Source organism: Zootermopsis nevadensis, unplaced genomic scaffold (assembly GCF_977971745.1).
Source record: "Zootermopsis nevadensis isolate Lab colony 2312 unplaced genomic scaffold, Znev_1.0 Znev_ptg000288l, whole genome shotgun sequence".
In the NCBI taxonomy this organism is placed as follows: domain Eukaryota; kingdom Metazoa; phylum Arthropoda; class Insecta; order Blattodea; family Termopsidae; genus Zootermopsis; species Zootermopsis nevadensis.
The window spans coordinates 4,753-72,514 of NW_028259413.1; the positions used below are offsets into that span (position 1 = coordinate 4,753).

At 37.1% G+C, this 67,762-nt stretch overlaps 1 protein-coding gene, 1 long non-coding RNA gene and 1 pseudogene across 11 annotated transcripts in view; all 3 read right to left on the reverse strand.

Moving 5' to 3' along the window:
• The window catches only part of LOC147870388 (uncharacterized), a 6,216-nt gene extending 4,744 nt beyond the window's left edge, over window positions 1–1,472 (reverse strand). Inside the window, exon 1 of the long non-coding RNA XR_015533475.1 lies at window positions 1–1,472. This exon is cut by the window's left edge and continues 2,212 nt beyond it. This is a non-coding gene — a long non-coding RNA (uncharacterized LOC147870388).
• A 2,264-nt stretch (window positions 1,473–3,736) lies between these two features.
• On the reverse strand, window positions 3,737–35,035 carry LOC110836459 (structural maintenance of chromosomes protein 6). Of its 9 annotated transcripts, XR_015533471.1 has the most exons (19): window positions 34,798–35,026; window positions 34,436–34,659; window positions 33,452–33,752; window positions 32,612–32,750; window positions 31,188–31,281; window positions 28,382–28,539; window positions 24,325–24,477; window positions 20,953–21,959; window positions 18,627–18,786; window positions 18,000–18,195; window positions 17,284–17,442; window positions 16,463–16,623; window positions 14,551–14,640; window positions 13,271–13,393; window positions 9,404–9,564; window positions 7,751–7,895; window positions 6,606–6,666; window positions 5,149–5,294; window positions 3,737–3,921 (listed from the first exon to the last, which is right to left on the reverse strand). XR_015533471.1 is itself a non-coding variant. In XM_087342275.1 (15 exons), exons 10-15 carry the CDS (start codon window positions 18,148–18,150, stop codon window positions 9,520–9,522), a joined length of 729 nt encoding a protein of 242 aa, XP_087198401.1. In that variant the 5' UTR covers window positions 18,151–18,195; window positions 18,627–18,786; window positions 20,953–21,959; window positions 24,325–24,477; window positions 28,382–28,539; window positions 31,188–31,281; window positions 32,612–32,750; window positions 33,452–33,752; window positions 34,436–34,659; window positions 34,798–35,026; the 3' UTR covers window positions 8,256–9,519. The 9 variants fall into 9 exon arrangements, 7 of the variants coding, with proteins under 7 accessions (XP_087198401.1, XP_087198402.1, XP_087198403.1 ...); XR_015533472.1 differs by lacking the exon at window positions 7,751–7,895; XM_087342275.1 differs by lacking the exons at window positions 3,737–3,921; window positions 5,149–5,294; window positions 6,606–6,666; window positions 7,751–7,895 and having other exon boundaries at window positions 8,256–9,564.
• Window positions 35,036–35,964: 929 nt separating this feature from the next.
• LOC147870389 (cell adhesion molecule Dscam1-like) lies at window positions 35,965–59,878 on the reverse strand (annotated as a pseudogene). The gene is made up of 21 exons (XR_015533470.1): window positions 59,426–59,878; window positions 58,862–59,001; window positions 57,388–57,505; window positions 56,603–56,934; window positions 55,569–55,862; window positions 54,636–54,908; window positions 53,697–53,966; window positions 51,863–52,036; window positions 51,177–51,331; window positions 50,529–50,874; window positions 50,374–50,444; window positions 50,055–50,288; window positions 48,229–48,375; window positions 47,867–48,025; window positions 46,658–46,791; window positions 45,293–45,449; window positions 43,033–43,414; window positions 41,709–41,894; window positions 41,213–41,500; window positions 40,851–40,986; window positions 35,965–39,997 (listed from the first exon to the last, which is right to left on the reverse strand). The product of XR_015533470.1 is annotated as a cell adhesion molecule Dscam1-like (transcript).
• Between the last annotated feature and the right edge of the window lie 7,884 nt (window positions 59,879–67,762).

Genomic DNA, 67,762 nt, shown 5'->3' on the forward strand with positions numbered 1-67,762 from the left:
TTTGGCTTCATCCACACACGTGCTTAATTCTCTAGCTAAGATTACAGATGCTTACAAATAAGAGAAATTCAGACCTCGGTTTATTTTATTTAATTGTTTTATTTTTTATATTCGACTTTAATGACTTTGACTGCAAGATAAACCAGTTACGCGGGAGCAGCGTGTTCGAGATTCAATAATACGTGAGGATGATGTTCATGCCCTGATCCGGGTAGAGAATCTGCCGTGTCAGATGGTTCTTGAATTATTATTTCCTGCTCGATGGAAACCCCGAACAGTTTGAAGCCCAAAATTTGTCGAAATAATATTCAAGAACGCAGTCTGTACCAGGAATGAAAGACAACACTTCACAGTTAAAAAGAGATCGGTAGTTAATGACAGTTTGTTACGAGAATCGAGAATATATATTTAAAGTTTTAAAATACATGATAGATCTGTTTTGTGTGAATTTCGGGGAAAAATATTAATGGGAGTCTATCAGCACGTTCAGTAGCCATAAATTGTAAGTGATTTATAGAAGTTTGTATTGTTCAATAAACCAGTTTCTGTGTATGGGCTTGTACACTTTTCTCTGATCCTTAATGTCAAAGCTCCTAAGGTATATTAGGTTTCCCATATTTTTCATTCAACATTTCAAGCTTTCGAGGCTCTTTAAGGTTTGATAATTGTGTTGGTTAATCAGAGCACTTGAAATACATTGTTTCTGTGTTCTAGTACCATAATGTCAGAAGAGATATAGTACATTGATCTGAATCATTAAAACAGAGATTCCTTTGAAACACAGGGAGTCAGAATGATGTTCATAAGAACATAAAACATGCTGATGATAGGAAACTTAAAACTGTTTGTCCACTTGGGTGCGAGCAGTGGTTGTCAGCTGACGTGCCACTGAGAGAAACGGACTTGTCTCCGGGAGAGCTGCGCCTAGATGCTACGTGTGTCGAGGGAGCGGGTCCCGGCTGGGAACCGGGGCCCTTGGCTAAAGGTTTCAGCGCGGTGGGGTGACCTTTAGTGGGGAGCGGTGCCGAGGAATCCAAACTTCTAACTCCCCAGAGACTAATCTTTCTCTGCCCTCCCAGCGCCTGGCCCAGAAGAGGAATGCCTTCTCGACACCAGGACACTATAGACCGGTCAGTTTAACCTCGGTGGTTTGCAAGCAAATGGAGCACGTTATAGCAGGGTATCTAAGGCAAGTCTGGGAAAGGAGTGAGTGGTTATATGAGGGTCAACATGGGTTTAGACCAGGGTACTCATGCGAAAGTCAAGTAGTCACGGTTTGTCAAGATGTTGCTGATTCATTGGACGAGGGAATCAGGACTGATGCGGTTATAATAGATTTCTCAAAGGCATTCGTATTAGTCCCACACGATAGGCTGATTACAAAAATTGCTGCAACCGGTGTGGACTTGAGGGTAGTGTTATGGGTAAAGGAATTTCTCTTAGGACGTTCGCAAAGAGTAAGAGTGGAAGGACAGCTATCTCATGAAGTCAGGGTAACGTCAGGGGTGCCGCAAAGGAGCGTATTAGGTCCCTTGCTATTCCTAGCTTATGTTAATGATATTTGGAAAAACATTGATTCAAATATACGGCTTTTCGCTGATGATTGTATAGTATACAGGAAAATAATGGATAGTAGGGACATTGATAAGTTACAGACAGATATGAATAGATTATGGGAATGGGCGGTAGAAAATGAAATGAAGATAAATCCAGGTAAAAGTAAAGCAGTCAGCTTCAATAGAGCTAGGGTGAAGGATAAGCTGAGTTACTTTTTTGGGGATCAATTAATTCCAGAGGCAAATAGCTTTAAGTACTTAGGAATACTTATTCGCAGTGATCTGAGCTGGGCAGATCATGTGAATTATACACTAATTAAAGCATGGAAGGCTCTCCATTTCGTAATGCGTATACTAAAAAAGGGAAATAACAATACGAAACGTTTAGCTTATACGTCGCTAGTGAGACCGATACTTGAATATGGAGCTGTGTGTTGGGACCCTTACAGGGAAGGACAGGTAAGAGCACTAAATCGGGTGCAGAAGAGAGCGGCTAAATTTGCTAATTTCACGAACGAATCTGGTTGGGAAACATTGGCACAGCGTAGATTGATAGCCCGAATGTGCGCCCTTTTCAAAGCATACACGGGGGGCCGGGCTTGGAAAATGATAGAGGATAGATTATTAAAGCCATGCTACCTGGGCAGGGACGATCATACTCGGAAAATTAGGACTAGGAAACAAAGAACGGATGTAGGCAAATATTCCTTTGTAAATAGGACCATAAGAAGCTGGAACCAATTACCTCCAGGCGTGCTAGAGTCTTTCCCCTGTAAATTAGGCACCTTTAGAAAGAGGGTCAGAAAAGTAGTTACAAGCTAAGGGTTATTAAGTTGGGAATAAATGGTGATAAGTGAAGTGAAGTGTCTTAGTCTCCAAGTGATGAAGGGCTGTAGTTCTTTGGGATAAAATTTTCATGTACTGAGAGCGGACTTTATATTCCACTCTTAAGTATTGTGATTAATTAGTGGATGTGTGTTTTTTTATTGTGTCAGATGTTTTATTTTGAGTGTGGTATGTTGTATTGTTGTGTCTCATTGTATTGTTGTGTGAGTGCATCAGTTCATGACGTTTGTAATACATTACAGTTATTGTCTTATGTCTAGGTGGTATTAAGTTCTTTTTTTTAAGTTAAGTACTTGAGGTTGGATGGTTTTGTAATTTATGAGTTGGTTGATTTTGAGTGGGATGTGTTGTTTTTGTTGTGTCCTTTTTTATTGTTTTGTTCTGTCTCTGTGTTGATGTATCTCATTGTTTATTGTGTCTTATTGTTTTTGTTGTGTCCTTTGTTTATTGTTTTGTTGTGTCTCATTGTGTTGATGTATCCCATTGTTTGGGTGTCATATTGTTTTTGTTGTGTCCTTTTGTTTATTGTTTTGTTCTGTCTCTGTGTTGATGTATCTCATTGTTTATTGTGTCTTATTGTTTTTGTTGTGTCCTTTTGTTTATTGTTTTGTTCTGTCTCATTGTGTTGATGTATCTCATTGTTCTGTTCTGTCTCATTGTTTTGTATGTTATTGTAGGACACTGCCACCGGGTATAAACCCATTTGCAGTCAATAATAAATAATAAAATAATAATGATCAATCTGATTGACCACTCCCATACTTGGTACCTTCCAAACAAAGGACAAGTTTCTGAAGTGTCCTTCGAGCCTTATCTTGCACATTCTGTCTCCTAAAGGCTCGAAACCCTGCCACGTCCATCCCATACTTCAGCGCCTCCGTCATCATTTGGCCACGGTCAGTGTCGCGGTTCGCTTCCGAGTCCGTGAACGTTTGCCAGGGTCCATTACCAAAATGATCCATCCGAGGCTCTTTTGAGAGTATCCTAACAGTAATCGTTTTCCGGGGTGGGGTTGTTATAACCCCAAGCCCCAACCTGGAGGACCAGGGTATCGCTCTTAGTCTGGCGCATCTCCTTAGACCTGTCCGGCTTGGGTGACCCTACCATGAGCCGAAGCTCCGGCCGGCATAGCCCTTTCACACGTGAGCTGAAGTGACTGCTAGAGATAGAAATCCCAGCAAAACGCATTGGACCCTTTCAGACGAGAGCCGCGGTGAACCTGTGCGAGCGGCTTATGGCGGGGAGAGTCTCGCCTGCCCTTTCACACACGCAAAGGAACTTGAATTTGTAGGAAAAGAGGTGGTTAGAGCAAAAATTTTAATAGTAAACGTACCTACGGAACAAGTCAGCGATTTTAAGTACTAAATTAGTCCGTTCCTTAGCTATCTTCAATGCTTTCTTGTAAACGTGACTATTTCTATGTTCCTGCAATCCACACTGAACAATATCTGTATGTTGGTACTCGTGTAAATCTAAGCCGCTGTTCAAAGTCTTGTAGCACCGATGTGAGATGTTCATCCTGGAAAGATAACATAACTTGTTACCAGTTTTTCCCCCAGCTACCAAATATGACACTACGTCTCATCCAGTTCTATTGATTTGTAACTTAAAATACAAATGAAAAGGGAAAAATACAAGAGCCGAGAGGGTTTACAATGATCCGAGCTGTGCAATAAACAAATCATACTGTCGTCTACATAGGGATTTTAATTCTGTTATTATAATCATCGCTTTTCCAATTTCCATTAAGGAGTGTTGACAACTTAATATATTTCACTAAAATAATTAACACTTTAAAATAAGCACGGTACGCTTCCATGATAAGAGAAATAATCTAAAATACTTCATCCAAGTATAAAAAGTAATCAAGTATATCAAACTGCTTACATGAATATGAAATATATCTTAGTGCGAAACAATTTATATTTCACAGAATTTATTACAAACTTTTCTCGACTTACTGCGAGCAGGCAACAATTTTTTTAATAGTGGCCAGGCTCATCACTGCGTAATATCAGTCGGACTACATTTTTTTCAGTCCCAAACTTTAGGGACAAACATAACCTTAGATACCCACAAATGCTCAGGTAGAATAGAAGAAATTTAATGAACAAATCAAAATTATTGTTCTCTGGCCAGAATACATTCTGTAATTAATTAGTCTTTATGGAAATATTATCTAAAAATTATACCGCTTCGACTGATTTAATTGAATGAGTTATGAAAATAATTATCGATAGTAAAAAGCATGAAAGTCCATGTTTAAATAAGCAACTTTTATTTTTGTATTATTATCATTCTTATGTCCCACTACACGCCATGTAGGCACTTGGCGTTAACCTTGACACTAGATAGGGGCAGGCAGCCCTCGGAGGAGGAAAAACCCTTTGTCCATGTTGGGGATCAAATCTATACTGACTCAGCTACCCCAGATCCCCTTTCTATCAATGAAGATTATTAATTATAAACAAGTCTGTAGCGTATCGTCCCAGCGAATTATGTTCATTCTGTGTGTGAAAGTGATGGGTAGGAATAACCAAATGTGTCTGTAGTCTTAAGTAAATGCCTGGAATTATAGGGTAGCATGCAGAATTTAAATCCAGTTATATTTTTTTCCCCTTAAAATCCATCTGCTACGTGTCGAGCTGAATCCTACCTTCAATGTGTCTATTCCTCATATTCACGGCGATTCAAATTCAGTAGATTTAAGAATACGCATGTAAAAGTGCCAGTGTAATTTACAAACCTTCTTTTTCTTTATCTGACAGCTCACGTTTTACGTAGTATAAAAGTAAGTCATGGATCCCATACTCATTCCGCTCGGACACTGCAAGCGATTTCTTAATAAACTCACTCGTCATATTTATTTCGTGGCCAAAGATTTCCCAGCACCTGCAATAAGTATAAATTTGTAAAATGAACAAACACGATTAAATCCACGTTTACGGATCACTAATTTGTGTCTGTAAGCGTATACTGTTATTCAAATCAACCAAAATTCAAATTGATTTAATTATTATAATGCAATTTAAATTGTAGTTAATAAATAAACTACAATACTGTAACAAGACACAGCAGCAATTATTCATATATATATATTTTAACTCTTAATGACAAGAAATGCAGTAGAATCTTATGATCTGTCACACCTGATATACTTAAATATAAAACAGCTTTAAATCAAGTTCAAAATTCAGTCTGAAAATTACATGTTAATGACAATAAACAAAGAATAATGACTTAACCTCAATTTTGATATTCACGTCCTCAACAAAGAGAGCAAAGTCCTGATAGTAGCATTTCATTTCATCTGGCAAGTTCTCTATACAAAGTCCAATTGCACCTGCTATGCCATTCTCTTGAGAAATACTACATTTTATTTAAATTTCTGGAACATGAAAATTTGAAACTGTTCCCATACGTGGGCACCTCTAGTGACAGGATACATATTCAAATGTCTGCACAAATACTACATATCTGTTCCTTCATTTCAGTAAATTCTGATGACAACTGTGAAATTGTAGACACATTTCTTGGAATACCCCCCAAAAGAATATAACAGGGTAAGCCTGAGAGACTTCACCAACCCTTCTGGAGTAACAAAGGAACTGACGCCAATGGCACATGGCAGAAGGGGTGGAGATCTGACTTGTTGAAACCTTTCAAATTTCATTCTGTATCATCTTCAAACAACTACCAGAAATAAACACATCATATTTTCTTGTGGAGTAACGTTCTGTAACTTCGATATAATTGTCGATGGTGAAACAAATGAAATATATCGTAACAAATGTATACTTTCACTGGTCTTATTAAAAGAAAAATGGTTTTCAGATCACGCCATACAGTATTTATAAGGAACATATTCAAAATGTAAACAAACTGATATTAAAGTGATAATTAGATATGTGCACAGGTCCAATTTGTTTTAACTCAAACCCAAATACTTAAGTAAGATGACAAACTTAAAATTCGTCAATCAAAATAAGAATCAATCTCGTTTCGTATTAACAGGCGTAACACTGTTGACATATAAGATATACGATTTGTGGAAGTAAGGAGAACCTAAGATACTCAGGTTAATACGCAAACAATTTTTTGTTGTTGCGAAGTGTTTCGAAAGAAAATCACCTATCTACAATATTTATTTTTTCATAATTACAAAACCAAAACTAATGCAACATGCATTTGTTTTGAACTCACCTTCAATTAAGTGCAATTTTTCCCTCTTCTGTGGCCCTTTCCTCAGCAAGGATCACTTCCTCTGAAAACACAGACCACAATCTTGCATTTTGGAAAACAAAATTGAATTTTCAAAGCGGAAATTAAGATGAGATTGATCGAAATTATTGCCATGACAGTAAATTTCTCTTCTATGCCACCATAAATGAGAAACATTTTGATTTACTTTCTTATTTATAGTAAATCTTTCAACTGATTTTTCCTAGCCCTGGTATTAGATCTGAAGATAACAAATTCGCCTCGTGTATGTACGTTAAATGAATTATTTGAAATAAGAGCAGTAAGAGGTGCAGAGGTAAAATAGTTTCACTGGTTATTAATATCTGTTACGTGACGTGTATATATGAAATTGTTTTCTTATTTGTCATTCAGATTGTTCCATCAGTGGAAGTAAATTTAGAAATCCTTCAGGCATTTCTGTTGCTCAAAGAAACGAACAGAGCGGAACAACAGGGGAATCCCTAAATTGGGTAGGAGAAATAACAGACCTGCATATTTTATTGTTTTATTTTGATGTCAGAAAGATAAATGAGAGGCAAAAATGACACAAGATCATGTTATAGACGGTACAGGAGCATTTTCACAGTCAGTGTAAATGAAAAATATGTAAGATGTGGTTTTATCCTGCTCTTTGATTCCATTCCATTAAAAGCGTGACAAATTTTAAATATTTGGGAGCAACGATAATAAATCGGAATGATATGAGGAAATCAGGAGGCGACTATATTCTGGAAATGCTCGACAATTTTCAGTTCGAAATATTTCGACTTCCCGTCTGATTTCTGAGAAACTAAAGATCAATATATACAAAACAATAATTTTGCCCGTTGTCTCTCTCTCTAAGGGAGGAACATAGATTGCAGGTGTCTGAGAAATTATAATTATGAAATTAATATAGTGCAAGCCATTTTTGAAAGAAGTCCTATTCCTTTACTTGTGGGACCATATCCATCAAACATTTGCTCCATGGCAGTTCACATTTTACGGTAATGTTTCATGCAGTAATCGAAACCCAAAAACTATTGCCCCCCCCCCCTCCCCAACAAAGCATTCAATCATGTGAATGTAACACAAACAGTTTTATCTTTGGTGACTCTGTTAAATACCTCGTCCATCTACTGGCATCTCTGCATCATTATGTTGTTTCTACATTGTTCATAGATGGCAGGATGAGCACTTCGCAATTGATATACGATCTGTGGTTGGTAATCCGTCTTCTATCGTCAATCATTGACCGGTGTTTGCTATAATCTGCAAAGAAGTTTTAGACGAGAGCGGCTGGCATAAATGTACGTAAGGTAAGTAATTTGTGTTTAAATGCCCTCCTCAATTGGCCTGATTCTTTTAACCTTCCTTGTTTTAGTTCATATGTGCTACAATTAATTGCTTTAATTAAGGTTATTATAGGTTATAATTTAATTTGAATTCCTACTACAATTTCTTGTTCATCTGATAAAGATAATTTGGCGAAGTTTGTTTGTTACTGATCGATACGTTTCTTCGGTGCATGTGGATGCCCTCTCCAATTGAACTCTGATTAATCAGAGCCAATTTATAGCAGTTATGTTGGTGCAACTTGGAATCAGAAGACTCAAAATACAAATTGCAGTATTTAACAGTGCTTTAAAAATTTTCACGTTTTTATCTGTGACGATACAAGGGGAATTCAACCCAACATTCCTGTCCTCAGATTACATTTCAAAGTATCTGTGATAATTATGAAACATGTTCAAATTTTTTAAAAACTGGGCTGGCATTTTTAAAGCTTTGCTTGTGTCCGTAGAAACTTCTTTTTACGAAATGCTGCTTTATGATGAAGCAAAGGAAATACTCTTAAATCTCCCTTGAGTAAAAATTACGTCTGATAATTACATCTGTAACTATAAATAAAAAATCATTATACTATATCTGGGTTCAAAATAATCTGTTGAAAAAATATACTGGAAACATATTTGTGCTGAGTCAACTTCATAGCGTTTTGAAAGTCAGCTGTATATTACAAATTATATTAAAACATAGTGAAACTATTATAATATGTGTGGTAAACTTTTTTAAGTACGCACCTTAAATTCTGAATGAATCAAATGGGGGTGTACATACTCGTATTAATATTGTTTATACTTTTTCAGGTATCTTTTAAATTTATCTTAATATTTAATCTTACATGGTGGTGGCCTGCGTACAATTGCATCAGAAGATGAGATAGTAATCGAGTCTTCTGTTGTTTCAACACGTCGTGGTACTAACTTCGTCTAGCATTAAGCAGCTCAAATTATTGCTATGAATGAAATAAAGTGAGATGGGGTGCAAACCACATCTCACTATAAAAATTAGCAAGTCACAAAACGTTAAAAAGAACTCAATGAATATATGGAACAGCACTAATGTGCCTGTTCTTATCCGCAGTTTTCATCACAAGAAAGGAAACTGCTCTGAGTTGAGATTTTATGTTCTCGCAATACGTACATGAGTTTGCTACCTTCATCATCAGTGTAATAAGTATGATAATGAAGGCAGCATGCTCCTCTGAAACACTGGTCAATATCTACCAGACTACACATTCGCAACATCTCCGAAGACGGTCAGCCATCTTCTTGCTCTGAATTATTACGGTACTTAAATTAATGTCCCCCTCGCTTCTCTATGAATTTCAACAAACACACTGATGTATGTAAACTAAGTGTCCTGGATAATTATGTCCATAATAATATAGATCAGCTCATGATTGTGCTCTGTATCACAATTTTCTGTTTTCATACCGTGCAACGCTTAAGTTATCCTTCAATCCCTTCTGGATCATCAGAAGCAAGTTCTAACAGGCAAGTTGCCTCCTCCACGACTCTCAGTTCTTTCAAAGCCCTTGCAAGCCGGGGCTCTAAGTTCGATGGGGATCGGAATCTCTGGAACTCGAGCTGGACTTCTGCAAAACATAATAATGCATGCCATTATAACAACCTATCAGGGTTCTCAAATTTGTAAACATGGTTATACTGTCCTCATGCAGAGAAGTGGCAAAATCTCTTATGAGCTCTGGTGAAGGGTCTGGCTAAAACAGGTATCTCGAACCTGACCATCAAGAAGAATAATCAGGCTGGCTTGCATTATAAGAGGGGCAGAAAGAGGAAAGGTTTCCTCAAGAAGGTTGACTGAAAAACTCTGTTGCTGATTCAGCCTGGGACCAATGATGGGGGCTCTGCTGTTCAAGTCAGTAAATTGCAGAGGGAAGCCGGAGATATCCAGCTGTCAGCAGCCATGGATCCACCGGCTATGCTCAGGTATGGTGGTCATCAGGACATGGGCATCACTGTGGAAGTTCACGGTCAACGGTGTAGAGTGCGGAGATAGAAACTGATGTGTTTCCTGAAGAGAAAGGCATGACACCTACCTATCTTGAGCAGCAGCACACTTATGTGTGTTCTTGAATGAGCTAAGGAATGGCTCTGTGGCGTAATTTCACGGATAAATCACTGGGAGAGAGTCAGACTGAGAGTTGTGAAGACTGGATCAATTCCAGAACTCAGAAAAATTTGTGGCATGGATCCCTGGGAAACCAGTGCAGATGGCTACCATGTTTATGAGATTACGACAGCAGAATTCAAGTCTGAGGATAGGCACAGACAAGTTCCCCAAAAAGGGGTGCACTCACCTAGCTTTGAGAGTGTACGATGATGGTATTTATGCTGTTCAGAGGCATGGACAAAGGGGGTCGGTGGCTCCTTCTTAGTTATCTGAGAATGGGGCTCTCCTTCCTACAGATTAACTAGCATCACAGCAAACTGGGCACTCATAAACTCAGTGAAAAATTGACTGCAGAGCATACAAGTATATCTCTGACACAGCAGCCATGATATTGACTGTACTTCTATAGGAAGATCCATTTATATACCTGACTCAACACCAATGGCAAGGGTGTTCTGCATACTTGCTCTGTGACTCAATCAAACTGCTGCTGTCTATGTTGGCAGACATAATTAACTACTGCAGGGAAAGGCAAATGGCCTTATTAATCACAACAAGTAACATAGAGAAGTTTGGTCACCAATCCTAGAGCACTACTGGAATACCCAGAATCCAAAAATTTACAAATATTAAATCAAGGAGAAAGGTTCACCTTCCTCAGCAATAGAATGCAGGAAATAATAGATTTTAATCCATGTGAGATAAATGGATGGTGTCTCAGAACGATCTTTATCATGTCATACGCATGTCATCTTTAATCTCAAGGGAGAGAACAAGGAGTAGGTGAACTACAGAAATTCACAGACCACCTGATGGGCCTCCTATTGGGAGGAACTACAGTCGGTTTCTTGGTCACTCTGGTATTCTGGAGGGTACTGCAATAGCTGTGGAGTTTCTTCAGGAAGCCATTCTCTCTTCATATGAAAATAACCATCCCTTATCAGACCACCAAAAGGCAAGACAAAGGTTTCCTGTTGCAGAGGTCTATTTGGCACTAAAAACAAAAGATCTTCTGTCGTGGTATCAATGACACTCCACAAAATGCTCATTAAGCAATGCAGAGACACATATGGGCCTTCTTTGCTTCCTTCCAGTGAAATGCTGGAGACTTATTTCCCTGTCTCTGAAGTGTTAAATGAGGAAAAGACTGCATGGTAATAACATTCCACATGCACAATAAAAGTAAAGCCATCCCATTATACGCCATGTAGGTCACTTGGGGGGGAGAGGAGGTACAGCTCCTAATTCTTGACCTCAGCACTAGATGAGGGTGAGTGGTCAGCATCACGACCCAGTCACACCACACTCCGAGGAAGGGACCCCAGTACCCATTGGATACGAGTCTGGGTGCAGAGGCTAGAGGACAAAATTTCAGTTGTCCAGCCCTTAACTAGTCACAGCTCATTCCATATGAAGAATGACAAAGAAAAAGCTATTTAAGGCAATGCCAATTGTGATCTTCTGGGTTGTGATCCCATACGGCAAGTTTTTACCAACATTTTGGAAATGTTCATATAGTCTCCATATTCAGGGTTGATACAAAACTAGTTGTTTGACTCTGCATAGTGTTGCCTAACTGTAGAGGTTAACAATATCAACTTTCAGGTTATCACTGTAGTAAAGATGTTGACTGTGGGTATGCAAGTTACAATGCAGGGGCTGTACTGAAATACTGGATTTGTGCCCATTATAATTGTTAATGATACTGACATATTTAAGACAAGATGCAGCATACCAATTTACTGTTAATCTGAATCAAAGCACTGCTCTGAGATATATTAAGTAATTTCTTAGTAGGATTTGAGGTTCTAATGGCAGTGTGAACGAAGATAGTTATCTTCTGGGTTGAGCACTGTGTAGTCAGGTAGACATTTACCAACGTTTCAGAGGTCATACTCCATTCACGGTCCAGCTCCTATAAACAGCACCACTCACCCAACTGGCACATTCATCGCCCTGATGACAGTGGCAGTATGACCTCTGAAACGTTGGTTAACATCGACCAGACTACACAGCGTAACAACCCAGAAGACAGAAATCTTCATACTCATCGCCCTGATGATGGAGGCAGTATGACCTCTGAAACGTTGGTAAACATCTACCAGACTACACAGCGCAACAACCCAGAAGACAGAAATCTTCATACTCATCGCCCTGATGATGGAGGCAGTATGACCTCTGAAACGTTGGTTAACATCGACCAGACTACACAGCGCAACAACCCAGAAGACAGAAATCTTCATACTCATCGCCCTGATGATGGAGGCAGTATGACCTCTGAAACGTTGGTTAACATCGACCAGACTACACAGCGCAACAACCCAGAAGACAGAAATCTTCATACTCATCGCCCTGATGATGGAGGCAGTATGACCTCTGAAACGTTGGTAAACATCTACCAGACTACACAGCGCAACAACCCAGAAGACAGAAATCTTCATACTCATCGCCCTGATGATGGAGGCAGTATGACCTCTGAAACGTTGGTTAACATCGACCAGACTACTGAGCGCAACAACCCAGAAGACAGAAATCTTCAAGATACAAGCTCCTTCTTCTTCACTGTGTATTATTACCCCTGCATAGATCATCCATCCTGTAAGTAAAAATAATATATTATGATATTAAAAGGAAACACTGTCTTATAGTTAAGCAGTGTTATTCTACTGACGAAATAAGCAACAGAAACATGTGAACTATCTATTTGTTAGCTAAACAACCAAATCATGCACACAGCAAGTGCTGGCACACAATATAAAAAAAACAGACTAGAATTGTATTCTCGTGAGCCTACTGACAAGGCAACACTTTTAATGCTGCAGAAGTTAACTATTAATCTGTATTTCATGATAACAGGTACACAAACTTAGTCGGTAAACAACAAACTTTTAAAACTCTTAAAATGGCATTGCAGGGGCTGGAAAAGATTTACCACTCACAGAATAGCAAGTATAATTTATGCAATATAAAGCATTAATGTGCACACATGCAGGCACACGTATGCGCACACACAACATCCTATCCAACTTCAAACTTTTCACCAAATGTAACAGCAAAAAAGATTAAATATTCCAAGAACCCTCCAACCCAACCAGACACTGAAGATGAACGTGGTCAATACAGAGAAGAGGCTTAGTATTCTATCTTGCTCTTAGTTTATTTAGTACCTGTGTATTGTAACATCCCCATGGGACTGAATGGCGGATACGCGTTGTGCGGTGAGGAAGATAAACTGGAAGTCTGTCTTCTGTCGGGGATGGTTCGATGATCCTTTGATGATTCATCATATCCTGAAATATAAAATATTTAACTAAAGAAGCAACAAAAACCTTAAAACAAGGACTTACAAAATCACCTATGAAATGCCAATGTAAGGATAACATTTATACAAAGCCTACTCTGCTTCCTATAAATCATGTGGCCTATTTATTCGTTCTACGTGTCGTCTGGTGACGGCGTAGCTTACAGTTCTCATACAATTTACTCTGAATACCATGCATGGCACAGGTCATATTTGAGGATTATGTCTACGATACCTCAGTCTTTGTGGAAATCACTATATTAAAATTAAAATTAAAATATGGTGTATACAGTCACACGCTAAAGTTAGAAATGTATTCCGACTATGAATTTGTGACTCATGAATTCAGAGTGAAAAGCAAACTAGAAGGGATTTATGTACAATGATTCTGTCAAAATAAATACATTAACATCATCACACAATTCTGTTGGCCATACACATTTGAAAATATGCAAAATACTGGGCAAATAAATTGTAAAATATGGTACAAAAATCGATAAGGTGTAACAGATACAGCGCAGAATTGAAACAAACAAGGCAGAGTTACAAGGGAACCAGGGAGATGCTGGCAAGGTGATGAGGCTGATAAAGGCATTAAGATACTTAATCCATGAAGACGAGAAGGTATAAATGAATGAGAAACTGAAAGCCACAAACAATCATTCAAGGCAGAATTGGCACAATGCCTGTACCAAGTACCACAAACTAATTTCTAGGTAACAGAAAACAAGAACAATGGCGTATGAACAATCTCCTGTAGGCATGATGTCTTCTACATGAGGGTCATTCATAGACGACACTTTCACTTCCAATGTCTGTTTTTGGTGATCAATCTTAATTTCACCCTGCAATCAACATTTGCCAAAATCAAAGTCTCTGAGGAGACACAAACACATTACAAATTAAAAACATAGTTAACAGAACACATAAGAGGCCACAAACATCAAACATCTGATTCAGCTTTCACTGTCAAACCCCAAACACTTTTGCCTACATACGATTTAATTTACTTCTATTAATTTTTCACTTAAAATTAAATATCATCCCACCACACGTCTGACAATACGTTGGATTTGAGAGAGACTACTTGTCCATAAAACAGAAAAGTTGAGAACTACTGTTTTAGAGAAATGTTCTGATTCTTACTTTGCGTCCGCACCCTTGGAGCAAACTCTCGAAAAGGGACTTCACTTGCAAATCAATCATATCACGTGGTTCGATCATGTTTTCTAGATCCTGAAACATACAAAACAGAAACTAAATAACCACAAAAGAAACAGTTCAAATTCCTGTAACATTAGACAACAGCTACTACAGTCTTCAAAAACGCAAATCAAAATACCTGGTAGGGCAGGAGTACCTGAACAGCTGCATTTTCACCTTATCCAGCGAAAAATTATTAGCCACAGCTACTAGGATTCATACTACTCACGTAACAAATATCAACAATTCAGAGGAACATACTGCCTCGATATTTTCAGCCCTAAAGATGGAAGCAGGACGTTCCTCAGGAATGTTGGTATTTACATACAAATCCACATGGATTTACAACCCACAAGACCAATATTTACGGATTAACAACAACGGCTTCATGAATTCATATTTAACAACTTAAACAAATGTTTAACGAGCTAAGAAATGTATGCACAGCGTAACAGTGATGGTCCAATGTCTGTGATGTCAGTTGTCTGGAATCAGTAACAATTGATCCATAACCACTGTGCCCCTGCCAGCAGCTTCCAAAGTCTGATTTCTCACTCAAATGAAAGTAGCATTTTTTAAAAAATGTGCATTTCTCATTTATAGTACCACACCAAAGGAGTTGCACAGAAGTGGCACTTAATCATTGATTGCAAATGACACCGAGTTTATTACTTTCACTTACGCCAAAACTTGATGTAGCAACTTCCAGTACAAAATTTACAAGTGTAACTCATACTATTACAAAGATTTAACAAAATGTAAGCAAGCACGATAAATATGAAGTTGATGCAATGTTGCAATGTGTAGTCTGGTTGAAACTCGCCTACATCGCAAAGGCGCTTAATGCCTCCGAAACGTTGGTAAATTTCTACCATAACCTAGAGGACAAGTCACCTGATTTCTTGCTGCTTGCACATTACAATCTGCACAAATATAAAACATTCAAATACAATCTTATTCTTCTTCAGTTGGTGGACCCTGGCTTCCTTACATACAATACAAAATTTCCCTGCCTTCTGTTACTTCCCCTGAGTATTACAATTTTTAATAGTAAATGAGTAGTAATTTTTCTGGAATAAACACAGCATAAAACAAACAACCATTGCAGCAGTGTAGTTACCATGTGCTTTATACACAGGAGGTCCCTGGTTCAAATTTCAGCCTGGAGACCTATTATCCTGAGACTTCCCTCAGTCCCTCCAGGCACATCCTGGGTCAGTACCTTAAATTAGGTGAGGACAAGACAGAACTCCCTCAACACCCTTTCCCATCCATTATATATCATCTAATGCCATAAAGTCTTAACTAGTAGCTAATGACAGTGGCGAAAAATAAACCACAAACAAATAAAAATATAATTTTCAAAGCAAGTGACTTCCACAAAATCCGTCGCCAACGGCGTATTTCCCGAAAGGATAAACAGAAAGTGGGGATGAAGTTTGAGTTTCTCACAGAGAACAGGTGAGTATCAAAGTCATGGAAGAACATATTTCCTCCAGTATGTTCCTCCAAGACAAAGGTACCCACATGGCATTACAACTAGCAAGATCAACATCGACAGAAAATTGGGATCTCAAGCCAAGTTAATTGTAAATTTGTCTGAATAAAATAAAACTGGTACTGCTGTTCAGTCTGATATGCATTCACTACAGCGCAGATGCAAATAAGTGCATTACACAATTTAATCATTTAAAGAGAAAATTACAGCCATCTGAATTGTAAAAAAGGTTGTAACATAAAACTCATTCTATTGTAAACATTAATCAACATTTGAACAGAATAACAACCTCTTTCTTAGAGTTTAAAATGGTAGTGACCTTTCGTTTATGTGACATCGACTCTGCACATGTCCTACCTTCCTTGCTTCCATAAAGAATTTGTACTTCTGAGAACTGCTACTGTTTAGGAATTCCCGGACATCTTCCCGATTCAGAATTGTCACGGGATTGTCAAGTTGTATGTTGAATGCTGAAACAATTTTGTCCAGTTCTTCTTTTTTCCTGGAAATTACTTCACCTGCAACAGGAAACAAATGAGAAATGATATATACACAGTAATGTAACCCACTGACCCAAATGTGATCAACTGCTACTCCAAACAAACTATTTCATTGAGACGGTCGGGACCTGGTGCCAATTTAACGAAGATGAAAGGGTAGGCAATGTGCCACTTACAGAAATCTTCAATATTTAAAAGCTGTAAATTTTGTAATATAGTAGAGTCAATCGAGACTATTAGTTTGAATGGAGTACAGTACATAAATCTTGTAAATCAACCTTCACCCAAGTTATTAATTCAATACATCAAGTAACGTGAGTTGAAATAAACTGAAACTTCCTATATAATGCTGTATATGGAGGAAGACCAACAGGACTCTCAGAAAAGAAGAAGCCTAATATGACACTTTTACGCAATTTCAGTAAAATGGGCCTGAAATCTGCGCATCTTTTTAAACAGCCAAAAACAGAACATATTTGAAACAAATATGATGAAACAGACATTTACACATAATCAGTGTGCATGGTAAAATGCCCTCTTAAAACACATATACAATCAGGAAGGGGACAAGTCATATTTTATTTACAAAAAACTAATTGTTTAAAGATAACAAATTTCTTGTTGAGAGCATCCAATATCTGAGATGAAGGAAAAGCAGAGGGAAAGAAAGCCCAGTACCTTCTTCTGACTTTATTTCGTATGTGCCGCGACCAGTTGCATCGAAGCGTCTCCTTACAATTATATGGTAACCATATTGTTCTCTCTCGTAATTAAGGCGACCAGTATTCTTCAATGTCACTTCGATGGTAGCAGTGACTTTACCCTTCTTTATAAATTCTGGAAGAAACAGGAACAATTCTAAAATTCTGATACACACACTTAATCTTCCTTCCAATATCATATGAAATAAAATTAAAGTTTCGGACCAAATCCACTGTTCATTCAGTATTAGGTTAACTGAGAGGATCCTTCGCAATTCTCATGTTCTCTAATTCAGTCATTTGGGCTTGATGATATTAAACATCACGATCTTACAAAATTTACTTAATGGGTTGGCAATAAATACCATGGTATAATTTTTTTCATCAGTGCAGGAATGGTAAGTCATGGTAGGAGAATATCCAGCGCACAATATGCTGGATCTTCTCTGCCCCCTGAGTTACCAAGCTCACACACGTACACACTATGAATTATTTTATATAATCAGATTAAAGAAATTTAAAAACATAAATTATATGTACTGGGAAATTAGTTTTAAGGGAAGATAAGAGATGACAAATTTCAGTTCATTACCTGTGTAGACTGTACACTCAGACTTTTCAGACTGGACTAAATTCAAGCTAGATAAGCAAAGACTAAACCTATGACCTTAGCAACTTGTTACAATATGTTACCTTTCAAAGAGGTTCCTCTCTTAATAGCTCTTGGGTTACCTCCCAAACCAAGTACAAGAGCATAAACTACTGCAGTCTTGCCACTGCCATTCTTCCCAAAAACAAAATTACCTCTTCCGTTCAGACGAACCTCCAAGGATGAGTGGCACATGAAATTTGTTATGTATATTTTTTCAATGATCCCAGATTTTGGTTCCTGTAATGTCAATATTCTTTTAAAATAAAATTGCAGTAAACTCTACAAATGAGGCAAACTTGTCCCTGAGCACCAGAACCATGCTAGTTCAGTTGCAACACATCAATCACATCTATAATAATCAATCTTCAGGGGCTCCTATAATGTACAAAGTTCCACACTTTTCTGTCAATTCATGACACACAGATTGAAACTTCAATCTGCAGTACAACAAAAGTGGAACTCCAAGATCCAAATTCTTAAAATGTTCACACATGAATACACGACTTAGAAGAAACCCAGGCACCAAAACAAATATTTAGTAACATGGCAACCTGGTACATATTATAATTTATGCTCTGCGTGTGTAATCATGTGCCTATAAATAAGGACTCATATACAGTATATATTCACGCATGTACGCGCACACACACCAGTTACATAGAACTCACATTTGAGGGGTGTCCACTAGAACTGGATTCGTCTCCGTCATCATCTCTTCGGAATTTAGAGGTGCTCGGTGCATCGTCTGATTGTCGAACTCGCTCATCTCGACTGCCAGAGTTCTTTTGTTCAAGTGAAGCTCCTTTCACATTAATTTTTAAAGATGACCTACAGAATCAGAAACATGTGAGAACTACATCTTTACTTCTTAGATAATTTCATAAAAATGTAACAAACTTAATTTCACAGACTTCAACACAACTTACATGCATAATACCTTGTCTCATATAAACCGTACTTCTTGAATGAATTATCCTAGGAATAAGATAGAACTTTCTTTCTGCTGTTACGTCCTCCCTTACATCCACACTAAGTAACCACATCTAAACAATTACTCACAAAACACACAAAATATGTAGCTTAAACTCAAATTTTAAATATTTCACGATACTGTATCACATCACTACTCGCTTACACAGGCCCCCACCTGACTCAATTCTCATTCAGCTAGACACTAGATGTACGTAATTTTTAATAGGTCTTATTTCATAAGGAATTCAAGAATAAACAAATATGCAATTTCCACATTTACTTCTAGTCAATCAACAAAATCTGGACATGTGAAGGCCAGAGTGAGCGAGCAATTTCGCATGAGATACGGGTCAAATGCCATTTTTAGATCAATGAAATCTAAAATCCTACAATGAGCTGGGTTTATGGCTTGAAATAGAAATCTAAGGAATTCACACTGAACATCAATTTGGAAGGCACGTACTTGGAGGAGCTGGTAATTATATAATTCCCCGCGTTACATGAAAACCGAAAGTTTACTGGAGTTCGCTCGACTCGCCACCAAAGTCAATTTCCATTTATGCCTGTGTCCTGCCAGTGGTCTCCTTACTTCAAACATGAGGTACACATTTCATATACCTCCAATGCGCGCTACATGTCTCCTCCATCAAGCCCTCCTAGATTTTATTATCGTAACAATATTTTTGAATACACTGGATACTACGTGCAGAACGTAAAGCCTTTGTGTTTGCATTTCTGTACAAAAAAGTGCTCAAAATCGTTTATATCGAGGGGAAAGTATGGAATTTGACATAAACCGACCAGTCCAAAAAAGAAATATTAATTAACAAGAAACAGAACAAGGGGGAACAAATTACAAAATATTCTATCAACTGGTTTCAAGGCACACATTTCTTTCTACTCGGATCCCAAATACATCCATCCACACTCAATTCGACTCGAATGTAGAGAAGTTTACACAGCCCTGTTTTAGTTGCAAAGAATAACAACATACTAGGTCTCTCTTCACACACGAACATGTTTTGGTCATTTAAAATTACGTAACTTCAGTATCGCAAACCAGACAGCGTCGAATGACAGAATAATTAGTTAATAATTAACCGGAAAGTATTCAGGATGGACGGCCAGTGGCGTAGTTTAAGGTACCATCCAGGCATCTTCCTGGAGATACTGAGGAAAATCATGAAATACCTCCATCAGAAAACACGGTCTTTGGGCTGAGAACAGAGCCTCACAAATACGAAACCCGAACTGTAATTATGTGACTGCGATGATGTTCTTTGTCACTGAACAAGTAGACCTATTTTCTATACGTGTTTGAGGATTCTTACGTTAGTTAGGGAAAATTGACTGCATAAAAACGTAACAAATGGCTGCTCAGTCAATATGTTCTTGAAGAAAGGTACATTTATCATTAATTATATTACAAAAATAACGTTATATAAATCAATAATGGACTGAATCGTTTCCTTGGCTTTATAAACTCGTCATTAAAGAAAAACTAAGATGATTTTGGTAAGATCTGAGTTCCCCACGGCGACGAGTATGATGATGGGGGCACAAGGATCTGAAACGGCGGTCAATATCTACCAAACTATAAACGGCTTCCGTACAGACTAAACTTTTAGACGACTAATAGTGCCTTCCACTGACGTTAAATTGTTTCGACGGGTAAGATCGAGCGAGTTCACCCGGTGACTGCCACGACTGCACACTGGCCGGCAGAAAAGCAGCTCATTCATTACAATTGCAGTGCCTAATTGGGCACCTCCAAATACAAATTAGAGAAAAATCCGGGCCAGCCTTGTGACATATTCTGGCCTCCTGACGATAACTGACAGATACAATGACCTGAATGTTAACGCCATCCGCAAGTTAAATATGAACTCGGACACGCTGTCAAAAATGTATCCCCTTTTAAACCGTTGCTCTAACACTTTTAAGTTTTTCATTCGGGCTACTACGGCAACCGCTGCTCGTTGTTGTCCCCATTTTAAAGAAGAACAATTAGGATTCTCTTACCTCGAATGTGACTCCGATGCAGTTCGAAGAGCCTCACACAACAGTTAAATGGAGTATTCTAATTGTGACTGCGCGTGGTACGTGCAGCGCGTCCTTCGTTCGCGGATGAAAACGGCACCTGATGTGGAGGGCAGCTGCTAATACTTTAAAGGTTGCTGTGTATGCGAGTGGAAATGTATATGGATTCTGAAAGACTAAATATAATTAATTCATCAACACAAATTACAGGACAGAATTTAGCAATTAGTAAAACTCTTACTGGTGAATACCATAACATAAGTGTAAAAGTTTCAACCTGTAGTTAATATCACCTTAGCTGTACACGCAGCCACGTTGTTCACGATATCGCAGTTTAACAGCTTTCAGTAGAGGGACAAAAATGTTTGGTACTGGTGAACAGTTGTAATTACAACTAATACTTTTTCTGCAATGTCACTGACAATTAAAAAAACTGGCACAAGAACAAATATAAATAAAAGCTTTCTTACTCAGACTAGTGACAGAGTCCTCAAGCAATACGGTACGATCCCTAACTCACAAAGCAAGATGCAATCAAGCCATGGCCAGTGCATGCCTTTCAAATTCCAATGCAATGCCAAATGTAGCACGACTTTCAATAAAAGATAATCATCACAAGGCACAGAAAGTATGATCCCAAAATCCTAACAAGCTGTCTTTTTATACTAAAACACATAAGCTCCATTAGGCCCTCATGCTATTGTCATTAAAGAAAAAAGTAACCATATTTATTCCTCTGTTACTTTAAGAATGCTTTGTCATTTTCGAGGAACACTTATCATAAACTGGCAGGAACATTGTAAATTATAAATTGTAAAGAATACAGCAATACCCAGAGGAACTGAGGAAAATAATGAAAACTGAAAAGTTAGGGTATCAGATTTGAATCCTGAGACTATGGTGAACTGGAACGAGAGTAAAAGAAAGCAACTGTGGCATATTTTGTTATATAGTTCACTGGAATGATGAGAAAACCTCAGTCTTGACACCTGTAACCAATTTCAGGATGTAAGCCACATATAGCGGTATAAATTTTTCCTATTAATTATAGTTAATACATTCATTCATCAATTTTTAAAGGCAGATATTCCTTTTTTATTGCTACATATGTAAAAATTAATTTCATACTAATTTAGAGAAAGATTATTATTGATATGGTAACGTGATACATTCACATACTAAATAAAACCTACAAGTAAATATGTAATACATACACATTTAATAAAATGAACACTGCTAATTTGATACTAATTAAAACAAATTATATAAACAACAAAATTGTTATTCTTTAACCCACTGCTCCTCAGACTGTACAAGAAGAAAAACACAGTGAAATGTCACCTGTAATTTTAAACTGGGTTTAAGGCCCCACAAACTACTGTTTAAAATGTTTTAAAAATAAATTAAAATGGTGGCATTTGACATGAATATATGACGATTCACTTGTGGGTACAAGTCGATTGCTGAGGTACCAACTGAGAAGCTACAGAATTAAATATGCTATCTTGTTATTTCTGTTTCATAGAGATCCTTGTAACAGCAAAGAGCATTCTCAGATTTTTTTGTTCAATATTTGGACCAAATACGTATGCTGCAGGACCCTTGTAAGGGAGGGAGACATTTAGACAGGGGTAGGGGTGATTTGACTGAAGAGTATCAATGGGATTAGCAGAGCAAGGTATTGTATCACCTGCCTGGAAAGAGTAGTAAACTATAGCACATCCCACAGTACTGCAGTATGATACAGCTTGCTTTTATGATATATAAAGAGTTCAATTTCTTCCCAATAAAAAATGACAATCTCATAAACTCGTGGGTATTTTAAGTATAGAGCAGAAGTCTGAACTTCATTCCCTCAAATATATACACAGAGTCATAATGATATAAACAGGGGCATTTTAAACTGCCTTTAGACTGTTTTGCCCGATTTTGACATTCTGCAGGAAAACAAAATTCCTTTTAATTATTCCAAATTGTTTGAAAATTTCAAGTCAATCTTAGTTAGAGAATCCTTTCCTTAAAGTGGATGATTAGGTTAAAAATTAATCTTTGACGTACTGTTAAGCCTTAGAAACATTTTGGACATACACTGTGCTATTTGTCTGAATATATAAACATTATAACAATATCACGACACAACAGGACCATATAGTCCTATTCAACCAACCAAACACACACAAATTAATGGGACACTCAACCCTTAAAGCTTAGGAACATTTGTTCACACAGATCAACGCTTTTATCTTCCAGTAACCGAGACCTTCAACAAAATGATGGACACCAAGAGAATTCAATGGACGTCATGGTATTGGCCAAATTTTATTTTAGATTTTAATTGCATTATTCTTATTACCAGCTGCCGTACTGCCACAACAAGCTGGTTCAATTTCACTGTCAAATGAGATTACTTCATCAGAGACACTCTTCAAAATTAGATGTTCTCTATTTCGTTCCTCAAGTTTCAACTAACCGTAACTTCAATACATATGTCAGTTTCTGTAAACACATGATACAGGTCAGCATCTGTATTCAAAACTTTTAATAGTGCCCACTCTAGTCTAACTCCCCCCCATACACATTCACTGTCTCATCTACTACAAAAATCACGCAACTACAAACAATGAATGAAGTATTATTTGTTGTGGCAACATTGCGTGTTTCATCTAGCTTACATTCAGATGTCACTGAATGCACAATATCATCCCCATGTGATCTTTTGGTAAAAATAACCTTCATAGGGTTGGTAATCTTAATTTCAATTTCGGAGTTGTGTGTGTGTTTGCTTACAGTTCAAAAAAAATATATTCTAATTCATATGAAATTTAAAGTGCTTCTTCCTGGAAACCAAGAAGATATTTTAGAAAAGTCAAAAACTCAGTCCTGAATTTGAGTGCTGGTGATGGCGATTCCTGTTGCTTGGAAACTAGGACAGTGCCATGACCGAAATTGCTTCTTTCAATGAGCAGACCACAGTAAAAATGGCTGCAACTCCAAAAACAGAGATACAGGTGAGAAATGGCCAATGAATTTTGCTTACAAAACATCTTGTTCATGCTCATAAGGTTCTTTTACATGCCATAAAACTATGACATGAGACCGCCGGCTTTACTTCCCCTCTGAAGGAAGTTTTATCATCCTTAAAAGTCCACCGACCTCGGCTGGGTTTGAACCCGTGAACCTTGGGTCCAGTGGCGAACGCGCTAACCACAAGTCCACTGAGGGCAACTTAAAAGTACAATAGTCAAAACAAACAGGTAAGCAGATTAATACGGAGCAATCACATTATTACACATTATCAGACTTTCATTTCATCATGCTGACTTAAGAAGCAAGTAATGAATTCCCTATTTCTACCTGCTGACTCAGACGACTCCACCTTGATGTAATAGCCTCCACATCTGATTTCACTGTCTGTGACATGATGCCATCATCCACAAAATGACGTCCAATATCCTGGATCTTGGCCAGGCGAGCTTCTGGATGATTTCGAATGTAGTTTTCAACGTCCTTCAAAAGAATTGCTAAATCATTTACTTTCACAAAAGATAAATGTAGCTATGGTGACTTCGAAAGCGATCCAGGAATGACACTTTTTAGGATATAAGGCAAAAGACCGATCATTTGCAGGAATTCCATAATCTTCAAACACAACTCCATATAAATTGTTTGTTCTTTAATGTGTTTACTCATCAAGGAGACGTGCAGAAGACTGAAATAAGAATGATAACCTTGCAAGCTACCCTGAAAGACCATTTCCTCAGAACTCACTCTGATCCATAAATTTCAACAAGAGATATGAAAAAAAATATAAGCCAGTTCAGAACGTAACTGCTACATCGCTGCAAATATGGAGTCTTCTCAAAGGTTTCAAACTCAGTTATTCTGACCGAGGTTTTTTGTGGGGTCTCCTTAGTATTTTCACATAAATGCAAGAAAACTGCCCTAAAGTAGACTCTCCCCTCAAAACTACCCTACTCCTATTCATTCAGTTACGACGGAAAAAATGTGTTAATGCCTGCACTCATCATCTTCACAGTAAATAGTCTACATGCATTATCCTCAGAAGATAAATTTCAGATTCACTGAATATGTAACATTTGAGGTTTCCACAGTGACAAATCCAAAGACTGATCACTGGTAAACTTATACCAGACCACAGAAGACAGCCATCTTATGTCTGGTCATCTGACTTCGGTGATTTCCCTAATCGCTTCTCTAGTTTGTCCAACCAATCCATTTCTTGGGCAACCAAAGCTGATTAAGGAAAATTCTCATATTTTATTCAATTACAGAAATTTCAAAAAAACAAAAACAGATGATAGCTGAAAATAAACTATAAACTCTTGCCTGACTTACAACATGACGTAAAGTCACCTGGTAATTAAACAATATCTTACTATTAAATAACACACGTAACATTTATGCACACTGAGTGGAAACATAGTGAGTATGCATATACTGAAAAATGTGAAATGATTCAGCATCTGTGCATCAGTCACCAAGATCCAGTTATCATCTGACTTACTCATCACCCAGATGATGGAGGCTGCAAAGCATCTCAGCAATATTATGGTAAAATTAGGATGAGCGAAGAAACATAACCAGACTTTTCAGTAAGTTTGTTGAAGGAATCTGAGCAGTTGTAAGAAATGTGTGTCTTCCAAAACAATTCATCGAAGATGTCAACGGAAGCCCAGTGACACCAGAAACAAAAAGATCACAACATCAAAATGCTGATACGTTTTTCTAATTTCAACAGAAACATCCATTATAAAACTGTTAATATAAAAGTACACATATATAAACAGTTCTGTCAGTACAAAGTTCCTCTGTTACGGATGATGGCACAGTACAATCTGTTAAATCATTCTCCATAATTTCAAAATCACAGGATGTATCATTTAGAGGTTATGAATCTCGATGTAAGGTCATGTGTCATACTTGCAATTTACATTTCTTAAAAACTTGCAGAACATAAATCAAGTTCTGTATGAAATAAGAAATATCTTTGACAGAAGAAACAATTAGCAGAATCAAATAGGTAAGTGGTTTCAAAAGTTCAAAAAAATAAAATGACTTTCATCGAAGATACTGAAATTTTACAGTCCAACAGTAAAGCAGATAAAAAGTTATACAAATTAGGGAACTTGTTTACAAACAAATCAGACATCTCACCAAATGTAAGTTAATAAGAATGGATTCTCATTCTGGTACAAAATCTTAAGAACCAACATACTGCTGCAAAATTTGTCTCATCTGCTGACTTACAAGCGGAAGTAGAGTCAAGTCGATATGTCGAAACTCCTGGAAAACTTCAGAAAGAACCTTATTTCCTTTCCAGTGATAAAACAATGGTTCATGGGAACCCCAAAACAAATCTTCAAAATTAACACGTCTAGTATGATGAATCATAGAAAAGGCCAGACGAGTTAACTCAAATGCAAGGAGCACGTAGAATGTCCTCCTCTTTTGATGTAAACAGAAATCTGTATTGGGAGTTTATTTCATATATAAGTTTTTCTAAATAAAATTTTGTGATTCCTTTCTTCACTCTGTTGTTTGTGCAGAAATTTCTGACAACCATTCCGGCTGCTGTGCATTTCTTAACATATTCCTCCGCATCTAGTATTGCGCGACTTTTCGTTCTTCCAAAAACTCAATTTAGAATTCAAAGCGAAAAGGTTTCGATGACATCAATGAAATAAAGGGGACAATCATAGACTAGGTTTTTCAAAATTCCACAGCAACTTATGAAATTACAGAAGCTCGGTATTTGCTGTAACAGGTTTGAAAGGGTACTTCCAGACAGAACAGCATCAAATAGCCAATAAGTACTGAGATAAAATTTCAGTATGGAAATTTAACTTGTCACATCTCGTGACACTGGCTATTAATGAAACAATAGGAATGTGATTCATCACAGCAACTGCAGGATACAGAATGCTGGATCTTAAATGTAACAAAGATAATACAGAAGAACCAATAATAAATATGAGGACAACATGAAAACTATGAAAATATGCATGAGAACAGAATTCCAAAGCCACTTTATCAACATAAACCGAAGAGTACAACAATCCAGGAATGCCTGAAAAAAATATACAGAATAACTTTAATCCCTGTGCATGGGGCAGGCCAAAACTTAATCCATAATGTTGATGTTATTCGTGATGAGACGAAACACCTTCGAAAACCAACGATTATAAAATTCAAATTTTAGATCCTTCACAGTAACACATTCATAGAAACAGGCCAAATCTTTGGCAAGACGAGAGGACAGTGTTACTTTTGCCAACTTATTCCTGTCCGAAAAAACAAATAACAGTGTTCAAACATTTACCATACTATCCACATTCACATTCCCACAAAAAAAATCTTAAAGAAATTTCATTTTCAATCATCTGGAATAAATTCAGAGCCATGCGATTATAATAGAATTTGTCAGAATATGTAAAGTCATAAGGGGCATAATTTAAAGCTGACCAATTCATTAAAGCTTCCCTTTCTCATCTATCTAAATGCTGCTCTACAAACACAGAAATATGGACAACTGTCCCTCCCCTAAACTCGATCGGAGGTTAATTTTTCAATTGCCCTCGTAAAATGATTTCAGTTTCCAGAGTCAGCATCAGAAGCAGGGGGTTTTGAATACAATTGATTTTACTGTTCAAAAATGTGTAGGTGAGAGCCATCTGCAAATCACTGCACGGCTACATAAAGAAAACAGAAAAGTAGGCTTTATGAGATGGTTCTTTATAATGAAAATCAAAGGTTCCTCAACAGCTTACTATGCTAATCATTCCACTACCAAAGGGCACAAGTGACTACTTTATTCCAGCAGAGTTATTAGGATGTCTTCCGACTACCCCTCCACACATGTGCAAATGTACAGAGGTTATATCAGTTATGGTTTCAGGTGGAGACAAACACATACGAAAAGTTAGTTGTATGATAAACAATAGATAAGTACAAGATTTTCATTTGAAAACCAAACACAAGAACACAGGAATACTTAGGAGGAAAGTACTGAAACATTAGGTGAGAATTAATTTTTCTGTAGCTTTCAGGTTGCCCATAATGTTACAGATATTGCAACACATCTACATTTCAAAATTTGGAACCTTCAACTATTTCCAATACTGAAAAAAAATTTGAAGAAGTCTTCATACTTCCTGCTGTGAGAACCTCAAATCTTACAGAAAAAAATATGTAACTAAAATCTGGCACAGAAACAAGAAGCATGTTATTTTTATTTCCAATAATTTCTTAAAAACAATGAATAACAGTTCCAAATCAAACTATTTCAGTAAACAAAATGACCACATTAACTTAGATTGTAAGAAACAGCTGATTCCCTCACGCACTGAGTTAGCGATGCACAATCACTTACAACAGCAATTTCTACACTTACCTCTAAATTCACCATATTCTTGTGAAGCTTCTTTAAGGATCTTAAACTTATTGAAGCTTCCATCTGTTACATCACTCCATTAGGCATTTAGATGTGTGAACTTCCTTGCAACATTCTGAACGCAGTTGCCTCCACTGCTCCGCAAAACAGATCACTTCCTGTGAAACACAAACATAAGGAGAAACAAAAAAGCTGTACATATAACAGAATTATGATGCCAGTTCAATAAGTTCCAATAATAAAGTTTACTGCAGCAATCGTGGGCACTGAAATGAGAAACTAGTAATTTCTTATATGAAGAAGCATCACTGGGAAACATGTAATGTGCTGCATATGACACATGCTTCACAAGTATATCCGCTAGACAGTGCCGAAGTACAATGTGGTTAATTTTTATGTCAGTCAGGAATTTTTGTAGTCAGCAGTCAAAATGTCAACATCAGAACTTATGTAAATAAAGAACAACAAACAGTTGTTGCTGGTTCTTAATTGTAGTGAAAATAATGTTAATAAATTGAAAAATTGGTATAAATTTACACAGTTCTTTGTGTGATACATTCCTAAGAAACATGAATGTTTTGTTATAAAGATTTATAAACTTAATGACATGACTGGCTACACATGTGACATTGAAAAATCTCACTATGAGAGTAGCAATAAACTTTAAGAGGAAAATTTTTTCTCTTCTATGGACTTATGCGGTATCAACTGTCAGTCAGAATCATACGATAATGACAGGGGAACTTTGGTAATTAGACACTAAAACTGAACTGGAGGTGTCTCAACAGCAGTGATATCGAAAGGCTACCAAGATGTGAGCTTACTAATCCAAGTACATGAAAACAAATTAATATGTTTTGTTAATGGAAATACGTCGCAAACAGCCTGAATAAAATTTATGTAGACTCCAATCTATTTTCTGCTTTTGTCTTACTATTCAGTTATAAAATTCACAGCTATAATAATTAATTTATAAGGGTCTTGGATAGAAATCACCAACATTCTTCTCTCTGTAATACAGCCTCTTCCTTCAGAAACAGAAACTTGTTCAGCTGATCATAAATTTGATTATTCTTATGAGTTAAATACTCATCACTGTGATCACAAAATCCTGTTATTTATTCTGAGTCACTTCAAAGCAGAAGTCATGTATAATGTCCTAAAGTTTATATAAATTGCATGAAATGACATGTTCGAAATTGTTCTTACTTTACGTCCTCCACACAAGGGAAAGATAACACACATAAATTCAACAAACGCTCAAATAACAAAACATTAACTTGCACGTCCTCGCAATATATGACAGAAGAAATGCAGTGGACACACAACAGTTACGCCATTATCTCGTACGCAGGGATGGCAACATCTGAAAAGCAGCGAACACATCCCGCCATCGCGGGAGAATGAGGGATATACAATTATCATTCTTTGCGTACTGTAACAAACTCTGCTGCCATCTACCGACTACGGATCTGAAGTAGATCTACGTCGAAGCACACTCCATTGCACTGCCGTTTGAAATGCTACCTGCAATACCTCACATATTGTAATATAGCTGTGTGTAACCTTCCACATTAGCCATTAAACCCCAATATTATGATGCTCAAACCTTATTACACAAGTCTTATAGCATCAAATATTCATGGCAAATGACTATTAACTTACAAAACACAGAAATACACACAGTAAGAAAACAAATTCAAGAAGTCAAAAAATCAAAAAAATGCTTGAAATTGTCAAAAAAGCGCACAAAACCAAAAAAATCGAAAAATTTCACTTTAAAATTTTTTTCCCTAATTTTCAAATTTTTTTTTTTTGGTTTTTACGCTTTTACTGACGTGAAAACCTCACATCTTAAAGCATGTGTCAGCTCAGAGGTTTTAAAGATGGCAAAACAAACTGTAAGGCAGGTCACACACATAGAGAAAATAAATTAATATCAATGTTATCCAATTTTAAATTGTCTGTTGCAATGGTTTCCGATCAGTAAATTATAACTAACACCTCCTAGGTCCATGCATGGCTTGTTCATTCAAAATGCTGTCACTCTGAACTGATATTCATCACCTTCCTTCAGATCATACAAAGAATTTAGTGTTACACAGTTCAACCAATCAGATACATACCAAAACTAACACATAATGCTCCTCAATTACCGTATATACCAAAATTCTATAGTCGTAAGTAACTACTTGTCAAAATCAGCTATTAATATTAAAATGAGTTTAAAAACATTACAAATCAATACTAAAGTACTCCAGGTGTTGGGCAATCCCCCATTCAGCCTGGACCTGTCACTGTATGACTTTCAAGGAGTTCTCTGCAGAGGGAATTAATGGGACGCACGACTCCATACACTTACGAACACTTTAACAGCCATTACTAACCCCGATCAATCCCCAAACAGGCTTCCTTCAAAAAGCCTGTAACTATTTATATTTCCCACCAGTAACACTTTATTGTAATGTCTCAAAATAGATTTCATCTCACTCCACTTTTCAAATTATAACTACGTGCGTTGTAAATTCTTACCTAATACATTGACTTGGAAAGATCCTTCATCCAGACCAGAGCTGTTCCGTAACATTCTATGTCTTTCATCTGTCTTGAGTGGCTTATTTTCCACAGACCATATTACTTCTGGTGGAGGTTCACTAATAAAATCGATGTCAACGTGAAAGATCTGGCCTGCTTTGATGCGGATATCATTCAGAGGTGTCTTGATTTTAGGGGGATGTCAGTTTCATAAGTAATATTATTGACAAACGAATATTTCTCAGTGTTTAATAAGTACAGAAATACTTACAGTATCTTGCTTCAGCAATCACAGTATCAGATGACTCGCTAGGTTCACTCTGGCCAGCTGAATTTGTTGCAATGACATGGAACGGTACAGTACCCTGAATGGTAAGTAAAATTTCTTGTTTATTTTGGTGCAGTATGTGACAAAATACACCAAAGTAAATTAGAGAAGTACAGAACTTGTACAAAAATATCATTAAAATCTGTAACTCACAAAAGAAAGTAACTGTACTGATTATCTCAGAATGAAAAAATGAGTCATAGATACAGCCAAAATAAGAGATGTCAACTACGGCATCAGACTGCTTCTGTTTCACTTTTGTGAAAATAATGGACAATAACTTGTAAGATATCAATTTGTCAATTATATTATCAATATGAACAAAGTATTCACAACTTTTAATTTATTAAATTATTTTAAGATGCTGGAAGTCATCCCTCCAGCGCTCGCGTCCACCTTTGGAACGTCCCGACTCGCGTGTGAGCGCCGCGCCGCAACCCATCAATTGAGCAAATACTTAATCAGACTATTACTGACTTTTAATTTATTTAAGGAGTTACGATTAAGAGACTAATAAAATGTTAAAACATTGTATAAAAGTCCAATTGAAGCTTCGATTTCATCGATTGAAGTTTCTAAGCAGTCTCTTTGCCTAGAATAATTCTCTCTAATTTTATCCAGTGTTTTATTTGTGAATTTTGTGATATCGCCCAATAAATTATCTGGAAAAATAGCTGCCAGAACTCGATCTCGGTTTTTAAGTTTTTTGCGCATCCCTTGCCCCGAGGAAAGTGAGAGATAATGTGCCTTTTTACTTCTTCATAGGGGAAATTTTAGAAATTTATTCATTTTATCTTTGCCAAGATAAACATCACTTATCCCTAAGTTGGAATATTCATCTAAACTTTCAGCCGAGTTTTCTGATTGACTATCGTGATTCTCCTCTCGTGGTTCCTCATCAGAATCCTGACTATCATCGAATTCACAATCTATAATTTCTCCTGCACTCACTTGTTCTAATAACCACTTCAACTAAACATTTGGATCAGAAGATTTTATTTTAGAAGACATTACTGGTAAACGTGACCAATAGAGACGAAATTAACCCAAACTTAAAAACAATTCACTTTAGAACACAAACACTCGCGTGAGAGCGGGCCGCCGCACTATCAGAATTCTAAAAGTAAACTGAAAAAAGCGGGTCTACAGTCGTAGCTAGAAATATTTCCTTTGAAATTCCCATTTAAGGGGGTTTCCTCTTAACATAGATAAAGCGACAGGAGAGAAAACAATTCCTAGAAAGAGTGTATCAGACTTCTACTGAAAATGCGGCGCTGCGCTCACAATGCGAGTCCTGGAGGGTTAATAACTGTATCTTGAAGAGAAAGGAATATCATCAATATGACAATTTGGTATTTTTAACTTACACTGGATTGTTAAGCATTCACCCAGTATGGACTTCCTTTTTCCTTCTTCTGAATAATACAGCCAGTAATGGGAGAACCACTATCTCATTTACGTCTACATGGTCCATGATAAGTGGCTTTCCAGGAGCATCTGGTCCGTCTAATATAGTAAATCAAATTATAAAGAAACAGATAAATTATAATCGTTTTAACACAGCACACTATGCAGAATTTAATTTACTTACTGAATATTCTGCTCCTGTAATTACAATATTTCTATCAGTGTTAGTAACATTTGTAGTTTCAGCTGTCACTCTGTTAACAATCAGTAAAGTGCCTTCAAATTTTAATTTTGTTGAAATATTTTAAGTTTTAAACACAGACCCATTTAATGGAATAATGAAACAGAAACTTTCACTAACTTTTGTGCGTGTATGAGTGAGTCTCTCTCTCTCTCCCTCTCTCCCAGTAGTACGCACGGATATGTCATACTGTCACATTTGTATTATAAAGAAAAAAAAGTGGAACATCACAAAGATATCCTTTAGTTCATTATTTCTTTGAAAAATATGACGGAAAAAAATTAAAATTAAGAAACTGTACAACAGAGATGCAGTTGTGCTGATGACTTTTACATATAAAATCAATTTTTCCCAATATTTTAATGCCCGTTTTTAGAACAAATAGCAAAATACTGCTAATCAACCAATGTAATATCAGATTACTTGTTTCTCTTTTTCTATAAAAGAAAACACTACTTATAAACATTAAGATTTGAAGAGAACAGAAGTAAATTATGTGGACTAGACAAATATATTTGATTATTATTTTATTTTCACAGAATCGTATGTGATTACATACCAAATTCATTCTTTGCAATGATGCTCTTTGCTGTCGCAAGAGGATCAGACTCTCCTATGCTATTGACAGCCTTTACTCGGAAGAGGTACTCCTTCCGATGTATTAGTCTTGTTACGTCATGAGATAGACCTGAAGCCATGCCTGCATCTGCCCATGTGCCCCTTGACACATCCATTTTCTCCACAATGTAATGCAGAATGGGACTTCCACAATCAACCAAGTGGTACCTTACACGTAAGGCGAGCGCCCTCCTTTGTTATATTGCTAACCGCTAGAGGACCTTCAGGTGGAGATGGTCGATCTGTAAACATAATATAACTTTATGATTAAGAACATTTAGATTCATGGTATATTAATTTCATTTAAAAGAAATATTCAACACCTTACTTAAGTATAAGACTAGAATATTTATTTTTGACTGAATGCTTAATTCTTCACATCCATATCTCATTCCTAGGCTTGCTTCCAAAAACAAATAATTGGGTATACGTAACCAAATAACTTCAAAAGCAAATAATTACTATTCTTAATTTAATATGGTATGAAAGTTGTCATTTTATTTCACTTATGTAACTAGTGCTTTAATTTCATAACAACAAACTGCAGCTATGTAAATTCTACACTACAACCATTGTGATTCAGTACACGGCACGAATGATAGACACTGACATTTACTTTTGTATCCAAAACACTTCACTTCAGAGAACTGCCTAAATGTAAAGTAAGCTTCCACATGAACAAGTATCCCTAATTCTACAAGCATAAGGGCAAATACACTTACATATACCACGTATCAACAAAAGTAATTTTAATGTTGATCCTGCTTTCTTGGTACTGGTACAAAAAGCAAGACCACTATTAATAACGAATCACCATGAAAACTTAGAAATATTTTAAAGTCATAATACAATACTTTCCCAACTTTCTTTCGGTTATCAGACTGACTGGCCTAACTACACATGTGGGTTTTGAAATCACACTCGCCTAGCACAGTGACACTGGCAGAAGCTGAGGACTCCCCAGTGTGAGAGTGTAGCGCCCAGTATCATTAACGAGCTGAAAACAAAATCTCAAAAACAGTCTGATTGGCAAATGTCTGAATATCAGCTCGTACTTCAGGTTTAGGTCTTGGTGAAGCTCCTATTGGGATGGTGTAATTAATCTTACTACCATATCTTGTAGCAAAGTCTTATCAAACCATGGCGCCTCTGAAAAATAAATAAAGATTTCTTTGTGGAGATTGAATTTATGTTTTGGGACATAGGTATTCCCATTATATGGGAAAAGAAGGAAAAGGTAAAGAATATGAAGTTTTCACAGCGGTAAACATAAGGTCTATGATATACCAGGTTATAATGCCATGTAGCCTTGTAGGACACAAGTGATATTAGACTGAAGATGGATGCGATGTGTTCCTCCAAATGTTGGTAACCACTTAAAATAACTATATAGCTTCATGGCCAAGAAAACCATGATTTTCAGAGAGGGAAAAAATTTAAATGATAAATTTTCAGAAGTACCACTAGTCACACAACACAACACAGGAAGAATAGGCCATTTTCTTCTTAGACAGGCACGCCAACCTGACAAACTGGAAAGGAACCCACGTGTTGTGGACGATACAGAAGTATATAAAATTCACAAGAAATTATAAATACCTCCAGACAATTGCTTGCTACATCCATCAATAACGAAATGCATCGTGAAACACTTGCCAATCGATTTCATAACCACATATCTCGGAAAATGTAACCTATCCATTTGCGTAAAATTAGCCAAGGCTCTGAGATGTAGATGTAATTATAAGGATTTCATTATGAAGTTAAAATTCTGTGGGTATGAATTAGTATCATATACTGAAATTATTAAGAGAAGACCTCTAAGGGACTTTCATGTACATGGCATGCTGTTTAGTCATGAGCTCGTAAACAGGATATTCCACTGTCCACCACTCGCACGGGAGAGAAGCCGTTAGAATGTAATGAGTGTGGTCACAAGTTTGCTAAAAGTTTAAAGTTACATATGTGATGACATGTAAACATTCCTTCAGAACAAGTATAAAAGTGGATAGAAAAGTTTTTTCTGTACAAAATAAAGTTATGAAAATTAAAACTAAAGGTTTATATTGTTGGGAAGGCTCCCATCTTACACGAAAACACATATACAAATTAGTGATGAATCAATGCTTTTTTTTTTGTTATCCCAATGCCACTGAAAGTAGATATGTGACTGGCAGGTAATGCATAAGGAACAGCCTATTATATCACCTTTAAGTCAAGCATTTAAAGGATCCTCATTGCAGTTCTGTATGTCAATAAGAACATGCTGCATTAGGCTAGGCTAGCTTTGGTTAGCTGGTTCCACTTTGTTATCTTATTATCTTTATGCCAATGAAATATGTGTTACTATTTAGGGCTAAAGTTGCTACCTTAGAGGCTTTTCAAAATAACACATTTTTGCTTGCAAAACTTATGTGGTTAGTACATTTCATATACACAAAGATATACAACCAAAACCTTTTATGTGTTTATTTTGTTACTAGATTAATTGCAATAAAAATGTGTATATACAGTATTTTGTGTACAGACACATGTCCAGTAAGGTCTTATAAATTAATTGATATTAAGAGAATCAAGATTTTGGAAAGGAGTACACTTTACAATATACTGACTTTCTAAACTTCCTTGATAATATGTTACAAGACACACCTGAAGATGTAGAATGCAAATTAACAAAACTGAATTCTACAAATTATGAGCTGGGTATACTAGCAATTTAGGTAACAAGAAGATATTTCAAGAAGTTGCTGATATCCTGGATGATGATATAAAAATAACAGAATTCCTTCAACTTTTGTCACACAATACTCCACACTATTCAAAAAATATATCGGAATGTTGTACAACATTGCTTCTAACAGTTGCTGCAAAGTCACAAAGTGCAATCTCTGGTGGACATCTTGAACCCCGTGCTATTTTCTTTATGAAGGCCGTAGCCTTTTGACAGGACTTCATGTTCGTACGTACCACAACGCTGCATAGCTCATTATGTATTTTTATCTGATGATATAAACACACAGAAAATAAGCTATTTTCCAAACACTGACTTGCCACATTGTAGCAAAAATCTCACGAGTAATATTTACAACATAAACAAAGTCCTTGAAGTTTAAATTATTCACTCCATCACTTCTCCACTACTTGGTATTTCTCCAGTATGCACACGAGAAAGATGACTTTTAAGATTGACAAGTTCTGTGAAGCTTCATTCACATACAACACAACCATATGGTTTCTCCCCGTGTGGATACCATAACGCCTTCTCAGTTTTTCTCGCACTGGAAACTACTTATTGCACACATCACAATTATACGGTTTCTTCCCCTGTGTGTATGCGTTTGTGCGCATTGAGATGTCCGCCCTGAGAAAAACTTCTATTATATACTTCACAAGTGAAAGGCTTCTTACCTGTATGGATAAAACTGTGTATCACAAGATTTTCTTTCTGTGAGAAATGTTTATTGCATACTTCACATTTGTAAATCTTCACTTCAGTATGAGTGCGATAATGTTTCTTCAAATCATCATTCCTTGAAAAGTTCTTGTTGCAAACATCGCATTATCACATTTGTACTGTTTCATTTCCATGTGTGTTGTACGATGCACTGCGTGTGAACTTTGCATTATACACATTGCATTCAAAAGGCTTCTCACCAGTGTGTATACGGTAATGATTTTTGAGAGGTTTGTACCACTGGTGTTACCGATCAGGCATTCACGTTTAGTGAGCTTTGGCAGTGACGTAACAATATGGCGGATACGTTCGTCAGAAAGAGTAGAGTAGAGTTTATTTACGTTCCATAGATCCTTCTTAGGACTCAACCAAAGGATGTAGAACATGTCATTTCATACAATATACATACACTTCAGAACTTTCAACACAAGTACAAGAACGTATTTCACATATCAATGTACATAAATTTCAGATTCTGCAATACAAGTATGAAAAATAATTTTACAAATTAATATACAGAAACCTCAGAATTTTATATATAAATACAAAACTTGCTTTACATATACGTAGATTATGGATATAAAGCTTAAACATTTTCAGCAGAGATGAAATCATCTACAGAATAGAAGGAGTGAGTAAAGAGGTAATCTTTCAATGCAGGCTTGAATACCTTTATATCATAATTTAGACTTTTAACTGTTGGTGGAAGATTATTAAACAATACTTGTATAGTACACCCCTTTCTGATATTTAGTAAAGTTAGCATTTGGCACATATAGATCATGTTTACGTCTTGTATTTAAATTATGTACATCTGTATTTTTTTTTAAATTTATCCAAATTTTTCTTTGTTCTTTTATAATAAGTAATTCTTAATCTTAATTTCCTTTGTTGTCACCATTTACAAGTTCTGTAAGAGTGGTTCCAGTCTTCTTGATTCTGCAATTCTCTTGCTCTTTATCATGTCATTATACTTATAACATCATTCACATGCTGGAAGCCTAGTTTACACTTCTAATTTTCAATGTTTGTATACCACCATTGGCATTTATTAAAGCAAGAGAAGGTGCTTCAATGCATATAGCCTCTGTGTGTGGGAGGCTATGATGCAGGACCTCCTTACCTGTTGATGAGCCACTTAAATTTGTACATATTAGTGTTTCACTTCTGGGTTCTAATACTAGGAAGTTTGTTACAAGAAATTAAAAGCTTCTTGTAGCAAGGATAATGGAGAGTTTATTGTAGTTTTTAGTAATTACATATACAGAGAATATTAACTAAGTTTTGAAACTTCCTGCACCTACATTTGAGATGCAATTATGGCCAAGCCAGGTTTATAAAATATAATTTTTATAAGAGAGTGTGAAGGTATGGGCTCAATTTATGTGGCTCAGTATACAGTCAAATGAACATGGTAATGAGCCTCTGGGTCCTAAAAAAAGGCAGATAATTACCTGTCACCAGCTGACTGACTATCAACTTCTCAAGGAGTCTGATTCATAGATTCAATGTGTATAGTTATTCTGTCAGATTCTATCTATTTCAAATCACAATATATCAGAAGTTGGTTCTACTTGTCTTCAGGTGATCATAGGGAGTACAAAATCCTAAGCTGCTGGGTGCTCTGGTTGAGCTAGTTTAAGCCTTAAATGATTAAGTAGGGTTTTGTCCTCCCCTACTGTCACCTGAAGACAGAAATACAATGAACTTCTAAAGCATGTGGTTTTAAACAGAAATAAAACAGACAATGGACAAAGACCAACATAATAATTTTACACATTGTGTCACATCATCAGAAGCACATGAACTTCATCCATGGTTTTAGTTAAGAATGATTTGCTTAAGTGATGAATCTCAAATGAATATTATTTTGTGCAATAATGTTGTTACATACATAAGGATTACCTGACACAGAACAGAAAACTTATAAATTTAAGCTGGGTGCAGAGTTAACCCTTTCTTCTTCTACCATTTTGGGATCCAAATTCACTGTGATAGCTTTAACAGACACCATACCACATTCTGAGTCCTTTAATTCTGAGGACATTTAGTTCAGTATTTTGAAAGTATGTGGACTCCATCTTGTAATCTCTTGGGTCAGACTGTTTTGTTTAAAACTATCATCATATAAAAAACCTGTAAGACATAATAACATTCAGAGACATTATCAACATACCCATTAGGTTTCTTTAAATAAATGGAAGACAAACACCTGTGTCAGCCATATCTTGTTTACTGAATGGAAGTGGAACATTGCCATGACATTATACTTATTTTTTTAAATTGAAGGAGAGCAAGGATAACTCCCAAAAGTATAAAATAACTGAATTCATTATCTGCATAATATGATATTAAAATTTTTCCAACAAAACTTATATGAAGATAATTAGGTGGCACTTACATAAATGCCCACACACATGACATAAATGGACACAAGTGAGTATTATATTTTTGCTGGGGAAATACATTATTTTTTTAGTAAATGGAACATTAATTTGTACATTTTTATTAGCGCAATGTGACAGTGGCAATATATCTGGAATCATTAAACTGGGATTTGTTATGGAACTCATCTCGACACTGATGTAAAAACAAGAATGTGATGATGCAAGCTTACAGTGTCAATGGTGTTCTGTACCTGAAATAAAATGTTGTTATGCTTCAATAAGATATCCAGTGTACAAAATATATGTACACATTCTTATGATTTATGGCTTCAGGATGAAATACTTTTTGGTTTTTATTATATGGCTTGTCTGATCATATACAGAATTTTTTTTTGTCCAAATACCAGTATGTACTGGTATGGTCACATATTTTGCATCTTGTATTACATGCATATTCATGCCAGAGGTATCGCTTCCCTTCTGCCCACTGAGTGACGAGTCTCCCTTCCTGGCAGGAGATGTTGAATAGAGCTGTCCAGATTGACCATGAGTGCCTCCTTCCTGATCATTATTGCGCTGGTTCTCTAGTTCAGCCAGGGACTTTGCCCCATATCCTGGATCACCTTGTTTATATCCAGAATAGTGCCTGTGTCATATAATAAATACATGTCCATGTTAGCTCAGTAAAAAAGAGGAAATCTTTAGAGAAAATTATTCAGGAGTTAATTTCAATGAGGAATTTGTCAATTAAGCCATTTCAAAAAGACATTTGTACAAAATTCACTGATTTTGATACAAATAAATCAGTTGGCACCAGACATACACTACTTATTAAAAACTACAAAGTGTGCACACCTAATGCATGGTCCTAATTTATCACTTACAGAAATAACATTTAATAACAATATTCACAGGTCTTTCACCAAAGTCATATCATGTAACAATCCAGTACTTCACACTTCATAGAAACTTCAAAATCCCTATGTGTAATTCTTTACAGAAAAGGAATTGTGTCAATTTAATCCTTGCAGCAAAAGTGTAAGCTATGATAATTGAGGTCACATGCATCAAGAACTCAATAAAAGCAATCTTCTCACAAATGGTCGGTAATGTAGCATTTGTACACTCCATTGGTAGGTACAGTAATAGCAAAGAAAACATTGCTGAACACTAGGAAATACCAGATTTTTTTACAATATTCTTTCATAACCGAGGGTGTAATGCACAAAAATTCTGGTGGGATGAGCAACAAAAATGACAGTAAACCTTGTGTGCATTTACCCATTCAAATCTCACCAACTTTAACTTAAAAAAAGCATAAATAATATAGACAGAATTCCGAAGTGTCTACATTGATCCACTCATTCAGGTTCAAACATTTTATATGTGCTTCAGACAATGCATGAGAATAAATTAGTGGAAAAGAACTGTGTATATCCTTATAAAGTTCTTGAACAATTCTATGTGCCACACTTTCTACAAGAACACACAGCATTTACCTTCTATGGATGATGATACACACACACAGATGGATGCAGATGATTCCAGATATGATCGGAATTATCACATTTAAGTGAGCGTAAAATGTACCCTGCTGTTCCGACATGTCTGGCACCACTTCTGGAAGAATGGTTTCTGAAACAAATTGAATTCAGAAGGTGAATATTAATGTACAACTAAGTTATTTAAAAATAAATGTATTATACAATAGATTTACCTGAATTGTAGTTAGTCAGTAAATGACATTTACTGTTATTTCAGTTAAATGTGCAAATTCTCATATTGTAAATATTAGGGTACATTTACAATTTCAATATCAGAGTTGTATATCCCCACTGAAAAGTGCTATATTGATACCCACCACCTGTTCTTGTCTTTGTGGCAAACAGAAACTCTTGAACACTGGATCCTGCATCATTGTGTGCAGCAATTCGTACTGCATACCATGTAGCAGGAGTGAGATCAGGTATTACTAGCTCCTCCTGCTGAAGGTTGTTAGAAACTAGCGTCCATGTTTTCTGGCCCCGAGAACGATACTCCACAATAAAATACCGCAGTGGACAACCCCCACTAGGCCATGACTCCAGGAATAATGTGACTGATGTTGAGTTTACCAACAGAAGATCATCCTGTGCAGGAACTCGGGGTGCTGTGGACATTAAGATTGAAAGTCTGGGTGGGAGACAATATCCATGCAGTTTTATAGCATATTATTGTTATGTATGTAATGACATACCATAATAATCACATTGATTTTCAGCATTAGATAACTACATTTACAATATTCATTTTGACCAGCATACTTTTAACTTAACTCTGAAATAACACTTAAGATCTGGGGTATATTACGTGTATACCTCCTCCTTTAGTGGTGGCAGTGACAACAGAACTTGGTTTCCCATTACCAACCGAGTTCACTGCTGCGAGGAAGAGCTGATAATTAGAGCCACACTTTACCCCATCCAGTGTGTATATCTTCCGGTCTGGGTCCAGCACCACCTCCTGCCACTCCCCAGATTCTCATTTGTAGCTCAATGTGTATCCTGTGGGACAAAATAATAACAAAACTTCTAACTGACTGACTGACTGACAGACTAAATGACGAACTTCTTGGAGAACAGCCAATCTTGAGGGGCTAAAAATTACTCATTTACTCAATAAATTCCTAATTTTTTATGGAACACAAAGGCTGATTGTCATGTACATGGCAGTCTTCAAGCCTTATTTATTACCTTTAGGTTAACATTTGATTTTACTCTCTCAGCTATAAACATTCACTATTGTTGGTCTGCACAGTACTGCCATCTAGCATGAAGAATTTTATGTTTTGAATGCTATTATGATACTTGTGATGTTTCTCAGTGTTAAGTGGTTGTAATATAATAATAAAATTAACTTTTGTTAATGTAATATTCAGAATTTGGTTGCTATGTTTATAAGTTGAAGTGATTTTTATTGATGTGTATGTAGTAAGATGAGCCACAGTAGCTTCATCATTATAATGCTGACTACAGGCTGAAAAGCTGGGATTTAATTTCTATCAGGGGGCAAACAACTTTTCTCTTAGTCGCTGCATCCAAACTGGCTTTGGACCACACCCAATCTCCTCTCCAATGGGTACTGTAGGTAAAGTGGCCAGGCACCTCCATCTAGTGTTGAGGTGAAGAAAGAGTGAAGCTATACTACCCCACTACCTCATATGTCTTTATCATATGGTATATAATAAGTATCAATGACAACTTCACCTTTACCTATGAACATAATAGAATAATCCTTATAATGAGTTAAGATTTTTATTTTAAAGTTACATTCTTTTAGCAAAGCAGTAAAAGAATAATGCACAGCATGAGGGTTAAAACACTTCTGAAGCAGAACAGAAACCATGTCCACAAATTCAAATTCCTCCTTAAAACAACACAGTGTGGCACCATTTTTACTGTAAGGTTGTAACTGCGACTTGAGTCGGGCTATTCTTCCACCAATATATCAGGCAATTCTTTTTGTGCATGAAATAATGTAAAATTAAATTTTGACCCAGACTGGACTTATATTTTTTTTGTACTAGACCCTTAAATTTTTTTGTTTTCTTTTAATAAGAAAAGAATGGAGTCACTTTAAAAAATTTTCTGATGATCAAATTGTGTTTAATACAATATACAAAATAAGGCACACAGAACTCACCAATTACTGGACTCCCACCATTATCTGGTAGTCTCCACTGCAGAGCCAGGCTGCAAGTTGTCGTGGCAGGTACAGACAGATGAGGTGCGCCAGGAGGAACTTGTACTATTATCTCGTATGTGATTTCATCTCGACCAAAAACATTCTCTGCCAAGCAGGAGTAGTTATCAGCATCTTCTGGCCTAAGTGGACCAAGTGTCAATACCCCATCTGGGAGCACTCGTTGATGCCTGTTCCCTGACGATGGGGTAATGAAGTTACCAGAGGGACCACGCCAATTACGATTAGGTTCAGGAAGACCCACGCCATGGCATACTAACATAATGCTCTTGACCTGCTCCTCCTACCACTCGTCGAGAAAACGAAGCTATCCGTGCTGGGACTGAAATAGTGAAGGAATAACCACATACTCTGACTAGAGATTAAGCAGTATACTTGTGTGACTGGTTGAAGAAATGAATTACATTTAAAAATGTAAAACCAAATAAAGAAACAATAAAACAGAACAATGGGTTTAACCCTTACTGATATAATGAAGATAGTAAATGACAATTTTTTCTGCAAAATAAAAAGCACAGCAAGTAGCACACCAGCTTCAGAACTTTCTTATCGGTAATGAATGTTAGAAAAATTAATTCTTTGTCCATTTTATGATTCTTGATATTGAGGGTTTTTTTATTTATTTACAAGTTCCAAGAATCCAATAGTGGATATAGAACACGTCACAAACTCAAGTATAAAAACATAAAATACATACATTAAAAAAATTACATCTAGACAAGCAGCGTACTAAATTCAAGACAATATAATTAGTATTTTTATTACAATAGTTATCCAATTAAGTACTCATCCACAGTGTAAAACGAGTGAGTAATTAAGAAATGCCTTAATGCAACCTTGAACTTTTTAAAATTATTTGAGGTATTCTTAACCTCTGTGGGTAATTTATTAAATATCTTTATACCCGCATAGTGAACTCCTTTCTGATAAATAGTTAAATTGGCTTGGGGTAGATACAAATTTTGTCTCTGTCTAGTATCAATAGTATGAGAGTCAATGTTTGATGGAAAAAGAGTTTTGTTTTGTAATACAAACAGTAATAAAGAAAATATATATTGTGATGCCAACGGTAAGATATCTAATTCTTTGAATATATTTCTACACGATACTCTATTGCTACATCCCATCATTGTTCTAATTGCCTTTTTCTGAAGGAGAAAAATAGTGTAACTACGAGATGAATTTCCCCAGAAAATGATGCCATAGCTTATTAAGGAATGAAAGAAAGCATAATAAATTGTCTTTAGTACTGAAATAGACATATATGGTTTCATATTTCTAATTACATAGCAAGCCTTGCTCAATTTTTTAATAAGTAGATCAATATGATTCTTCCAAGTTAATGCACCATCAATCATAATTCCCAAGAATTTAGTACAGAAGATATTATTAATGAATTTATTATTATAACTTATTGTGACAGTATCTGACATTTTTCTCTTAATTTTAAAATTAATATAATGTGTCTTATTAAAGTTTAGTGATAATCTGTTCATTCTAAACCATCTATTTATATTTTCAAATGTTGCATGAATGTGTTTGTTAAAGTCGTTTGTATTAGAATGAGAAAATAGGATGCTAGTATCATCAGCAAAAATTATAGGTGTAGCAAGTTTAGTTATTATACTGGGTAAATCATTTATGTGTAAAAGAAACAACAAAGGTCCCAATATAGACCCTTGTGGAACTCCATGTCTAACTTTATGCCAATCCGAGGCTGTATTGTTACTGTCATTAGTATGTAATACTGTTCTAATGTATCTGTTATTTAAGTAAGATTCATAGAGTGCGTGATCTTTCCCATTGATACCATAAAATTTAAGTTTAAATAACAAAATTTTGTGATCAACACAATCAAAAGCTTTTTCTAAATCACACAAAATGCCTCCCACTATTTGTTTGTTATTCATGGCATTTAAAATCTCTGTAGTCAATTTATAAATTGCATTATCTGTTTTTAATCCTTTCCTAAATCCATATTGTAAACAGGGAAATACTGAAAGATGCCACTTAATTGTTAAACCAAGGCATAGATAAAAGAAACAAATTATAAATATGTATTAATAAACATGCTGTGATTACATGAACTGACTTTGAAGAGCTTATGGGGTGGGGGGGGGGGAGTGAAAAATCTTCCAGCATCAGGAAGATAAGTGTGTGCACTTCACAAGAGAACCAGGTACAAACACTGAAAACTCACCTCTGGAGACTGGTGCTTGGGGAACCTTGATGCTGCTCTGTCCCTCTCCTATTATTGTGGAGGCAGTCACCCAGAATTCATATTGCTGGAATTCTTTGAGTCGACGAACTTCATAGGTCAGCTCTCTGTCACCAAACACAGTCTCCTTATGCTCATCCTGTGATTGAAATCAAGAAACATTGTTCCATGCAATAGCAGTGATGTCAGACTGCATATGTAAAATGGTGATATATGGAGATTATGGTGGAATCAATATCCTGGTAAGTGAGAGAGCTTAGAGATCACATTTGTTTTTAAATTACAGTGAAACAAGTCAAGGAATTGTTTCGTTATGTTTCTTCCTGCTACAATTTAGTCTTACTTCTGAGTTTATTGTAAATGCATGCAAAGGAAAATAACACACATTATGTACACTGACAGTTGCAGATTAGAGCAGCAACAATTTCAATAATGTTAGGGCGGAACCTAGGAAGCAGTAAAAAACTTTAAATATTTAATTTGTAAACAGGGGGAACAGTGGCGGCCCATCCATAAGAGCTCCAGAGCTCTTCTGGACTTACAAATAGTTAAAACATTGTCGAGCATGTATGGGTTTTCTCCTGATGCAAATTTACTTTTCATTTATTTATATAGTTATGTGTTGAAAGACTATTCTGAATTTTTCCCCTTGTGCAGCACTACCACTGCTCAGACTCACAAGCCGCCACTGAGGGTAATGGTAACATGGTAACATCAAAATTTCATTCATAAAGAAATTAAGATCAGATTAAATGTAGGAAATGCTTGCCACCCTTCTGCTATATAAATATTTGAAGACTGAAATATATAAATGAAACTAATTTTGTGTACTGTTTTTTATGGATGTGAAAATCACTCTCTCATATTAAAGGAAAAACAGACTGAGGGTGTTGAGGATAGCAGTCTAACTATAGAAGAACGAAGTTACAGGGACTGGAGAAAACTGCATTAGGATGATGAAATCAAGGAGGATGAGTTGGGTAGGGCATGTAGCATGCACAAGAGATAAGTATTTCACAAAACATTCTAATTAAAAAATATTAAAGCAAGAGGATAATTGGAAGATCTAAGTGTAGATGAAATTATAATCCTAAAATGGATCTTATCAAGTTAGGGTGTGAGGGAGTGGACTGGATTAATCTGGCAGGATAGGGATCGGTGGTAGGCTCTTGTAAATATGGTAATGAACCTTCAGGATCAGAGAAAGCAGGGAATCCACTGACCAGATAAGGAACTGCCAGGTTCTCAGTAAGGGCTTTCTTCATGATGTTCGTTAAACTATAAAAAAATTCATGCAGAGCATCTAAGTATGTCTTGTGCTTTTTGTAAAAATATTCTGAAGCTTACTTTGCGCAGCAATGAATGGTAGTACACATTGTACTTGATAATGTTGCCATTTGGTTCCAGCGGTCTTGTCCAGGCAACCATAATGCTGTCAGATGTCATTGCTAGTGCCTTGATTTGTTCAGGTGGACCTGGAACTGTAAGAAAAATAAACATTTTGGGAATAATTTTCTTAAAAAGGAAATCAAAACAAGAAAATATCAGATGGATAAGGGTAGGATCATTTACTGTAGACATTTCAGTAGAAGGATATCACATTATACTTTATCCTTACACAACACAGAATGTAAAAGTTATAGCTATTTTATTTTCACTAGGGGGACATAACTAAGTCTGTACAACCACTATATATAAAATAAATGACAGAGCAGACAATACCAATTTTCTTCTTTCATGTCTGTGAGAGGTCTTACTTTGCCAGATAAGACCTCTTTACGTATCACTTGCCATGTATCTTTAATTAACAGTTTTTCTCCTTAACAGATTAATAAAGTTTATACTTTCAGAATTTTCTTTCAGTTCTTTTGCTGACATATTATTAATTCATTACTTCCAATGCTAGCAAAAATGTTACTTTGTTATTACACTGTATACTGAATTAAAGACCCTGGAGTCTAATAATATATAATATAATGCAATACCTTCGCATGGGGAAACATAATACAATATAGCACTTTAATACTGACTATTATGTGTGCCAGAGGTTTTCAACCTGCAAACCTTCAATATATTTTGTGCAGTTTTCCCTAAGTTACCAATCCAAATGCCTGTATCATATCTTCCTTCCTGCTTTATAACAAGGCTTCCTAAAATGCCAAACCAACACAAATTAGCTCCAACTGTGAAATCCTAGTCTGATAAACTGTCCTTTTCCTAACACGGTGGCCCATGAAGAGTGAAAGGTGTCCCCATGTCTAAAAATGAGAACTCCTGATCTACACATAAGGAACTGTGAAGTTCAAAAATTTGAGATTTAAATCTGAATGTATGTAGGTAGGGTTAATTATGTTGCTTTGGTAGCAAAGAATATAATTTACCTTTACAAATATAGCAAACACAGTTGCAGACAAGCACTGTAAACTATCAACAATGTTTTATTTTCAATTAAAAGAGTTAGTAAGAATGTTCTTTTTGTTCATATAAAGCTCAGGGTTTTAAAAAAAGACTATAAGTATGTGATTTCACAGTAAATACTAGCTGTGTATAACATACCATCTTCCTCTGTGGTACAGTGGACTGGTTTGGACCTGACTCCTTCACCAGCTGTAGTAAATGCCAGCACTCTCACACTGTAGTTTGCAAACTTGGCCAAACCATGAAGATTTGTCTCAAGATTTGTTGTTTCCTTTATTTCCACATCTGATCCCATACCTAGAACATTGATTATATGCAGTTTGGAAATTATAACTCATTAGGGGAAATATAAAGTTACGCTGTACATTATTGTGGTAAATCTTTCATTCTTGTTGGAAAGTCTGTTTGAGGAGTATTTATTTGGATGATTTAGACATTACAATTTAGATGCTAAGGTGTTGGAGCTTTAAAATTTTTGAATAGGTTTTCATGCTTCTCACCTCCTTGAAAACTGATGTGCTTGTTTAAAACATTGTAACCCTCAATGACTCCATTATGATGTTCAATTGGTGGTGGTTCCCTTCTCACTCGTACACTCTGCGGAGACAATGCAGAGCAGCGCAAGTCTTGTGGTGCCATGTCTGGAACTAAGATATATATATGTAAATTTGAAAATATTACACTTGGCAGTGTGGATGTAGAAAGCATGAGAAATTTAAAGTTATTTAGATTTGAATGTAATTTTCAATTGCATGAAAGTTACTCAGGGTAAAAATAGCAACAAATCACTTCATTTCATTAAAACCATCATGTAAATCATCGAAATTTTAGTTGATTTAGAGTTATACCTAATACTATCTTGTGGTAGTTCTGAGCTTACAATGTTTGGAAAACAGCATGTTATCTTGTTTCAAATAATTAAGTAGACATTCAGTCAGGAGCATATGAATGCCTGACATGCTTTCTGAAATTCCAGCTGTTTCATCATCCTAAATTTTGCCACTTTCAATTGTCTGATCTTAACCAGTGATCATAATCACTGCACATTGCTTGTAAACTGTCTGCTTCAAGGCCACACCAATTCTGCAGCAGATATTTTTCCTCATGAACACCCAACCATTTATTCTCTTCATTGTCTACAAATATTTGTTTTCATGACTGATTATGATAATTTGCTTTACCATACCCCAAACTTTCACTTTATATGCAACATCTAATGGTATAAGCTTCTTCTCGATAACATTTAACGTTGTTATTCTCATCTACTTTCTTTTGCATAAGTCCTGTTCAACAGTATATTTTCCTTACATTTTCATGAATAGCTCTAAAATGTTAAAATGAAACACCACTTACACACAATGTTTATAAATCTGACTATACACTCATAATTTTTGTCATACTGTCCCAAGAAGCGGCTGTTAACAGTTGATGCCTAAGAGACTGGCAGTATTGAAACAGGGTAGAAACAAAGGAAATGTAAAGCATATGGTGAGTGATACATTCTTGAAGGCCATAAAGGAGAAAGTCTGAAGGTGTGTGATGAAATAGAAGATGAAGTCCATAGCGTGCACAACTGAAATGTTTCAACATCTAAAGAGATGAGATCAAGGCACATAATAATTTCTTTATATTTAGTTTACTGATTTATATAAAAAAAAACTATGACAAATTTGGAAATATAATTGTCTGCTTACAGATAATTGACAGCCTACTGTAATGTACAATGTTCATCTAAGCAAGCATTAGAAATGTTGTTCAAAATATGTTTCATAATATTTAATAGCATACTTCTAACCAAAGTGAGGGATGCATACCTGCCCAGCCACTATTTACAAATTACCTCAACTCTCTCAAAAACAGGTTGTAAAATGAAATACCGGTTCACAACATATAATGTTTACCTTTCTAAAGTTTGTAACATTCATCTGAAATATTTTTGGGTATTGTGAAAAGTTCAAGAAGTTAAATATTCTGGTACAAGTTAAAAAAATTAATTTCATTATGCATTTTACTCAAGTCTTATAGTGTTATTACTGAGCCATCAAACAGTAAATGATGTATTGATATGTGCTTACACCCATTATATACCTTAAAACATGCTGCCATTCTGGATTACTTGTCAAAATAACCACATAAAAGTATAATTTATAAAATTACTTCAAACAGTTTAAAACTATGTATACCAAAAACTAGACATTTTTGGTCACATAGCTTAACAGCACATAGAACTACAAAATATGGTGTGTGTGCATGGTGAGTCAACTTTAATTTATAACAATCTGACAATGTGCACAAGAAAACAAAAAGACATGCAATATTTACCTACCACCCTCCAATGTTGTTACAGACTGTGTTGGTGAGGCAGGGCCTGACCCCACCTGGTTGAATGCTCGCACTGTCACCTCATAACAGGTGAACTGGTGTAGAGAGGTTAGTGTCACCTCCAAGCGGTGTCCTCTCACTGTACGCACTTGTTGAGGGGCTGTGGATGGAGCACTGTTTCCTGGTACCCCACTTGGTATCCCAGGATCTCTCCATTGGAGTAACTCACTAAGGGAGGCTGCATAGAGAAACAGCATGATATAATAATATGTATGTCATGACATGGATATAATTTACTGCACTCTATTTGGAATTACTCTCACCTTCCATTTTACCAGAAGTGACTCTGGACTCGTTGCTTCAACAGGTATATCTATTGGGGGGCCACTGGGAGCTGTATAAATAAAGAAGATAACTCTGTTAGATAGTGAAGTGTTTAGTGAGTCCTTGAAAATTTCATCACTTCTATTATCCTCACCTTCCTGCAAAGTTAGGGCAAGAGTAGACTCACTGGGAGGCCCTGCCCCAACCTCATTGACAGCCAGTAGTCTCGACTTGTAGGATGTAGCAGGTCTCAAGGTACCCAAGCGGGCCTTGTGAATGTTGCCTCCAACAGTAACATTGTTCCATGAACTCATTCCTCCACCCAGTGTGGTCTCCTCCTCACGAAACTGTATTACATAATGAGAGATAGGAGCATGACCTGAGTATGGTGCCCCCCATGAGACGCCCACCCACCGACTTCCCACTTCTTGCATGTCGACCCGTCCTGGGGCCTCTGGTGGCTCTGAAATTATTACAGGCAAATAACATGGTGTCATATGCTGTAAGATGAAATGAAAGAATGAAACAAAGGCATACTTAGTTACATAGCTAGTTACTACTCAGTTATCTGTGATTGCCACTGACTACCAAATGACCACACACCATTTGCCTTATGACATGTAAAATGGAATTTTACTAACACAAAATTCATATTGATAAATGTATCACCTTTGACTGCAAGGTAAACTATCATCTCATCCTCACCAAAATCATTGGAAGCTGAGCAACGATATGGACCAGCATCTCTCCGAGCCAAAGAGTCCAAATGCAGTTCTGCTGTGACTCCATTGGGTGTCTGTCATTCCGTAATCTGGGTGTGGGTAGGATTTAGAGGTCTGTGAGATGCTGACCATGCTACATGCAGGGGCAAATCTCCTTCCGCTTCACACACCAACGCAATTCCTTCTCCTGCTACACCACTTTGGTTTACTGCCCGTGATCTAGAATGTGTTGGAACTGAAAAGAAAATTTCTGATCATGAAACCTATTGAGACTGATGTGTAAATTATTCTGTAAAACTAATAAATTCATGTTCATATCAGTATTAAATGAAGCATCTGTCTGTTCAGTCGCTGGTCACCTTCGAAACCTGACAAAGAAAGAAATAATATACGCAAAAGCTTTATTAATGTATACCATGGAATAGAATTAAAAAATGTTTATACTGTTCGCTGTTACAGATGGAAAAATGAACTACTGTTTGGAAGTACTGGTAATGTTGTTTAAATTTTAATGCTGCAACAAACACAAGGAAGCACTGGCAGTATGTCCACACGAAATGATTCAATGACAGCTAAAGGGACAGTGGGTAAAACTGGGGCAGGTCCAGGAAGATGGCTGCAGATTTTATGTAGCTTTCAAAATAAACATATTTTGTAGAATGAATCCAACAGAAAAACAATATATGAGAGACCCTAAATGTTTTATAAAAATTACTATAACGATATAATTGCAAAATTGTCTGAAAATTATGAAGTATATACTCACCATTTACTCTTAGGAAAATAACCTTGCTAAGGCCAGACCCAATACCATTGCTAGCCTGACATGTGTAATGACCTTCATGTGATGGGTCAACCGTTCTGATCAGCACTGAACCATTACTTGAGATGACAAGTCGGGGACCAGACTCCAGGGTTATATAGTCACCAGGTTGTTCACCTGTAAAAATCTGAGTTTTTATATGGTAATTATGTTTATATTTACAAATTATGTACTTTATAACAATCAATATATTAATTATAGCAGTAGTTTAAGTGTTATGTAATATATAAAGCCATCAGCCTCCCTCTCTTCATTAGACCATCCTTCCTTTTAAGTTTTAGAGGTTATTTGGAGTGACCCATATGTATTGGTAGCAGGTCAGTTATGCTAGGTTAGGTAATTTGTTTAAGATTCTGACACTTCAAAAATTATCCCTTACTACAATCACACTGACTGAAACTATGTCAAACCAAATGAACCTTTATAGCTGAAGCTTGTCTACATAATATTTAAGAATTTAGTTCATACTACAAAAAACAAAAACAAAAAAAAACACTGTCACCATCACAATGATCAATTTCTGAATGCTGTTTTGGAATATATATACTGTTTACGCTGATAATGATACATAACCTATCAATACTAAATGCAAAGGTACTGTCTGTTAAAGCAGCTGGTATGTATATTTACCACTTGACCTCAAAGGGTTAAGCCAACATGAGTTAGACTAGAATTAACAGTTTGAGTAATTTTCATTATGTATTAGGTTTTTCCTTTCTGAGATGTTATTTTTAAGAAAATACATAACCTCAATTTTTTTTTACATTATTCTAGAGACTTTTGATTATGGACTAGTGAGTGATAACTACTCCCTTTACTTCAGAAGTACTAATAACTCATAAAATGTAATGCACTTACGAGACTCTTCAGAAAATGGACTATGTCCAGAAGATAACCAGGAGTAATGACAAGCAACAGTTGTTGACATGTTCAAAAATCAAGAGAGTAATAATGTCACTAACCCTTGGCTTTCATCCATGTTATTATAGGTGTTGGAAAGCCACTGGCTTGACAGTGTAAAGACACAGGATGCTGGAACAATACTGAGATATCCTGGGGCTCAACATAGAGCCTATATATATAGCCTAAACCATGTACTTAACTGTCAGAATCATTATGACAGGAATATAAATGTCACTTTCCCTTGGATTTTATTATTGTAGAAACTGAAAAGATGACAATTCTAACATAAATTTAGAATAACTAAAAAAAGTATATACCCACACACAAACAAAATAAATGGCAGAAGAAAATATGATTTGAAGCTTTTGCAGTGACATAACTTAATAAAATCTTCTCAGGCAATCAGCCGTGTCAACTGGTGAAAAGAAGAAACTGATGCTTGAGGGACCAACTCTGTCCCCATCATCAAGTTTCTGATGTGACTTGATGTTGAGATCATCTCCCATCTCATGGTCAGACCCTAGCCAATCACAGCTAGTGGGTGGAGTCAATAGCTCATGCTACGTGGCCCTGCTTTCTATTGATGTTTTGACCAGATTGCTTCAGCATTTTTTTTACCGGATACCAGGTCTGACTCAAAGTGTTGCCTCCATTCCTATTAAAGTTACTGGGATGCAGGTTGATCTATATGATTAAATAATAACCAAAATAACCTCATAATGATTCATGCTCATTTCTTTCAAGCTGGAACTACATGCCAGACCCAGTTTTGTTCATAAACTACACTCTTGGACATGAGTAAATGATAATGGATTAACCAAATGACAGATGGATAAACCATCACATCATGATCTGCCCTTCTGGAAACTTGTACCTCTAACAATAAGTTTGGCCACAGCTGCAGCATTACTGGCAATACAGGTGTAATGTCCTGAGTGTCGGGCTGCCAGATTGCTGAACATCAGGTTGCTTACAAACTGGTGCTGCTGTTCTTGTACATCTGCCTCCTAAGACAATGGACCTCCATCCTTGCGCCACGTGATTGTTATGGGGAAGTCCCCAGATATGATGCTGCATGACACTTGAGCTCTCATTCCTTCCTGTAAATTGCTGGGGAACTGGAATGGGGCAATTTGTGGTGGTTCTGTGAACAATGTATGACATTTTTTTAAACACATAAGAACCAGTAATGTTTTATAGTATCTTTTGTGTTAGCAAGTTCAAACTCAATAATGCAATAATGGAATTACCTGCTACATGTTATACTTTGATACTTTGACAACCCGTTCTTCAAGTGCCTGAGCACTGCGGGTCCCAACTTTTCGTTGGCTCGATCTATGGACATTCGGTAGGACTCCTTGGACGAGGGATCGGCCCGTCGCAAGGCCTCTACCTGAACACAGGACAGCACAACACAGAAAAGCGCGGACAGACATCCAGGGATTGAGTGGGATTCGAACCCACGGTCCCAGTGACCAAGCAGCACAAGGCCCACGCCTCAAACCACGCGGCCACTGAGACGGCACGCTACATGTTATATTTTAGATTAAATAAAAAGAAACAGACTTTTATTGAATTAATCTATCTGTTCATTTATATTATGATTTTCCTTATTAGGTTTATGGTGCAGTGCAATTACACGTTTATAACAAAGTATTAATTTCCTTGCATTATGAGGTTAACACACATGGTTCAATCTTGGGAAATAATCTACATTACATTATATTATAAGTTGTCAGAATCACATAGTGTTCAAAACCTGAGAATCACCAGTTCCTCCTATTATTTTGTAACCTACAGTCAGGATACGTACTCATAACATCAAGGTATAGTCTGTCATGAGCTGACTGCCCTTGTTGGTTGCTGACTGAGCAGGAGTATTCCCCTTTGTCAGTAGCACCCTCAACGTGTTCGACTAATAGCGTGCCATTGGAGAACACCCTCTGTTTGAGATGAATGGGCAGAATATCACCAGCTCGCTGCCACGTCACACTGGAGATGGGGAATCCTGCTACTGGACATCTGAGGTATACATCAAGACCCGCGACCACAGTCAGGTTCTGCGGTACACGGGCAGAAGGAGGGCCTGTAATATGTGTACAATCACTGAAACACAGGGCTACAACATTGTCTGCGGGTGTCAAGACAGCATAAAGTAGACTGTCTAGAGATATATTCATGATATTTTGGCTCTCTTTAGATGTCTTCAATAATCTCTTCCTTCTCTATCCTGTATTTTAATGTTTCTTTTATGTATCTTTCATATTCCATTGATCAAATATGATCAATCTTGTGACTTCTATCCTTTCTTTCTTTTTGGAACAAAAATATTTAATTTTCCTTCATGTGTTTGTTTACTTGTCCAATAAACTCGCTCATCCACTTGTTTCTGGAACTCAAAACAGTAACGTATATTTTTATACCACCAGTTTCTTTCATCACTCATATATTTAATATTCATGAGCCAACTGAAACTACTAGTTTTGTAAAACTGTACCTGTGTAACCTTTACATTTTTCTTGTTTGATGCAAATTTTATGCTTCCACAAATACAACTGAACCTTAATATTAGCCTCTACAACCATGTGAAATATGGCATGGTCAAAGATTATAAACACATCTATAAATCTTAACTTGCCTCTCTAGATATTTAAATTAAAAATCAAACATTTAAGTTCTTCCCAGAACTTCTTGTGAATGCCTGAAGCATTGTATGCATGGTTATGCTGCCTTAGGGATAACCTACCATAAATATTGAGCATGGCGGAGTGCTGAACAGAACCAAGGACATTTCTGACAACACAGGTGTAGAGACCACCATGCTGTACACGAACGGATGAGATGTTGAGGTGGCTGATGACGTTGCTTGCGGAATCCAGGTAACTGCCCAGAACATAGCCTCGGGGCATGAGCTCACTTCCATCAAGAAGCCATGTGATACGTGGTGGGGGGTTCCCCGAGGCAGAGCATCTCAGTGACACTGGTGGGCCTTGCTGCAGGGTCTGCTCTATGAACGTTAACTGTAGCTCAGGGGATATGGCTGTAACAGCGGGAAACATGAGAAACTGGAACACACTGAGGACTACGGAAATGAAGGAAGACAAAAGAGAACTGCGGCATGGAAGGAAGGAAGAAGGAAATAAATAAAGAAGCAGTGAAAGTGGGAGAAATATAGAGACGAAGGAAGGAATGGATAAAAAATAAAATATAGTTGGAAGGGTAGAAAGGGAGGTAAAAAGAAAACATAAAGGAATAAGAGGAGGAAAGTGAAGCTTGTAGTATCATAGCCATATATATCTGTTCCTTCTATTCATAACTTTTGGAATGAAATGACTGACTTTAGCAAAAGTTTGCTGTGAACTTAATGAGTTTTTTCTACTTTTAACAAAGGCAATGTGGAGGCTGAGTAAAATTCTAAGGTGAATTAATTACATATAAGATCCTGAACCTTTGTATGTTAATTATGGTTTTAACTGCAATCATTTTTGAATAGGTATGTAATGTAAAACAGCAACATAGTAACTACTCGAAATCAATAATCACTTTCATCTGATGAAGATTATGGACAAGCCTTCACAAATATGAAAATTCATTTGGTAAATTTATTGATTATAAATATGACATATATTCAAAAAAGATACTCGTATGTTAGTCAAAGTGAATTTCTAAATTATTCTTATTTGTTTGATATAGTAACCAGTGCAGTTACAGATTTAAAGCCTGTTAATAATAAATGATAAAAGTCCAATTGTAATAGCGTTATGAAAAATACTAACGCACCTCCTAGGGTGAGCTCAGCACTACCTTGGGCACTCTCATCACCGCTGCGTGCCATACACTGGTACATGCCACGATCTGATTTCTGAACATTTCTCAAGACCAGCACCTCTCCCTGTTGCATAATGCTGACATGGGGGCTCTCCAGCAAAGGGTGTGCATCTTTCAGCCAAGAGATGTGTATGCCTTCACCCAGCAGATTGCTCACTACGCAGATATAGCGACCTTCATCCTGTAGCTGAAGACGTGGGAACTGAAGTACAGACTGTAGGGGGCGTACAAGTACCATACCAAGCCCCACCTCCTGTAGCACACCGACCTGGTCGCGGTACCATCTGCAGACATAGTACACTATATGAATATCTGCTTGAAAGTGAGACTATAAAAATGTTTGCTCATGACGCATCTCTTGGACTTTGCAGATTATTCTAGGTTTATAAAATTACTACATTTTAGAAATTGTCCAAGGTTTGGGCTCTAGCTTTAATACCCAGGGCCCAACACAGCAGGACTTTATTATCTGATGAAGGAAATAAAGCCACTTTCAGAAAGATAATTAAAGAACTGAGACAACGGACATAGTTCAAGAGACGTCAGAATTTTTTATACACTGTAAGAATGCCTTTTGGATCAGGATCAAAAATATTTCCAGATAAAGTTATAGAATGTTACGAGGGAAATATAGCGTTCTCTGACAGAGATGAACGTCTGTCTATGTATGCTGTCAATTTCAGGCAATGACTGTGCAGTGCATATTGCAAGTATATGATGGCTTTGATCTGACAGACCTGTAGGTGGGAGGGGGTGAACCCTGAGCAGCACAAACAAGGTCAGTGGGACTCCCTGCCCGAGCATTCACAATAGGAATGGAGTGCTCAATCCGGGGTGGGATGTTGCCCTGAGGCTCTGAAACAGCACAGCAATCACAATAACAGAAACAAGAACAAAGCTGATATATAAAAGCCAATTTGCTCCGCTTTGATGCCTTCAAAGTATGCTCTCACAGAAAAAATATTTAAATGGGTGTGGATGTTGCAGAAAATGTTCTGGCATATACAGTAACATGTTACATGGCTCATAAAATTTTTTCGAGTAATGGTGCTTAATGGCAACAAAAACACAAATTTCCAATGTAGTTCTTTGGCTTCATGAAACTTTGGTAAGACCTGTAATAGATAATTTCAAAGGAATAATGAATAAGGAAAATTCTGTGTCATGGATACTGTTTATTTTAGTGTTACAAAGGGTTTAATGTGAATTTGTGGTGGTGTGTAAGAATGAAATGTGGGATATTCAGACAAATGGTGTTAGGCATTAATTTTTAATGGTAATCATGATTGTCATTTTATGTTGCAATGATAAAATCTGTTTGCTGATCCAGAATAGGTCAAAGGAACAGTGTTGTTGTACACAAGATTATAATTATAACCTGTGAACTAATCAGAAGGTTTAAAAGGAACAAAGAGTCTGAGATATTTAAGAAATGGGAAAGAAATATGGAAGAAATGAGGGAAGGTAATAAATGTACAAAACGGACAAAGAAAAGGAAGAAAGTGCGTTAGGAGATTAAGATACAAAAGAAATCATTCCCCGTTGAATTTTAATGGAGGACTCTGAGAGTGAGCAAGAGTGCACCGCCAGAACCAACCAGACCACTAACCTGGAGCTTTTCAGGGCACCGACCACATTCAACCGAACTCCCATGTCCCACCGGACGCACTTCCCGAGCACTCCCTCTCTCACACTCGCCCACGCACTCCTATTGGTCCACTCCCACTGGCTCGGGACAAGCTACTCCATTCACATTCTGGCACCTATAAATCTAGCCCCCCACACCCTATTGGCATAATCATCGCCCTGATGATGGAGGAAATATGACATCCGAAACGTTGGTTAACATCGACCAGACTACGAAACAACCCAGAAGACAGAAATCTTTTGATCATACATGGTACACATGTCATATTAGTTTACTGTGATAGATGTAATAATATAACAGTAATAATTACTCATAGATACTTGTATATGAACAACTATTACAGATTTTCTACTTAAGGCAACATTCTCAGGATCATCTGTCACTGAAGCTTGTGAGCCGTGGAACTACAGGCAGCTTTTAATACCACAAATGTCACATACAGAAATAATAACTGGGAATACTAGTATGAATGTAATGAAATTATTTCCTCACTGGCACTTGTGCTTGGAAGAAGAACAATGAAGATATTTTCATGGGAATCATGACAAATCACCGTAACTCACGGCTGATGATGATCTGTCCTGGCATGCTTAGTTTTTTCTCTCCAGTCAGTCGGTGCACAGTCTGGCAGTAGAAGCGAGCAAACCCATCATTGGTCACAGTGTCCCTGATATGCAGCGAACCTGAGGATGTTAAGGTGAACCTGCACCATGGCAACACAGAGTAAAATAGAGATCGGTAATCATAATTAAGTTTACAAAGATTTTATGAACTATATTTGTTTAAAACTCTTGATATTGCACATATTTAACAAAATAAAAGAAAACGATTTTTGTGAACCTGTACAGTGCTTTATGTAAAGGGATTAGCTTTTCAACACTGGGATTCTATCTGCAATAAACGACCATCAAGGACAATGAGATATGTATAATTTCAAAGAATATAATTGAAGAAATGTGCATTCCATATAATGAATTGGCCATTGTCACAAACCTTTAGAGAATAATTTTTCACTGGGATTAAATGTTGTAAAAGATCCTGAAGAGTATCATATTTGCAATGTGGCAATCGTCAGTGGGTAATTCTTCCCATAGCTTGGTCCAGTCCTCACTACAAACAGCACTTACTTGCCACCAGGATGTATGACGGTTCTTCCCAGCAAGTGTTCGTCCTTTAACCAGCTGGACACTTGGACCAACCCCCTCAAAAAGTTAGGGATGTTGCACTTCAGTACAGCAACATTGCCTCCCATTACAAAGACATTACGCACCTGCATCTGATATGGCTGCACCACATCTGCAAGGGGAACAGAGGACATCAGCGAAGCTGTCTGAAAAAGTCTTTACAAGACAAAGTTTTGTTAACGTTATTAAGACAAAATATTTTAAATAAACAAAATACCAATATACAAACAATAAATGAAATCAAATTAATAACAAACACCATTATAAATCAAAATTACTTTCAGTTTAATAACAAATATTGGCAACAGAATACAGGACTACCCATGGGCGCTCCTACATCAGGCATATTATCTGAAATTTTCCTCCAATACATAGAACATAATAATATAATAAACATTTTAAATAAAAACCATATTCAATATTATAGTAGATACGTAGATGACATACTAATAATCTACAATACAAAAAAGACTGATATTCAACAAGTACTTAAAGAATTTAATAATATAAACCAAAATATACAATTTACATTAGAACTTGAAGAAAATAACTCAATAAATTATTTAGATTTAACAATAATAAGAAAAACAAACAATTTCTAATTCAAAATTTACAGAAAACCAACAAATACAAGCACAATAATACATGCCTCATCCTGCCACCCCATCGAACACAAACAAATGGCTATAAATTACTTACTAAACAGAAAAGATATATACCCAATATCTATAAAAAACAAACAAATAGAATTAAACATCATTCAACAAATTCTTAAAGAAAACGGATATAATAACTATAAACTAAATAAAAAACCTAATAATACAACAAAACCCAACGAAAACGAAAACATACAAAACAAATGGGCCACTTTTACATACATAGGTAAAGAAACCAAATTCATAACTAAATTATTTAAAGAAAACAAAATAAAAACAGCATACAAAACTAAAAACACAATAAAAAACATCCTCAAACAAAAACCAATTTCAAACATAAACAACCAATATCAACTACCAGGTATATATAAATTGAAATGTAAAGATTGTCCTCTAATATACATAGGTCAAACAGGTCGCACTTTCACACATAGTTACAAAGAGCACATTGCAGCCATAAAACACAATAAAGATAGTTCTGCATACTCAAAACACATTCTCAATACAGGACATGCATATAACACAATCAATGAAACAATGGACATATTAAAAATAGTAAAAAACAAAAGACATAGGGACACAATAGAAAAATATCACATATGTCAAAATTATAAACAAAACTTATGCCTCAATGATAATAGTATTGAACTTAACAACCCCATTTTTAAAGCACTTCAGTACCTTGACCTCAACCCGGACAAACCACCTTTCACCCACTAGCCCCACAGTCGGTAACCAGCCACTATCCAATGCAGTCCAATGCATCTCCGTTCTCTTACATATGAGTGTGATATTGCTCCTTGGGTAAGTTCACATAATTTATTTTTATTTTTACTATTTATTTTGTTTTCTATATTCTATTTTCTATTTTCAATTGTCATTGATGGGATTAAAACTTTACTTCACAGTCCTACACAAAAAAAAATATTGACATCAACACGAAGTACAAAAAACAAACCTAATAGTGACCAGTGATAGTGCAACGAACCAAGAAATAATAGAGGACAAGAACACCATCAGGAAATGAAGACTGTGAAACATAGAGAACAATAAAAATCAGTAATTAGTGATAGGTTTATACTACATACACCCGTTGATGGCTAAACTTGTAGACGAAACTAGTCGTGTAGGTTCCTATATAATCAAAACACTCGATGAGGAACATTAAATGATGTTTTAACCTTTTAACATTATTATAATTGTGATTGACGGTAAATTTTTAATATATTTTTAATTTTTAATGTTATTAAGACACTCAATAAAAAAATATAACATACAAATCAGAAAGATTTTCAATGGACATAACGAATTAGAGAAAATCATTTCGCATTACTAAATTCTGTATTTGTTGTGGGACAAGAGGTGTGCACCGGGTGTTGGTTGGGAAGCCTGAGGGGAAGAGACCACTGGGGAGACCTAGACGTAGATGGGAGGATAATATCAGGCGGGATCTATGGGAGATAGGAGTTGAAGGAGATTGGATTTTGTTGGTTCAGGGCAGGGTCCGGTGGAGGGCTTTGGTTAATTCGGTGATGAACCTTCGGGTTCCGTAAGCCATCTAGTTAGTTGTAACGGCACATCCTGTTGCTAATAACATAAATGACTTTGTGGAAATTCACAGGTTAACTCTCATTAATTATTAATAAATAACATCAATATAGGCTGGTACATTTGCACTAAGCTGATTAAGCGACATTCATAATTCAGACAGAGACATGCCTGCAGACGAGCAGAGGAGGTGATTTTCTGTTACAGCCATAGAGGGTGCAATACATGTTACAGGGAACCTGTTTGTTACCGTACTTTACAGATAGATCTTGCTTTGTACATGGAAAGAATTCTTCACAGAACATTTTGAAACATTTTCATCATATATTAGCAGCTTGCCTTAACGAGATTCTTCCAGAAGAGACTTCATCAGCTGCTAACTTAAGCGTTTCCAAACTTGTATTACCTCTATTAGTCTCCCTTTTGTACTTTCGTACCATCTTTCCCGATAAAACAATAAAATGTTATCATTTTCAAACGCAAGTTTATTGCAAAATATACGGATCACGCTGATACACTATAACAAAGTGCCCCTGGCCCCACAGTACGTCATTTTGATTTAACGGTCAAAGCAGTGTCAATGTTCGATTGAAGTGAAGAACCAAGTACACGCATTGCTCTTAATATAAAGAGCTTTAGGTAAGGAAATTTTAAAGAACTTGCCTTTATCACACGGTCGTGGAAGCGAGTTCAAAGTCAGAAGAAAAATTTTACGAGACTCGTGAGTTGCACTGCAAGTGAGTGATTTTTAAACTAAAATATAACAACATGCCCGTGTAACAACTAGCCCACTTCATACTCCGTTTGCAAAGCTAATGCATACACAGGGACAATCGAGTCTGTCCACATGTTTCATCTCCGAAAATACGAAATTTCTTACTGGGGAGCAAACACCAAACGCTGTGACGGCGACCGAATAAGAAGGCGATGGTCATCTGCTCTAAGGCTGTTCTGTAATTTCCTCCTAACAAACAAAAACTATAAACAATTTTCCCGAATCTAACAAATCCTTACAAAAATGAATGACTAAATATTGCTTAGCACTAGAGCCCATTTGGATCTGGGAGGTCTCGGGTTCAAATCTCGTCCCGGAGACTGGGATTTTTCGTGGTTTTCCCCCAGTTTCTACTTAGTTTCTCACTGCCTTAAATTCCATATCATTATTCACTATCATCCTCTCATTCGACGCTATATAGTACTTTGTATTGGCTAATATCGCTAGTTAATGGTTAATACTATAATGAATTTTCTCAGTCGACGGTACATTATGTAAATGTTTGAGTTACGTAACCAAACACAATGGTGTGAAATTGTTAAGTATACGCCATACAGGACTTTACTTCTATGAGATCAGCTACACAACGAATTTAGTAACCACCTTCATGTTTCAGACAGATTTTAAAGGTTATCTTTGTATGAGGTTTCTAGACAAACATTAATTAGAACAGACCCTATTAATAAATAGACCATCAATTCAAAGGTCTGATTTGTTCCTTGGCAACGCACCTCTTCTACTTATGTTTCGATTGTTTTGGAATAGGCTGTTTCCTGTAATCAAACTAATGTAAATTACTTTACCGCTGGATGTTTCTGGTGCTCGCAGGTAGAAAGAGAAATTGTCGGAGTATCGCAGTAAGAACAAAGGACTAGAACTGGACGTACAAGGCTTCGTTACTGGGCACGGCGCGTGTTAAGACACTCGAAACGCAATGGCTTGCACTACACTACCTGTGTGGAGCCTACGGAAGCGGTTTATGTTAAGAGTGTTAGCAAGTTCCCTACAGGGGGCAAGGAACTTGCCTTGACAATGCAGTGCTGGTGTCTTTACAGGGCCAGCACTACAATCCAAACAGCGGAGCACAACTTCTCACTCAGAATAAAGTCCGAAAATTCTGTAAAACCGTGATGACTTAGTACTTGGCGCATTTAATGCACGTGAGAATTACTTACTTTCATATTTATAAAGATTATAAAGAAATGTAGTGCGATATGCATTAGAAAGAAATATTCGTTTCATTAAAAATTATTGTTACAGAAAACGGACTTGACAGTTTCCGATGCGTGCTACGTGTTACGCCCATCGCACACTCCTCTATTTAATCTTCGTGAGAATATTAAATGGGCATTAGAAAATAAAAAAATTCTTGTTATGTACTCATTTTTCGTCGATCCAAATTTTCTTCTTATCAATTAGTTCCCAGACACTTCCAATCTGTTTTCCCCTTAAACCAAGTCTTAGAGTCAAGAAAACGCTACAACATATACGGCAGGACCTAGTGAAGAGTACTTAAATGTAACTAAGTCTATACTTAGACCTCAGAGTTTAAGTTGTAGTTTCTGTGTAACTGAAATTAAATTTATATTTTGTCCAGAATATTAAAAAAATATAATCTTTGGACAAAACTGATGAAAACGACAAATCTTGGTTTAAGTCGTCTACTGGTCGAGTTTCGAACTTGAGGCCTCCAAAATACAAAACACTGGTGATAACCTTGGGAAGCTGGCTTACTCCCACACTAGTAATACAGAGTGTCCATGCCCATACAGTTACGAGGTCATAAAAGGGAATTAAAGAATGACTCAACAAACGCTGAACGATGGTACGCTACTAACTCATTCATCTCACAATAAAATGCATTCTCATAAACATAGATAATTTGTAAGACTTGAGGTTCTCACAGCGGTGAATATGAAGATTTCTGTCTTCTGGGTTATTGCGCTGTGTAGTCTGGTCGATGTTAACCAACGTTTCAGAGGTCATACTGCCTCCGTCATCAGGGCGATGAATATGCCAATAGGGTGTGAGGAGTTGGATTTTATAGGCAGGGAAGTGAAAGGTGTAGCCTGCCCCGAGCCAATGGGAGCAGGCATGGGAGTGGACCAATGGTAGCACGTGGGCGAGGGTGGGAGAGGGAGAGAAAGTAGAGAGAGAAAGGTGAGTGTAGTTGTATGGATAAAGGCCCTGAAAGGGGCCTAGTTAGTGGTCTGGTTGGTTCTGGCGGCGCACTCTTGCTCGTTCTCGGAGTCCTCGGAGTGTGTGGATCAGAGGCTTCCAGGACCGGCTCAGGTGAAGTCCATCTTCCCTGTTAAAGTTATCAGGATGAAGTTTGATCTCGATGGCTTCCCTGATTAACCGGTCCATGTAGCCGGTTTTTGAGGAGAGGATAGAAGTGTCCTCTAGCTGTATCTTGTGCTCCAAGTTGAAGCGGTGTTCAGCAACCGCAGATTTCTCGGGCTGCCCGAGCCGGATGTGGCGTTCGTGCTCCTTGATCCTGGCCTCAACGGAACGGCCTGTCTGGCCGATGTAGACTTTTCCGCACTCGCAGGGAACTCTGTATACGCCAGGCGTCTTCAGTCCTAGGTCGTCCTTTACCGGCCGGAGAAAACTGGGAATTTTCTTTGGCGGAAGACCAACAGACTTGATGTCGTGCCTGGCCAGCAACCTGCTTATGCGGTTGAAGGTCGTCCCGACGTAGGGCAGGAAGGCAACCGAGGCTGGTTTTTCAGTAGGCGGTGGCAGCCTCGCAGGCGGATTGAGAGCTTTCTGAATCTGACGGTTGCTGTATCCGTTTTTCCTGAAGGTGGTGGTGAGTGCCTCCAGTTCACTCTGTAGGCTGTCGTGGTCGCAAAGGGCTTTAGCCCTGTGTACCAGGGTCGAGAGCACGGCCTGTTTGTTGGACGGGTGGTGATGGGAATTGGAGTTGAGGTAAAGGTCGGTATGGGTTGGTTTCCGGTACACCTTGTGGCCTAATGAGCCGTCAGGTTTCCGGTGAATGTCTATGTCGAGGAATGGGAGATGGCCGTCCTTTTCAGTCTCCATGGTGAACTGGATGCTCTCGTGAATGCTGTTGAGGTGGCTGAGGAACTCCGCGAGCTTGTCAGGGCCGTGGGGCCAGATGACAAACGTGTCGTCTACGTAACGGAACCAGCAGAGGGGCTTGAAGGTCGCCCCGTCCACCGCCATTTCTTCAAAGTTCTCCATGTAGAAATTGGCGATGACAGGTAATAGTGGGGAACCCATAGCCACCCCGTCGGTCTGTTCGTAGAACCGGCCGCCGAACTTGAAATATGAAGAGGTTAGTACCAGGTGGAACAGCCTCAAGACGTCGCCATCGAAGTGCCGTTCCAGGAGACGTAGGGCATCACCAACGGGTACCATGGTGAAGAGGGACACGACATCGAAACTAACCATGATGTCCCCAGGACCCACGCGGAGCGACTTGATAGTATTGATGAATTCGGTGGAGTTCTTCACGTGACGTGGAGAGTGCCCCACCAATCCACCGAGTAGTCCCGCGAGATATTGGGCGAGCCGGTAGGCCAGGATCAAGAAGCACGAACGCCACATCCGGCTCGGGCAGCCCGAGAAATCTGCGGTTGCTGAACACCGCTTCAACTTGGAGCACAAGATACAGCTAGAGGACACTTCTATCCTCTCCTCAAAAACCGGCTACATGGACCGGTTAATCAGGGAAGCCATCGAGATCGAACTTCATCCTGATAACTTTAACAGGGAAGATGGACTTCACCTGAGCCGGTCCTGGAAGCCTCTGATCCACACACTCCGAGGACTCCGAGAACGAGCAAGAGTGCGCCGCCAGAACCAACCAGACCACTAACTAGGCCCCTTTCAGGGCCTTTATCCATACAACTACACTCACCTTTCTCTCTCTACTTTCTCTCCCTCGCCCACGTGCTACCATTGGTCCACTCCCATGCCTGCTCCCATTGGCTCGGGGCAGGCTACACCTTTCACTTCCCTGCCTATAAAATCCAACTCCTCACACCCTATTGGCATATTCATCGCCCTGATGACGGAGGCAGTATGACCTCTGAAACGTTGGTTAACATCGACCAGACTACACAGCGCAATAACCCAGAAGACAGAAATCTTCACATAGATAATTTGTCGAAAGTACCATATTCCAAACACTGAATTAAATTTCACCATTACTGGATCTGAGAGATGAGAGAGGTTGTGAAATATGCACAGATGTTCTGGTCAGGTGTGTGTGATATAAAGACAACGACAAAGCTAAAAGGAAAAAAATGTAGACATATTTAATTGTGACGTTTTAAAATTTCTCAGTGTTCTATTTCTTAAACTTGACGCCTGGGAACCATATAATGAACCCCCGACATTTGAAGGCAAATAGCCGCTTCCTAGTTTGTAAGACCCTGGTTAATGTTTAACAGAGTCTAATGCCCTGTTCATTTCCATAACAAGTGACGGTAATGAACACGCCTTTGGTAAAGTTAACTGCGAGTCATTACGAAAGAGGATTACAGCAAGCAGTTTAAGCCCACGCCCATCGTCTCCTGTGAGACACAATTGCATAAAGAAAATTGTTTATTGTTTATATGCGAATATAACAACCGCAGTAGAAGATAGGAAGTGGTTTTAGAAGGGCTTAGTGTGATTGCAGCGAAGTTCGATTCAACAGATGACCGATTCGTGGCTTAACGTAATGACGTTTGGAAACTCGAGGTGCTTATAGACGTTAAATCAGTATAGATTGTGTAGGAAATGAACATTGTTTTTCTACAAGTACCATTATGAACTAAGCTTTCAGTCCGTTGGGAAATGAAGATACAAGAGTCGATTCCAGATTCAGTTCAAGAACATTCTGAATGGAAACAATCTGGGTCGGACACCGTATGGAAAGTGTGTTTCTCACAACAAGGAAGCTGAAACGACCGCCATTTCAGAATCGTGGAAGGTAGGGATTTAAGACATTGCAGCCTTTAATAGCATTCACTTTAAAACCTAGTTTCATGCCAGACTATGAAGATTAAACTTACCGGAGAACATAAAGCACAGATAGAATGCATCGTTATAACAAGTTATTTTGCTGTAATGGAAGCATTAAGTTGGCCCTTGTTTATTGTACGAGGCATATCTGACAAACACGACGTTTCGAGAGTTGCCAGGGATAGGGTTAAAAGACGTTTTCTTATTCAAAATATCTCCGCGGGCAACATGACACCGCTGGTCTGCTTTAGAGAATCACAAAGTTCTTCTGCTTTTTATTAACCAGCCTAATAATTAACAAATGGGTCTATGAAATGAATGGCG

Bases quoted from the DNA above. Each gene is read 5' to 3' on its own strand.
- LOC110836459 (XM_087342271.1), bottom strand. From the start codon at position 18,150: ATGTGCCACTCATCCTTGGAGGTTCGTCTGAACGGAAGAGGTAATTTT. The intron at 14,641-16,462 runs GTAGGACATGTG...TGTATGTTTCAG, and splicing joins TCTTTATGGAAGCAAGGAAG to GATCTAGAAAACATGATCGA. The intron at 14,250-14,550 runs GTAAGAATCAGA...TGTTGATTGCAG, and splicing joins TCCAAGGGTGCGGACGCAAA to GGTGAAATTAAGATTGATCA.